This window comes from Astyanax mexicanus, chromosome 3, assembly GCF_023375975.1.
Source record: "Astyanax mexicanus isolate ESR-SI-001 chromosome 3, AstMex3_surface, whole genome shotgun sequence".
In the NCBI taxonomy this organism is placed as follows: domain Eukaryota; kingdom Metazoa; phylum Chordata; class Actinopteri; order Characiformes; family Acestrorhamphidae; genus Astyanax; species Astyanax mexicanus.
The window spans coordinates 8,944,524-9,016,612 of NC_064410.1; the positions used below are offsets into that span (position 1 = coordinate 8,944,524).

The window sequence follows — 72,089 nt, forward strand, 5'->3', positions numbered from 1 at the left end:
GAATACTTTTTAAAACCATTTTGCAAGCCACTGTATTATTGAAGCTGATAATGAAACAGCATGAGTGAGGCCCAGTGCACATCAATCTTTAGGAACTCAACTGTGAGTCTTATTATCTCAGTCTAATCTTGTATGATATGAGTTATTTTTATTTCATTTTAAGGCAGATAAGAAGTTTACAGATACAAACAGTAAATGCAATGGTTTATCTGAACTGCAGAGCGATAAACTTCCACTAGGTGTCGCTAAAAGGTAAAACATCGTCTCCCTTTAAAAAAAACTGAACTTAAAGTCAGATTTAAAAGAGTGCATTAAATGTGTGTGTGTGTGTGTGTGTGTGTATTTACATGTTTAAGTATAGTTTACTCGCTGAAATAAAACATTAATAAGTACAAATGGTATTTCTTTACTCGGTCAGAACTGCACGGAGCTGTTGGTGGTGGAGCGCATGCGCAGAGCTGAACTTGGAGCCGATCGAAAGTACCTGGATGTGTTTTTTTTCCTGCGTGATCAACAAATGCCCAATAATGCCCAATAATGGCGAATATTCTCCCCAAACTACAAAGTAAATCTCTCTGTATTTTATTTGTTATATACACTACTGTTTATATAGCAGGGCCGGGGTTCCTGTAGCTTTAAAATGTTTCTAAACGGAACCAAACAGAACCTAAATTTGTTGGCGCGTGTTGTCGAGAACCAGTCGTAAACAGTGTGTTCAGTTTTTACTGTTTTTAAAGAATTTAATGACCTGAAAACTTAGTGTAAAACTCACCATTTTTTAAAAAATCAAATATATGTTTTTGTGTCCTTTTCAACATATTTCACTCGTTTTTAGTCGAGTACAAGTTTTCTGTTTCTGATCAGTTTAGCCCAGACATACTTCTGAATATTGTTACCAAGTTCAAAATTCTATCTAATTAATTCATTAAGCAGCTCATTAATGTTTTTTTTTAGTGAGGGCACTTTTACTAAATCTGGTTGCACCACAAATCTGTTTGTTGTATCTTAATTAGTAATAAGTAACTCACACAAAAAAATAAAATAAACAAACTCCGGAAAGTGGATGTGACTGAATAAATTGGATTAATGTTTTTAACACTATTGTAGATTAATTCTGTTCACTGATATTTAATTGTAAATAAAACAAGACTTGTTTTTACAGTGAGGGCGGAACCGGAGGGTGGTCCTAAAAAAGACCTTCATACCCCCACTGGGAAGAGTAATGTTTATAATCTCAGCAAAACCGTAATATAACCGTAATAAATCCATAATATTTATTGTATTATCACACAGTGTTCAGATAATTACTCAGCTTTGTCAGAAAACACAAACACACAGCAACTAATTACCCAAAAAAATATATAATAATTTTTATATCATGAATTATTGTATTAGAAGAAGCATTGAGACAGACATTTGTGCATTCAGTCTGACCAAGGTTCAAATTGTGTATGTACTCCAGTGTTGAGTATTTTCCTTTTTTCTCTTTTAGCTGAACACAGCAAATATGCTCCTGGTGAGCTGGTGCGGTCTAGCAGCAGTGGAATTGACCGTCCAAACAGTAAGTCACAACAGAATAGTAGACTGTTTATTTTACACTAACTTTATACTGTTATTGAGCCAATCTGTGCCAATTCATGTTCCCAGGAAATGTGCACACAAAATAACTTTAAAATAAATGTTATTATTAAGCATATTGTCTTGTACATTGACCTAATTGCAAAAGTAAGATATGCAATTAAATTTGTTCCCTGTCCCCACTTTCTAACTACAAGCCTTACCATGAAATATAATGAAAAAATGCTTTTTTGCATTATTGTGTGAGTCCAAATCCCATCTATGCTTTTAAAAATATATTTTAATTATAAATCCTTAATGTTTAAGTTTAAATACACATTTTAGTTGTGTCGCTGGGTTTTCACTTAGTCCTGTTACCGTACAACTCTACCCCATCTGAAACATCTGGAACATTCCATAAGTCACATCTACAACAGAAATTTACATCAGCTGGTTCTTTTGAAGATCATGGGAAGACCAAGATTACGTACCTTAATTAGTTTTTTCTGCATATTTGATCTTATTGTATCTATGACTGAGGAGGTCAATCTCAACACTTACTCCTGTTACCTGAAATAATTCTTAGATCTTATTTGTTTATTTTTAAAAACAAATTTTGGGAAAATTACTAGAATGTGCTCAGTGTCCTCATGCTGTTTGCATAGCTGCCATTTAGCTATTTTTCATGTTTTTGCTTATTCTATGCTAAAAACTTATTCCTGTTACTTTAATTCCTGCTCCTTTAATTCCTGTTACTCAAAACATAAAAAGTAAGAGGAATGAGTGCTGTTAACAGAAGTGATTTTTTTGTCATGAATGTTATTTGAACATGCAGTCAACCGTTTCTTTAAAATAAAGACTTTCTTGAGTGAAAATCAAAGAAATTAGTGAACTTGCTTTTAAACATGCTTTTTAAATGTCACATGAGTTGTGTAACCATCTTTGGCTTAGAAACCTAAGAAAAAAAGGCAAAGCTGCCTAATGTACTGTTACTCAGTACATGTTTTGAATAGTTAAATATGTGTGTTATTAGATTCAGAGTTGAAAAAAGAAATTAAGATTAATTTGGAAGAGTTACAACAAGCAAATGGCCCCCATTCAGTGAAATGGCCCTACAGTATTATAACCACCTCTTTGTTTCTACACTCATGATTCATTTTGTAATTTTATAGTAACAGACTGTAGTCCTTGTTTCTATTTCTCTGCATACTTTATTATCCTCATTTAACAATGCTCAAGACCCCCACAGAACAGTCATTATTTGGGTGTAGGTTATTCTCAGCACTGCAGTGACACTGGCATGCTGATGGTGTATGAGGTGTTAGTTTGTGTTGGTAATTTGTGTTAGGGCTGGGCGATATGGATTAAAAACTATATCTCAATATTTTTTTCTGAATTGCGATATACAATATATATCTCGATATTTTTTCATCCCATAAGATAATATCAAAAAGATACTTTTGAGACAAAGCTACATGTACCAAATTTTACATTGGTACTTTTATAATTCAGTGCCGTATCCTGTATATTAGAGTAGCCTAGCAGTTCTAGCAGCATTTTATATAATCAACAACTGAAAGTCATTTCAAATTATACTAATTATAAACACATATATAAATATATTATGTATTATTTATATATATATTAAACAATTCCTCAACTTAAATCTGTTTTTCCACTTAAAGTAGCCTAAAAACAAGGGATATATAAAAAAATAAATTTTGATTTTGGAAAAAGAGCATCTAAAGTGCTTAAGAAAAAGTAAATAAAAAGTGCAGTTTTCTGTAAATCTGGGCTGAAACGGTGTCAGGTCTATTCTGATACCCATGTGAAGGAGGTGATAGGTCAGTTCAGGTTAGAGGTGGTGTGTCTGCTCTAAAGATCAGTGTTTAGTTCAGTGGTGATGCTTCAGAACATGAGACGTCCTGCTCTTTGGCTGAAAAGTCAGGTTCTGCTGTAACTGTGTGTTTTTATAGAGAACAGCGTCTGAATGAGCTTCATATCTCTCCTCTGTGCGCGCCACACTTTATTTAGAACGCAGGTGATTGGTCTTTGAGCACTGCAAAACCTCCGTCAACGGCTAGTAAAGTTCAAAATAAACCCTGTCAAAGTGAACCAGTTCTCAATAGTGGACCAGGTCCGCCTATTACTGGCCCCCTCTCTACAAAATACCTTATTCTGCTGCTCATCTGACTCGCTGAATCAAACCATCTGGAAATGAGCTGTAACGTTAGGTTTCTCTGTCGCCTCTCTCTCTCTCTCTTCATGCTCTCTGCCTGACTGCTGCCTGACTGTGGTGGGGGAGGGGCAGTGTGTTTAGTGAGTGAGGGAGGCGGGGCTAGGTGAAGCTGCACAGAGAGACAGCGGGAGAACCGACGGGGCTCACTTTAACGCAGCGTAGTCTATATCGATATACACAATATTGGCTCGTCTTATATCGCATATGAAAATATATCGATATTTTTTAAATCTCGATATATCGCCCAGTCCTAATTTGTGTTAGTATGAGCTAGCAGTGTCCTATATGAAAACTGGATAATGGGTGTAGAAACAGGGATGTGCTCATAATATTGTGACTTGATTGTGCATAGCGATAGAATTGTACCTATCTGAGGTGCCTGTGTAGTGTTTAGAAGGATGGGCAGTAAACACCCAAAACAGTCCAAGAAATGGGTTTACATTCATTTTCTCTGTATGAACTCAAACCCTAAACATTTTACATTTTAAATGCATTTTAGGTTATGGATTTGTTTTATGCTAAACACAAATTACAAAACTTTCCTAGCATCAAAGAAAGGAGTGTTGTGTGAGTCAGATGGTAATAATAAGTAAAATAAAAAATAAAAGTAGGGTCTACACTTTTCAAACAGACAGTGAAACAGCAGCTCACTCTGTCAGACACATTCTCTTTAGGCCTGATCTGTGTTTAGGTGTACGGGGACAAATTAACGGAAAATCAACGAGAATTGTTAGGTATGGTGCTGGGCTGCCATGAGCCATCAGAAAAGCTTTAGTGCTCCTCAGCATAGATTCTTCTATCTTTGTAACTGTACAGGAAGAATGGAAATCCATTACAGTATTTCCTCAGCTGATGGTTTGATGGTGGTGTGGATTGAACTGACACATGGAGACAGTCCAACGGCTTAAGTCAAAGTCAAAGTTTCTTCCCAGTCACCAGGGGCCTCATGTACTAAAGGTGCGTACGCACAAAAACATTGCGTACGCCATATCTCACGCTCACGGTCAGATGTACTAAATTTGACTTGAACGTGAGAAAGTGCGTTTCCCCACGGCACTTTTGTTTCGGGCATACGCCTGTTTTTTTGTACGTATGTATTGTGTTTTTGTCATTTGGCGACACTTAGAGGCGATGCATCGAAATTACAACTATTAAGATATCCTTTATGCACACGTTGTAGTAAGCCATTATTGGGTAAAATAAAGTAAATTAATCAGACAATTTCATTGGCTTACTGAAATAATCGTTTAACGTGTTTCCACTTAGCCTAGATTATATAAAAATGCATGAAAGTTTGCGCATGAGTTGTTGGAGATGGCAGCGTTGGCATTATTGGAAAATATTGCTAATGACTGGTGGCTTCTTGGTAAGCAACTCATTTAAAGCATTTAAATGAAAGCATTTATTATCCATCTTAGAATAATACATTAAAACAATGGTAATTATTAGTTATTGCGCTACACGTCTTGCAACACTTTTCTTTCTTGACTTGCATATTATACTGTAGCATATTATTATTATTATTATTATTATTATTATTATTATTATGATTATTATAACATTATACTCTGCGTAATTGAGGGAGGAGACATGGCAGGTATGATGTTTTCGTGCACTTGCGCTTGATTTCAAGTTGATTGCGATGTACTAAGAGAAAGTATGTGGGATTCTGCCTACGCACGGTTTGATAAATCTGGATTTTTTTTTTGTGCGTACGGAACTTTTCAGGTCTGAGCGTACGGAACATTTTAGTAAGAAGTCCACGCATGTCTTGGTACATGAGGCCCCTGAGCTCTGTCTAGGAGGAATGTCTAGGGATATTTTTGACTGACACCAAATAATTTTAGATGAATGATGTTCCAACCCTCCAGAACAGATCTGCACTAAGCAATGTTCACACAGCAGGTAAAAGTGGACCAAATCCAATCTTTTACACCATATGTGACACAGATGAGTCGTTTGTGTGGCAGTGTGAACAGCAGAAATACAATCTGACATTTTCTATTGCGATTTGGATCACTGTAATCTGTGATATTGAAATCCGATGTGTATTCAATTTTCAATTCAATACTTTCTGAACAGCCTGATTTTACGTCATGAAGAAGGGAAAATGGACATAAATAGATGTAAAAATGCAGTAAATAAGGGATTCAGTGGTGGGATAATGAGGCAACAGAGCTCATAAATATTTGGACTGATGTCTCTGTTCCAATTATATTAGAAGATCTGTGTTGCAACTGCTTAGTGCAGAAGATGCAGGAGTCTACCACATATTAATAACAGCTCCCTGCAAGGCAGATCAAATCTCCTGGAATCTAGAACGAGTGGCCTGAGAGTAAACACAAACACGCACGCAGGCGACACAGAAAAACCCAAATGCCTGTGGGAAACAGAGGGAGAGAAAGGCACTCCCCTCCCCATATTCATGAAGTGCATGCAAAACAGAGAAGATTCTGATTGGTCTGTTCTCTGCAAAGAATCTGTCAGCAGTGATGGTAGTAACGGTGTTGAAATAAACGCGACTGATCACCCTGCGCTCCAAAATACCACATACCATCACTTCTTTACCACCAAAAATAAACCTCACCCAGAGCCTTCAGCAATCAACTATAAAAATAAAATATACTTAAAAATCTGCACAGTAACTTTAAATTATTATTAGTTATATTTATTCCTGTCAGTTATAAGGATTTATATTTATGTTCAGTACACAAACTAAATAACTGTAGCTTAATATAGCAGACAGGCATTCTGCTGTTTAAGAATTTCAACAGATGCTTATTCTCACTCAAATGCTGGAGTTTTTGAAATGGAAAATTAAAAGAGAAAAGAACTTTCTCTTTAAACATAAATTTATTTGATTTAACTTTGCTATTATTTAACTGAATTTCACTTTTATATCTGAAAAATAAAGCACATTGTCGGCGTCTGGTGCTGTTCGTCAATTATATAACTTAAAACATTTGAAATACACAGAAATATAAAGCTATATGTTAGCATTCATTCTTATCACCAGGGCAAATTTATTAAAATAATAAATATATCAATGAATTAATTAAATTCTCGTCCAGCGCTAAAATGTCGCAGGCACGCAAAGTGGAACTTGGTGCAACGCGCGCGACATTGCGTGCAGAATAACATCTCTCTTCTAAAAAAAAAATTATGTTTTAATAAATAAGGTCGGACAAGTATAGTAAAATTCTTGTTATTAAATTCATTTTAATATTCATATTAAAGCCAACAAATGTACTGATAATTAATCAAGAGAAATCAGACAAAATGCGCTGCACCTCTCTCTCTCTCTCTCTTTCGCAGCGCGGAGCCGAATTCAGCGTGAGGCTATAAATAATATAAAACTCAGTTCAGTTAAATAAAAATAAGTAAGGACCTGTAAGTTAATCAAATATTGTCAAATATAAAGGATAGGTTGAGGTTTTGGTGAGCTGTTTTCAGGATTTGAAACTAAAACCAACCAAAACTGTTATAATTCTGCGCAGAAAGCCTGTGATTGTTTTAAATAAGATTTTTTTAATGGATTGTTGTTTTTGTCCATTCTTTTGTTTTGTTTATATATACATTTTTCCTTTGAGTGTGGTTTGGTTTGTTTAATGTTTATCCACAGACGCGTATTGGGTTTTTCCGGGGTTTTTTTTTCAGTATTACAAGTCTTAGTAATTTTCTTTGGTCGTGTGGAGTTTTTCGTTTCTTATTTTTTTTTATTCATTAGATTATATTTTTGTCAACATTTTTTGTTTAGTTTCGTTTGTTATTTTTCTAATAATAATAGTCATTACATCATTTATTTTCTTTTGTTCATTTTTGTTTACGGGGCAAAGTAACGCAATAGTTACTTTTACTGGTACTGTTAATTTTTTGGAAAAGCAACTAGTAACTATAACTAATTACTTTTTCAAAGCAACACTGTCTGTGAGTCAGTCAATCAGTTTTTAGTGTGGGCGGGCAGTGTTTTTACCCCTCCTGGACGGGATGGGTTCAGTAAGAGAAGGAGCATCATGGCTCCCATTAAAACTCATTTCACCTCTGACTACTTTAAAGTATATCCATGCCTGGTGAAAGTAAAAAAACAATGAAAGTCTTACCTGCTGTACAGTTTTTAATAATGATTTTAGCATTGACCACAGGGGACTAAATGATTGCTAAAGGCATGCTAAAGTGAGTTAATGTGGGTCAAGTCCTGGTCTGGGGGTACCGCCCTGAATAAAATGTTTGCAACTTGGGATGTCTGTTAGTGTTCCTAACAGACATACAGCAAGTCGTAGGCATAGAATTAAGTCATCACTTAAATTAAGGCATCACTGCCTGTATCTGCTCATCATATGAACTTACTTTACAGGGCCTTGTGCAATGTCTCAACTCTGTAACTATATCACAGTCTTCTGCTTCTCTTCCTGACAGTCTTTTCTGACTTCTTTTTCAATTTTTTAACAGTGTCTCTGAGGACAATGGTGTTGGTGGGGAAGACTGGCAAAGGAAAGAGCTCCTCTGGAAACACCATCCTTGGCCGAAATGCTTTCAAATCTGCCACAAGCAGCATCTCCGTCACAGGAGAGTGCAGGAAGGAGACTGGAGAGGTGGCTGGGAGAAAGATTATAATGGTGGACACTCCGGGTCTGTTTGATACAGATCTCTCTGAAGAAGAAGTGACGGAAGAGCTCAGTAAGTGCATTAACATAACGTCTCCAGGACCCCACGCCATCATCTTGACCATAGAGCTCAGACCTTTCACCAAAGAGGATCTCCAAACTGTGGAGAAGATCAGAGATGTTTTTGGAAAGAAAGCAGACAAATACACCATCATCCTCTTCACTCACGGAGATCACCTGACAGGTGGTATGGGTATTGATGGGTATGTCAAACGACGTGCCAATGATGAACTCCGTCAGGTCATCCAGCAGTGTGGTAAGAGGTACCACGTCTTTGACAACACAAAAATGAACGATCGCTTACAGGTTGTGGATTTCTTAGACAAAGTGGAGGAGATGGTGGTCCGTAATGGAGGCGAGTGCTACACTAACAGTGTGCATAAGGATGTTGAAAAAGGCTCAAAGAAAAGGAAGAAGAATTAAAGAAACATCACAAGAAGAATCTGGAGGAGCAGAAATTGAAGCTGGAATCCAAGTTCAGTGAGGAAAAGAGGAAACTAGAAGATTTGAAAGTATCTGGGGAGGAAAAAAAAAGGAAAAGTAAAGAACTGGAACTTTTAGAAGAACGGAAGAACAGGGTTATGATTGAGTATGAACGGTATTATAATGAGAAGATCACAGAAAGCAGACAAGAGGCCGAACAAACAGTGTTCTGAGTTTGTATTGTATAAAGTGTATATAGAGACCTTATGTAAAGGGGATTACTGTAAATCATTGTAATTTGTAGTGTCATGACATTGTAATAAATCTGTTTTTAACTTTTGGGAAAATCCAAAACACATTTGAAGAAAAATTGCCCCATAGATGTGAAGAAACTGAGTAATTGGAAGCTAGACCCAATTAAGACCAGTCAAAGCAATGTTCTTCGTGTAATATGACAATTGCTGTAGACATGCCTACTACTGGCTTTTCTGAAACTTCAACTAAAAAAAACATACACAACAGTAAAACTGACTGATCAAATTTTTCTTGAAGCCCTAAAAACAGGCTTGTAAAGAACAACACACAGCAGAATATCTGAGACCTCATTAGCTTTGGAGGTGTTAAAGGATCTGCAGTGTTTTTCACTGTTGAATTCAGTGAAAGTTAATTCTGCAGCCATTTACTGCAACATCTTTACAATTACAGTAAGTTTAGCTCATTTCAAGGAGTAAGGTCTGTTAGTGCACACAGTCTCATGAAAAATATATTTTTTCTATATATTTTTATCATATATAGATAGCATATTTTTAATTTAAAGGTGTGCAGTTAAAGTAGATTGCTCAACCTTATATGACAGTACACTCTGGTTAATTAAATTTACTCATCAAATAATAATCAAAAGGAGAATGCTTTCATAAAAAAATAAAAAAAACATCCTGTTTCTTTAGTGTTTTGTACTTTCATTTTTAGCAACTTAATGCAATGTGAAAGAATATGTTTTGTTAATACGAGTTTTGTCCTATTGTATAATGTGTTATTTTCGAATAAATAAATATTCAGAATATATATTGCGTACTTAAAATGTTATCCAGTTTTACTTAATGAGATCTGTATGTATCTCTATGTAACTATTGGTAGAACTTTTATATGTGCAGTATTTCATTTTGGCTAAGGTAGGTTTCAAGGCCTCTTTTTCAAAGTTTATTTAGTATTTTGTGGACTATCTGACATATTTGTGTGGATTCACAGGGGCTGACTATTGTACCTTTACAAGAAAAAAAGACATGGCTCCTGTTTTAAGACAATGAAACTAGTCTAATGCACAGACAATTAGACTAATATTTTATTATGAAAGCTATGTAACAAATAAATTCAGTTAACAAAAATATTAAATAGTTTTTTATTTCAATTCAATTGAAAGCATGTATGTAATATTTCATATTTAATATTGACCTTTTTATTTTATAAACCATCCATAAACAGTACAAAAAACATGATTAAAAGGTGTTCTAAATCACATTATATTAGAAAAGAATTAGCTGTTACTTCTTACTTTTTTCCAGTGCAGTGGGTGGGGCTAAGTTATCTGTATGAAAATGAACTGTCTTGTTACTGGATATGACAGTGTAAATATTGGGGCTTTAATGGGTTTTAGATGATATATATATATTTTACAATAAAAAAAGAAAGAGTCACAAGTGATCAAGTGATAGGTGTCCGCGGACCTTCTAACCAATGGGGATTAAGCTCTGTCGTCATCAGGGCGTCTCTCCGTTTCCGGCCCCAGGCTGGAGCTACGTCACTTCCTGCCCCAGCGTGGAGCTGCCCCCAGTTGGAGCTCGCCCAGCCGTCTGCAGCCAGGTCTTCTTGTTTGGAAGGGAAAAGCTAGGAGGCCTGTACACACACTCACACGCACATACACAGCAAGCCCCCCTTTCTCTCCACATACAAACACCTGTTGACCAATCCTGCCTTAGAGCAAGGGTAGGACCGCCTATCTAATTAATATACAAATGCAGAAATGAATAAATAAATCAATGCAGAAATATGGTAATACAATTAATACATGAAGAAATGTGGAAATAAATGAATAATTGCAGAAATATGTAAATAAATAAATGTAGAAACAAACATAAATAAATGCAGAAACACCCCCCAAATAAAGGTTCATGCATGGAAACAGATTCTTGATATAATTTTAAATGTGTACTATTTCGTAATAAAATGTTTTTTATTAATTTATTTTCTTATCTATACAGTTATTTATGCATTTATTTATTTGATTATATGTTTATTATTTATTTGTGCATTTATTTGACATTTTATGTCCTCCGTAATAAAGTAACTTGTAAGTTACTTTTGAGATCAAGAAATCCATAAAGTAAAGTTACTTTTTAAAGGAGCAATCAGTAATCAGATTACTTTTCCATAGTAACTATGCCACCACTGGTTACAGCAAATATAGTGTGCTAAAACGTTCTATTCCTTCACAGTTCAGATGTTAAAGCTGAAAAAAGAACAGCATGAGTGAGGCACGATGTACAGCAATATTTAAGAACCCAATTGTCAGTCTTAATACAAACAGCCTAATCTTAAAGGATAGTAAGAAGTAGCAAATGATAAAACACATTGTCAACTACCACTATGTGTCGCTGAAACATCGTCTCTCTTGAAAAGTTCTGAAATTAAATAACTTTAAATAAGGGGGGAGGTGGGCGCATATGCAGAGCTGAACTTGAATCGAAAGCACCTGGATGCGTTTTCTTCATGCGTGATCAACAAATGCCCAAATGGCGAATATTCCCCCCAAACTACGAGGTAAATATCTCTGTATTTCTTTAATTAAATACACTACTGTTTATATAGCAGGGCGAGGGTTCCTGTAGCTTTAAAATATTTCTAAACGGGACAACACGGATTATTTGTTGGTGCGTGTTGTCGAGAGCCAGTCGTAAACAGTGTGTCCAGTTTTTACTCTTTTTAAAGAATTTAATGACCTGAAAACTTAACGTAAGGCTCAGTCATTTTTTAAATCAAATATACCCTGTTTTGTGTCCTTTTTGACTCATTTCACTCGTTTTTAGTCTTTCCTGTTCGTCTGTGCTTCCTGATAAGTTAAATTAAGTCAAATTAGCTCATAAGAGCCCAGACATACTTCTGAATATTAATACCAAGTTTCAAATTATATCTAATAAATTCAGTAAGCAGCTCATTGATGTTTTTCTTACTGTAGTCACAATCCTGATGTATATCTTACATGTTCTTATTTACTATTTTATTAAATAATGCAATTACTTGTAAATCTAAATTTATAACGTTATTTTATTAGCAATAGAGCACAGAACCAGTGTTAATTTTGACAAGACATTTTTATATAGTTTTAGTCATAGTCTTGTGACGAAAATGACATTTAGTTTTAGTCATAATTTAGTCATCTGAAATGTTTTTAGTTTCAGTCGACTAAATATCACAAGACTATAGTCGACTAAAACTTCAATTAATCGACTACAATATAATTGGTGAAAATGTAAATGTTGTTTCATCAGTTCCCTTGAATTATGAACTATACACGTATACTAAATGAAACATTTATTAACCAGTTGTGTAATATTATTATATTATGTTTGAATGTGAAATATATTTAAGTTTATATATTATTTAACATATAATATTATTGTAGGTGTGTGACAGTAAATATTTTAAATTTAAACTTTTATTCTAGAAATCAGGTTATAATTAAATGTATGGAATGTAAAAGCCTTACTTGGAATGGTTAAATAGTTTGAACAGAGCTGTAGACACATTCACACACTGTTCTCAGGATGTACTGAGAGACTTCATGAGTTAAAGAGAGAAACTTATGAGAAAGTGCTGTAAGGAACTTTTTTACACAGGCTTCTGGGTTCATAGATTCACTTATTTTATTGTTATATTTTCGCTACATATTTTTTTCTATTTCTACTGACCTGTTGCTGCTGTCATCACTAGCCATATGTTTTTTTTCTACTGTGGGAGTAAACAGATCTGATCTTAATGAGTGAGTTCTTCCTAACTTGTTCCTACCTTTCACAAAACTAAATCATTCTGATTGGATGACTACCCCACTTGTCCCGCCTCTCTACATACGCTAAAGTAGCAGTGATTGGATCTCTTCCTAACTTGTCCCTACCTTTCACAAAGTTAAATCAGTTCTGATTGGATGTCCTCCATGCCAAACATTGTCGTCTGGTTTTTATTCGTGCTGGAAAAATAAGTTGTAATAAAAAGAAACAGCTGGAGGGGTGATTAGCCGGGTATAAAAAGATAATTTCAAAATTAAATTTTCAAAAATGTGCAGAGGTTCACCAATCTGCCAGAAACTGCATCTTTAAAATTTCAGAAAAATTTTCCTTAATGTAAAATTGCAAAACGTTTGTATGTTCCATCATCTACGGTTTATAATATCTAATAGAACAGATATAGAAAAGATTTAAAGAGATCTTTAGGTCTTGGGTGCACCAATTTTACTTAAATTCCTTTTTAGATTTGTGTGTAAAATCTCTTCTAAGTCTTGGAACACACTAGTTATTAAACTATCCCTTTTATATTTAGATTTTCAGATTTATCTATCTGGTTGTACCACAGATCTGTTTGTTGTGCCTTAACTAGTTGTATCTAACTCACACAAAAATTAAATAAACTCCTGAAAGTGGATGTAACTAAATAAGGGGAATTTATATTTTTAGCACTAAGGAGATTCATTCTGTTTACTAATACTTAATTGTAAATCAAACAAGCCATGTTTTTACAGTGAGGACTGAACTGGAGTGTGGTCCTAAAAAAGACCTTCATACCCCCACTGGTAAGAGTAATGTTGTTTGTAATCTTTTCAAACATCCCATAATATTTATTGCATTATCACACAGTGTTCAGAGAATTACACTGTTTTGTCAGAAAACACAAACACACAGCAAATAATTATCACAAAAAACATCTAATAATTTATGTATCATGAATTATTGTATTAGAGGAAGCATTGAGGCAGCACACTTGTGCATTTAATCTGACCAAGGTTCAAACTTAACACTGAAACTTTTCTCTAGGGTTGTTCAAATTATTATCACTTGTCTGGAGACAGGTGAATGGGTGAAACATTTTAAAGGTGCACGTTTTTTAAAGGGATAGTTCGGTATTTTTGACATGAGTCTGTATGGCATCATCATAACCAGTGTCGTGCATCCACACTGACTTACCCCCCACAGCGTCCTGTGAGCCGAGTTCTTGTCCAGTTTAGGTCAAAGCGAAAGTAGTCCGGCATGTTTGCTGGGGTCAGGAAAATAACTCCTTTTTCTTCCCAAAGCAGTACGTGTTCAAAAGAGTGATTTATTTACATCACAAAAAACTAACCCTGCAAAAGTCACGCCTCGTAAATCACTTGGGTCCTACTTTCTCTCATTTCGTATCAGTGCGCGTCATTCTGACAGCGAGCTGCGCACGCGTCAACTTGTTCTGTGTTTTGTCAGTGCTTAGCAGCTGTGTTCAGACTAGCAACGCAAACGAGCTAACTTTAGGGAGAAGTCTGCGCGCATTGATATGGAACGAGAGAAAGTAGGACCCAAGTGATTTACGAGGCGTGACTTTTGCAGGGTTAGTTTTTTGTGATGTAAATAAATCACTCTTTTGAACACGTACTGCTTTGGGAAGAAAAAGGAGTTATTTTCCTGACCCCAGCAAACATGCCGGACTACTTTCGCTTTGACCTAAACTGGACAAGAACTCGGCTCACAGGACGCTGTGGGGGGTAAGTCAGTGTGGATGCACGACACTGGTTATGATGATGCCATACAGACTCATGTCAAAAATACCGAACTATCCCTTTAAGTAAAACAAATAAGAATATAATAAGGGGCATCACTGTTTTTATTTTCTGTTTGTAATACTGTAGATGAATCTACTGGGTTCAGTATACACTCCAGTGTTCTCTCTTTCTCTCTTAGGTGAACACAGTGAATATGCTCCTGGTAAGCTGGTGCGGTCTAGCAGCAGTGAAATTGAACAACCAAACAGTAAGTCACAACAGAATATTATTATAATATTTTACATTACCTTTTTACTGTTTATACAGTCGAGTCACAGTCTTATAACCACCTGTTTTTTCTACACTCATGATTAATTTTGTAGTTCCATATTTACAGACTGTAGTCTTTGTATCCATTTCTCTGCTTTTTTTATTATCTTAATTTTACTCTGTTCTTCAACAATGCTCAGGACCACCACAGAGCAGCTATTATTTGGGTGTGTGTTATTCTCAGCACTGCAGTGACACTAGCATGCTGAAGGTGTATGAGGTGTTAGTGTGTACTGTGCTGGTATGAGCTAGCAGTGTCCTATATGATAAGTGGAGCCTGAAAAACTGGTTAATGGGCGTAGGAACAAGGAAATTACTTGTTTTGTATTGTGACTTGATTGAGCATAAAGAAAGAATTGTACCTAAGAATTGGGTTTACATTCATTTTCTCTGATTTTTTTTACGCTAAACACAAATTACAAAACTTTCCTAGCATCAAAGAAAGGAGTGTTGTGTGAGTCAGATGGTAAAAGTAAAATAAAAAATAATAAAAAAAGTAGGGTCTACACTTTTCAAACAGGCAGTGAAACAGCAGCTCACTCTGTCAGACACATTCTCTTTAGGCCTGATCTGCGTTTAGGTGTACGGGGACAAATTAAAGGAGAATCGTTAGGTATGGTGCTGGGCTGCCATGAGCCACCAGAAGAGCTTCATTGCTCCTCAGCATAGATTCTTCTGTGACACATGGAGACAGTCAACGGCTTAAGTCAAAGTCAAAGTTTCTTTACATTCATCAGATCTCTGTCTGGTGTTTTATTGTAATATTTATAGTTTCTGTAGGAAAGCGAAGGAGCGGTAGATAATCAGACGTGAATATTTTTTTTCCGCTTTGCGTCCATTTAAATTGTGCTTTCGATACGTTCTTCCTCTCTGGCGGACGGACACACGGAAGAGTGCAGGCCAAAGGCGGGCTGTGACTAAACGGTAAACATTTCCTGATTAACAGAGATAATAATATTTAGTAAAAACTCAATAATGCGATAATATTTAACTTTATATGCTGGTTATGTGTGTGTTTTATTGTTGCGGTTGTATAAACCGAGCTTATTAGAGTGCTTTTTCCCTGTAGAAGTGTAGCGTTAGCGTTATGGGTGTTGATCTGTGTCATCGCTGCTGCTGAATCAGCTTCAAAACTAGAGAATATTGTGATATTTATTATTTTATACTAGTTTTTTTTTGTTGTTGTTTCTGTGTTGTTTTGTTCCTCACTGTTTCACAGTCTTAAAGTCATAAACAGGAGTTTCTGAAGACGAGTTGTGCTAAAGTGGCCACCTAGCATTAGCTAACACAGAGGCTACTAGAGAATAAAACTCTTAACACAGAAGCTACACTGCTCATTACTAAAGCCAGTAAGATGGGTTTACTTACTCGTCCTGTTTGGGATCCAGTTGAGGCTAAAATTAAGCTGTTCGGTGAAGAGCTACCTGAAGGCATTAATTTAATATTGGCATTCTGTGCACAGATATCGGCAATAATCATTCAACCAATGTTTTTACATTCTGCCATACCCCACAGAATGATACGTTTTGGTACGGTTGATGGAAAAAAATCAAGAAGCTGGGTATTCTGTATAGCCTCACCTTAATTAACTTCATAACAACAATGGAACTGCATTATAATCATGTTCTGTATTTTGGGATGGAATGTTGTAATGGGACTCGAGCTCTTTTATTAAATGCTTGAAACCAGGGTTCTCTTCTACTGTCATCATGAGAGGTTCCATCTTTTGGATCTTGTTGGAACAAACAAACAATGATCTTTATTAAGAACAAAAACAACAGCATTAGTTACTGCTTACACTACAAATAGTTTTTCTTAAGCAAATCACTTGAGAGAGAGAGGGCGAGAGAGTGACGAAGAGACAGCACAAATTCAGAGTGAGAGAGGCAGTACGAGCGCATAACCATGCGTTCCCACTGGACAGGCGACCATTCATGTCTTATGTCTATTTCAGCGCAGCGATGGGCACAACACTCCTGTGAGCATTAGTTCTGCATTACATTCATTGGTTTCACAAGAGTCCTATACCTGTACCGTGTATTCTTCATGCATTTACGCAAACCAACCGTGACCCCTGTACCGTGACGGTTTCTTAAAGAATTCACGTACCGTTACACCCCACTTAATACAGTCTGATTTCTGTATGGTGTAACAGAAAGAAGTCAAAAGTTTGAATTTCCTGATGTGTGTGTGTGTGTATATATATAAAAATTGTATTTATTTATTTATTTATTTATTTTTTCCCCAAATGGTTAGGACACTCAAATGTTTTTCTTCAGCTGTAGCAGCAGCAGTACAAGAACAGAAATGTACAGGATAGAGTACATGTACATGGAGTCTTCAATTAGTTCTTCAAACAAACTCGTCCAAAAGGTTATATAGAGTTGACAGCAAGTCTTTCAGATATTCCAACCAATTTGGCAAAAAAAAAAACTAGATCTGCTCACTCTGAGTAATGATGTTCATTTTTTTTCTCTCACCTGAATCTGCTCTTTACTTTGGAAAAATAACCCACTTGGAAAGAAATAAGAGACCACTTAAAAATGATGAGTCAATTTGATTTTACCAAATTGAAAACCTCCGGAATGTAATCAAGAGGAAGATGGATGATCACAAGCCATCAAACCAAACTGAACTGCTTGAAATTTTGCACCAGGAGTGGCATAAATTTATCTAAAGCAGTGTGTAAGACTGGCGGAGGATAACATGCCAAGATGCATGTGTGATTAAAACTATTCCAAAAAATATTAATTTCTGGACTCTTAAAACTTTATGTACAGACATTCTTTACATTTACAGGTCTGAAAGCTCTGCATCTTTTTGTTATTTTAGCCATTTCTCATTTTCTACAAGTAAATGCTTTAAATGACAATTTTTTATTTGGAATTCTGGAGGAATGTTGTTCGTAGTTTATAGAATAAAACAACAATGTTCATTTTACTCAAACATAAACCTATAAATAGCAAAATCAGAGAAACTGAATCCAGCAGAGGTGTTAGAAAGTCAGAAACCGAAGGGGCCTCTAAATTTTTCCCAGAGCTGAATGTAGTGAAGTAAAAGTGGAAGTAGGAAAAAAAATTATAATCCAGTAAATACAGCATTTTAGTACTTCAGTACAGTAGTGAAGTAGTTCTACTTACTTACTTCTTTACCTTATCTCTGCAGTACCGGACAGTGTGGGAATGTATGATCATATAACCTTAGAATGTAAAGAATGTAGGAGTGCTGGATCAGTACTGTCAGATACTGTTTTGGCTTCTACAGGTTTCTTTCATCCAGTTTAACAATTTAAATGCATTAAAATGGGCTCTTATGGTTTAAATTGTAAGACACATCAGCCCACATACTAATGCATTATAAGTTGTGCAGTGTTATTAAGCAGTTAGATGTTTTAAACATCACATTTCATTTTGTACAGACATTATTACAATGACATCATTTGAATTTTGGTTCATTTTAAATGAATAGAAATGTTTAAATCCTCTGTATAATACTTAGTGGAAAGTGATGTGGAAAAATAATGCCTCATAACGCATAAAAGGCACTGCAATATGGCTTTTTTGTGTGGTGTTTTTGAGCTTTCAAACTGAAAATATGAAACAGTACCAAATAAAAAATTCTATTAGAACTAATAGAGTAAGAGAACTAGAATAATTAGCTTTTTATTTAATCATTGCATTGTGCTACATTCAAACAAATAATAATGCTCTCTAAACACTCAAGTTCATCATAATAATTATAGTTGCATCTTGCGTACAATTATACATGTACCTTTTATTTCTGTGATCATAATTTTTTGTGTTATTACCATCATTCTTTCAACATTCTGATCTGTGTCTCATTTACTTTTAGATTTAAGGCTGGCCTAATCTGTGTAAACAGAAAAACAAATGGAAATAAAACACTGAAACACACATTGTGAAGACACAGTGAGAACCCGTACTCACAGAAGATTCGTGCAGCGATAATCAGAAATGGCGTGCAAACGTGATAAATCTCTGCCTCACTTTAATTTAATCCTGCTGGGGAAATCAGGAGTTGGGAAAAGTGCCACAGGAAACACTATCCTCGGACGAGTGGCTTTCAACTCTGAGTTAAGCTCCACACCCGTAACTCAGGAGGTACAGATGGAGAGAGTGGTTATTGATGGGGTCAGCATTGATGTGTACGACACACCAGAATTATTTAACACAGAAACAAGCAACGAGGATGTGATGAAGAAATGCCGGTCTGTGCTTCCGTTAGACGGCCCTGTTCCCACGGTGTTCCTGCTGGTGATTCCAGCAAAAAGATTAACTCCAGAGAACAAACGTGCTGTTGAAGCAATCCAGAAAACCTTAGGACAAAGGTTTCTAAAGAACACCTGGATCCTTTTCACCAGAAGAGATGACCTAGAAAAAGAAAATAAATCAGTACAGAGGTTTATTGAAAACGTAACAAACCTCAAACTGTACTTGGAGAAATGTAACAACAGGTACCACTCCTTCAACAACAACAACTTTAAGGATCGTGGGCAGGTTAAAGAATTATTGGACAAAATAAGTAAGTGTTAAAACATTATTATTTTGTTGGTCTGTCATAAAAATGAATAATTGATATTCATTTGTTATAGCCTTTTACACATCTTAATTTTTATATTTTTATTGTTATTTTTATTATTATTATTATTATTGTGTTTTTCTAATCAAGGAGAAGAAGTGAAATTGAGATCACCATCTTGGAACATTATCTTACTGGGGAAATCGGGGACTGGAAAAAGTTCTTCAGCAAACACCATTTTGGGTCGGCCACAGTTTACTTCAAAAACAGGTCACAGATCAGTAACACTCAGAACTCAGAAGGAAAATGTAACGATACGTGACCTCAGGATTAATTTGTTTGACACTCCTGGACTCTCCAACACTGTGATCAGAGATGAAGAGGTTATGCAGGAATACCGATGCCTCTCACTGTTTGCAGACTCAGTTCCCACAGTATTTCTGCTGGTGTTGAAAGCAGAAAGACCAACTCAAGAGGACATGAGAACTGTTCAAGAGATCGAGAACCTTTTAGGAGATCAGCTCCTCCAGCACACCTGGATCCTCTTCACCAGAGGAGATAATCTGGAGAGGGAAAGACTGTCAGTAGAGGCGTTCATTCAAGGTTCAAACTACCTCAGACAAGTTGTACAGAGATTTGGTAACAGGTACCACATCTTCAACAACAAGATACACAATCCTGATCAAGTATGGAAATTACTGGACAAAATAGACACTTCACCACTGATGATGGGTAAGCTTTCAAGTAAATATATGGAAGTTTAGAGAGAGTTTGATGTTAAACTATTCAATGTAGAACAACTTGTGTGCTATTCAGCCCACTAGTGAACCTATGGTTGTGGTCTTAGTTTTATATTAAATGTTGTTGATGTTAAAATGGTGGTGAATCCAAACAAATACAGTTTCTTTAGGGACTATTATACCAGGCGACACCCTACATTCATACATTTACAGTTAATGGATTAAAAAAACTTTTTTCAGATCTAAAATCTTTCCACAACTCTGGTAAAACAGTAAGTTGGCTAATAGGCAGTGTATTCATAAGCATTTTGTTTAATACGTTTCATTGGTTAGCTTTTAGAGCTTCTGATGGTCTGCTTCTATTCAATGGCATGTTACACTATTCTGATTGGGTAAGATTGTGAAGAACACTCGGTTTTCCTCCAATCCCTTTTGGGGTGGATTTCAGAGACCCTGATTAAAGCTAATCCTGGACTTTTCCAACTCCAGAATTTCTAATTACGTTTCCATTAATGCCGCAGAGATCCACAGAGTCCACAACCAAATGTTTTCCCATTGCAGGAAATCAGCCATGAATGATTTTTCTTAACCTTTCAATAAAGCTGAAAATTTGCTAGTGATTAGTTATGTTACCACTTGTCCTAAAATTGTTTAATTTATGTTTTGGGATAGTTCTTACAATTTCCCTACAATTTCCCTTGTTTCCTTGTTTAGGAGAAATTATGAAAATGACTTTGACTCTAAAGGACAACCCACCAACATGGAATCTTTTTCTACTGGGGAAGTCGGGGGCTGGAAAAAGTTCTTCAGCAAACACTCTTTTGGGTCGGACGGAGTTTACTTCCAAATCTGGGTTTAGTTCAGAAACACTCAGAACTCAGAAGGAAAATGTAACGAAGCGTGACATCAGTATTAATTTGTTTGACACTCCTGGACTCTCCAACACTGTGATCAGCTATGAGGAGGTTATGCAGGAATACCGATGCCTCTCACTGTTAGCAGACTCAGTTCCTACAGTATTTCTGCTGATGTTGAAAGCAGAAAGACCAACTCAAGAGGACATGGAAACTGTTAAAAAGATCGAGAACCTGTTAGGAGATCAGCTCCTCCAGCACACCTGGATCCTCTTCACCAGAGGAGATGATCTGGAGAGAGAGAACCTCACTATAGAACAGTTTATCGACGACACAGAGGAGCTGAAGAGGGTTGTACAGAGATTTAGGAGGAGGTTCCATGTTTTCAACAACAAGATATACAATCCTGATCAAGTCAGAAGACTGATAGAGAAAACATCAATGTGTTACTGAGCTTCGGTACTTAGATGTAAGTAGATTTATAATCTTTTGTATTTCAATTATATATGTCTGAAATAGGTTGGTTCTTCAAATTACTTAAATGAACACAACTAAGCTTTATTAGTATGTAATTCATGTCATGATAACTTGAATTCGTTGGGCCAAATTGTTTCTTTCTTATCATAGGCACATAATCTACTCTACATTATTGTACTATATATTTTGTTTTATTTGCTGTAAAATGTATGAAGTTAGTTTATTGGTGCGCCGAGTGGTCCAGCGGTCTAAGGCGCTGCCACTATGAGCAGGTGGTCGCAGGTTCGAACCCCAGCTCATGCAGCTTTGCCATCAAGCTGCTGGCGTCAGAGGGAGCAAAAATTGGCCCTGTTCTCTCTGGGTGGGTAGATGGCGCTCTCTCCCCACATCACTCCTAGGGTGATGTCTGCAGCACAGGGTGTCTGTGAGCTGATGTATCAGAACCGAGCCGCTGTGCTTTCCTCCAAGTGCGCTGTGCTGCCCGGCAATGCTGCATCAGCAGCAGCTCGAAAAGAAGCGGTGGCTGGCTTCACATGTATCGGAGGAAGCATGTGCTAGTCTTCACCCTCCTGGTGTGTTGTGGCATTACTAGTGATGAGGGGAGTCCTAATGAGTGGGTTGGGTAATTGGCCGTGTAAATTGGGGAGAAAAATGGGAAAAATTAGAAAAAAAAAAAAAAAATCTATAAAGTTAGTTTTTTGGTAATCAGTTAGAGATAACACTCTGTACCAAGGACCCAGATGAACAGTACTGCTCTGGGAGAGTGGAGGTGGAGTGTAAAAGAGTGCTACTGGATACAGCATCCTGGGAGGAACAGGTGAAGAGTACAATATCTGTTAGAAATTATCCGGAATTTGCAGAGATTGCTTTTCTACCCATTTCTGGATTTAACTATATCTTAACATTCATTATTTTATTTGCAGCTTCACAAGAAATGTTACAGACTTCTTAGAGATTACTAGATTGCATTGAGGTGCAGAAGAGGGCATTGTGAAGAGGCTGAGTGAAGATATATTTATTTCAGTGACTGTGTAAAGCATGGTCAGCACATCATCTCTCAAATGTGAAATCACCACAGGTCTAACACTTCTGCTGGTTGGTTGCAGCATTATGTGTAGCTCTGTCCATCCACACATGTTTAATGACATTAAAGACAGCCCCGTCCATTTTCCATCTCATTTTTCTCCTCTAAATTGTCTTTCCATCTCCAGTGTCTAATTCCAACAGTTTTATATGTGCTAATATTGACAGATGTATATATTTTTTATTTTCCCCCAGAAATCAGTTATTAAAACCTATTCTGCTGTGTTGTTAGAAGGCGAGTTATTGTAAGAAGCAAAGGGTTACACTTAGGAATTAAGTTAAACTAGACCATAATAGCTTTAGTTCATGTTTCTGCAATTGCATTAAGCAGTTTTTCTGCTTTGTTTCTTTGCAGGATGTGGTTTGTAGAGCAGATGTTCCTGGACCTCACACAAGTTATCCTGGATCAAACCCTATTTTCACAGTGACGTAACATTGAAGACAGCCTGGCATGGGCGGATGTACCAGGGTGGCATAGGGTGGCTGCCACCCTAAAAGACAACCTTGTCACCCCTGCTGCCACCCCAGTTGGCAGCAACGATTTAAAAGAAAAGTTATTATGGCCAATTTGACATTTAAGAGAGCGGAACTGTTGCCTGACTGCAGTGAACGGAGCACGAAATTAAGTCAGCCAAGAAACAGAGCCAAAAGCACAGAGGAGAGTGGGGAAGAGGTAGTATAAAGTATGTTTTTTAACCCTGGTCTCTGCATTAAAATTGTGTGTTTCCACCGGTTTTCCACTGATCAGCTAATAAACAATCCTTTACTGAGTTTACCTGTTAAAATCCATTAGCCCCCTACGGACCATAAATCAACCATTTTCCAGCAGTGTTTTTTTTTTTTTTTTTTTAACAGCAATTGTATACGTTTTGAGCAACTATACAGCAGCTTATTCAATAATGTGATAGTGTTTAAGCAAGTTTGAGAAATGTTTAAAATAGAGCTGGGCGATTAATCAATTTTATCGATTAATTTGAATTTACAGTTAAGGACGATGTGTTTTTATGAAAATCGATTTTCTCTGTTTAAATCTGTTTAGTATCTTGCTTACATACCTGGTTGGTCTGGGGGGATTTTATGTCAGTGTAGTTTAATCTGATTTATATATATATCTGGTATCCAAATACCTGGATGTTGTGGCAGGTATTTCATGTCAGTGTAGTTTAATCTGATTTATATATATCTGGTATCCAAATACCTGGATGTTGTGGCGGGTATTTCATGTTAGTGTAGTTTAATCTGATTCATATTTATCTGGTATCCAAATACCTGGTTGGTCTGGTGTGTATTTCATGTGCAGGATATGTATCTTATATCCTTTTCATGTTCATGCACTCTTTAGTGCTAATAACTTTATTCATATACCTCAATAGCCTGTGTTACTCTTTATACTGGTCCTGATATTCAGGGTACATTTACTCTGTTAGTTGTAAAATCTGTGTATTTTGTTTAAAACTGTGATTTTGTAGTAATCTATATTTATTTACTATGATTTTTCCCCAAATAAGTCAGAAATCTTGTTATTGTTGAATTTCTTTTGGGTTTTCATTGGCTGTAAGCTTCATAATCATCAACAATAAAATAAATAAATGCTTAAAATAGATCACTCTGTGTTTAATACATCTATATAATATATGAGTTTCACATTTTTAACCGAATTACTAAAATAAAGTAACTTTTCAAAGATATTACAATTTTTTGACTTGGCCCTGTACACTCTATAGCTAACTTAAAGTAATAATTTTTGTACACAGTACTTTTGATGTTTGATAGTGCACATGTAAAATGTTTAAAATAAAGTGTCTTTTTCTTTTAACTGGGTGAATAAAGTGACTTTATTTTTGCATAAGAGGTTCATTATCGTTGGTTAATATTTATATTGTCTAATATAGTAGAAAATAATGCAACATTCAATTTGAGACCACATTAGTCAAAATGTATTTTTTTTTTTTTTTTTGGATATACTTTCATTGTTTTATATAATTATTTTTTCATGCAATAACTCTTTACACTGGGACTACAGTTATCCTGAGTCAGAACATAGTTTGCCTCTGTGTCAGATGTATGGGATTTAATACAATCTGGATATAATGCATGAAAATTGTTAACAATAAAAGTATGTTTATGAGCATATAGTTTCTAAACTCAAATAGCAAATGTATTACATTCTGAAGTATACAAAAAGAGAACATTATATTGACCTAAATGTAGTTTCGTTGCGGAACATATTTTCCAGCTTTTTCTATCTAAAAAGGGCACAAAGTTCATTTACATTCTTTAGTCTCAGCAAGTGAGGGTTAGCATGTGCTGTGTCAAAGTAAATAGTTGAATTGGCAAACTGTAATTGATGGAAACTATAAAAGGTATTTTCTTTAAAAAAATAAACAACCTCAGGTGACAAAGTCTACAATAAAGTTATAACAACATACATTTTAAGGTGTTTTTTTTAACATAAAATGAAAAAGAAGTCTGATTAGAGTTGTTGGAAAACAGTGGTAGCAATGACATTTAAAAGCAGGGTCAGCGGATGAGTTAGTTGGTAGGGGCTGTCTTATATCTTGCACAAAGGGCAAAGGAGCTCCTCCTCTTCAGGTGAGTTTCTGACACATGAATGGTGGAACCACTTGTTGCATCAGTCACAGGCAATCTAAACAATCAAGCAATAATTAAAACAATTAATAGCATGTCAGATTTCAATTGTATGTTTTCTGACCTTATTTTTGCATTTAAAATCTGTGACAACCAAATAACTCAAAATATATACAGAAACCAAAATTATCTTCATTTGTACCCATTTAGAAGCAGTAGCAGTGTCCACAGAATCCTGTGTAGTGGCATCCCCACAGAGCCTGCAGACATCAGACAAATCTTCTGCAAAACAAAACATTTTTGCACACTTCAAATAGAAAGTTCTTACTAATTACTTGTAAGAGTAACATGACTCTACCTGATTCCTGTTGAAGTTTTACTGCAATCTCCTTTCTTGAGTTCTTTGACTGCATCTTCTGTGCTTGAAAAATGGAAATTCTGATCTTCCAGCATGCCTTCTGCAAACTAAAAACCATAAAGTGGTTAAGAAACCTATTTCTTTAAATTGGTATGGGGGGGGGGGGGGGGCATACTTATATTTTTAGATTAGCAAACAAACTTTAATATCAGACAAAGCTAACCTAAACAAAGACAAATAGTTTTTAAATTATGACCTGGATCAGTATAAAAAAAAGGTTACAAAGTAATTTCTGAGGGTTTGGGAATTTAGCAAACTACAGTAAATTATTCATAAATCAAACATGGAACAGTGGTGAACCATCAACAGAGTGACCAGTTGACACAACTTATTCCAAAAGGGCATGGACAATTCATCAACTTTTGCTTAAACATGCTAAATCTATGGTCATGGCAAAAATGTTGCTGTCCTTTCTCTTTGAAAACGTAAAAATCACACAACTAAACTCTTACCACACAATGAAAGACGTCATAGTTGCCCGCTTATGGCTCTCCAGAACAGTGTCAAGATCATATTGGTTTGACACAAATCCCGATAAGTGGGTATTGCTCATTGTGAGGAACGTAAACAAAATAATAATAACAAATAAATAAAATTGAAACGTGATGTAAAATATTATATATAAACTCTCTAATTCACATTCCAAAAACACTAACACCTGAAAGAGGCAATGATCAAAACCAAAGGCTTTGTATATCACCATGCAGATGGTAGTCATCGTGACTCAAACATGTGTTGGGGTTGTGTCGTGTTGTTATAGAAAGTTGTGACACTGATGTGAAACATCAGAAAATGTGGGTCTATAAAGTATTAAAAAGATTTAACTCTTACCCAAATCAACACAGCTTTGTTCGGCCATTAATGAAATGCTTAATTTTAGGGAAGAAATAAAAATGAATAGAAAACATATACACAATATTTTATAATAGATATAATATATTACAAAATAGTACACAAACATATTAACATCATATCAGTTAATACCGATGCATGTATTTGGATACCAGATATATATAAAACAGATTAAACTACACTAACATGAAATACCCGCCACAACATCCAGGTATTTGGATGCCAGATATATGTAAATCAGATTAAACTATACTAACATGAAATACCCGCAACAACATCCAGGTATTTGGATACCAGATATATATAAATCAGATTAAACTACACTGACATGAAATCCCCCCAGACCAACCAGGTATGTAAGCAAGATACTAAACAGATATGGTCACCTCAATCGAACTAAATTAGGTGTAATTTAAGATTCAGATGCCCCAACACTGCCGTACATTCAATAATATTGTTCAGCAAAGCTAAATTTGGGGCGTTTTGTAGCTTTACAGTGATAAATGAATGGAATTGAGCCTCAGATATTACACAGCAACATAAATAAACACTGTTCTTCCTAGATTTTAATAATTTTATTCGTTACGTGCCTTTTTTATTTCACAAACAATGTGTTTTAAAGCTTATACTGTACCTTTCTTGCTCCAGCGGTTTCTTTTTTCGGCAGCAGATTCACACCGGCCTTTTGAACTGTGCGGGTTCCTCTCTGCGCATGATCCTTGACCCTATTCAAGTCCCTCCCCTTACGACAACAGCCTTCCCACAACTCCGCCCCCAAAAATACGTCATGCACGAAACCCCTGGTTTTTAGTGAGAGCGACCCCGCGATTGAACAAGCCTTGCCTGCGGCGTTGACTCCCGCTCCTTACCTGCACCACGATGGTATTCCATCTCTATGTCTTCTGCGGCTGGCGTCCAACCTCGCACGACCTGCTGTTCTCGTCCTCACCTACTCCTCCACCGCCGCTGCTGCTGGCTGCTTTCCTTGATTACGGTGCGTCTTTCCCCAACCGCCGCGGCTGGTGTCTGCCCTCCTGGCTCCTCAGCCCGCCCTGGCCACGTCCGAAAGGTTCCCTCTGGTCTTCTTTCTCTCTCTCACCTCTGCCGCTCCCGGCGCCCTCGCCGTTACTGCTGCCACTCCCGGCGCCCTTGTCGTTACTGCTGCCGCTCCCGGCGCCCACTCCATCGCCCCCTGTCTTCCCACTCCATCTTCCCACTCCATCACCCCCTGTCTTCCCACTCCACCCACCACACCCCCATTCCCCCCCCCCCCCCCCCCTGTTACGCGACGTGCATCAGCGGCTGCTTTTTGGGGCTTTTAAACTACATGTACACCATGTGCATCATTCCACAAAGTCGTTCAACACCATCTTTCCACTTCAACTGCTTTCTGACTCCTAGGATCTCACCCTCTATGCTGTTATTCCAGTACACTTCCATACTTGAATAGGCTGGCAGCACCTTCAAACTCTTTAATGAATTAATTCCCTACCTTTCTTTCCTTTGACCTCCACACTGCTTTCCTCCATCAGCTTATCCACTGGCTTTTCTCACTTTCAACACTCAAGTTCCCAAGCCTGTCACAGTCAGACCTCTTCTTAAATCCTTGCAGTGGTCGAAAGTTGTGAATTAACTTTTGGGGCTTCGGCTTCAAGCTTTACAGCAAAGCTGCCCCGAACTCCACCCCAATACTCTGAGTTCGCTCTGCTTCTTTTATTCTTCTCTGCTCAGCCAAGGGCGTGGGTCAATACTAGCAAAGTGGAGTTATGTATCCATAACTAAGTTTTGGGAGTTGATCCACGCCCTCACTCCTCCCACTTCCTTCCCTATTTAAACCGTCATTTCCTCTCTACCTGCTCGTTGAACAACCTCGCACCCACCTCCTCCCCATCTTCCTCCTTCTTTAATTTTATTCTCTTCTCATGTTTCTCTTCACGAGAGGGGGGGCTTCGGCTTCGGCTTTACAGCGAAGCTGCCCCGAACTCCACCCCAATACTCTGAGTTCGCTCCCCCTCTTTTATTCTTCTCTGCCCAGTCAATTGCGTGGGTCAATACTAGCAAACGGTCAGTTATCACCTAATATATTTAAATAATATTACAGATTTGATTTATTATTATTGTTATGTATTGGGATGCCAATTTTGTTATATACTTACATTTTATCCACTCTTTTAAAAAACTCAGTAGCGTTTTTTTAATTTTGTCTACTGAAAGCACCTCTTATGATAGTGTACTTTTATTCAAAGATTGTAACTTTACGTTTTATAGAGATTTTTGACAGCAGTTAATATAAACATTGGACGCGCTTTCAAATTAAAACCAAACTGACGACCTAAACGAATAAAAGCTCTCGTATAAACACAGACATACTATGTACTGAACAATTCTTTATTCAGCGAGAGGCTGTATCGCAAAAAAACCTGATATATCCACACATTTTAGTCACTGGGTTAAGCAACATTACTGCTGAATAGAAACATTTTATTAATCACTAAAAGGTGATTATACTTAAGCAGAAAGTTTAATATTTTTGTGCTGCAAATACATTTTTATACTTTTTAAAACTCTTTAATCAGATGAAGCTGATTTGTGTGTCTCTCTCTGCTGTTTAACGTACTGATTGAGGTTGGGTATGATCACTCTCTCTACCTCTGATTTTGAAGTTTTCAGTTCATTTAAGGTGTTCTGTAGTTGAATGATCGTTTCTCTCATCTTACAAATGAACTTTCCTGCTTTTGACTCCAGTTCCTCCTCCCATACTGGGAGTTGCCTCTTCAGTTTATCAAAATCTCTGATTGTTTTTGTAACCCAGGTTTAGAACATGTAAAGTAGATGTAAATTCATAAATTATAATTTGTTAAAATATAAATAAATAAATAAATTACATTATAAACAGAGTAATGAGACTAAATAAAACTAAATAAATAAATAGGTTAGAACATAAATCTAATTAATTTGAAGCATCTAATAATTAAAAGGTTATTTAATTTGGGAAAATAAACATAACAAGGATTATTATTAATTATTCTTAACAATAATTAAATAAAAACTATATTAAAACTATTATTAAAAGTCAGTGGCGATTCCAGGAACGCCCACTGCGCAAAAATCTAGCCAATAAAGGCAAATTAGAAGCTCACTGCGCAAAGCTTAGCCAATGATAAGTAATAATAATAATAATAATACATTTTATTTGTAACGCACTTTACATTTAAAACAAATCTCAAAGTGCTACATCGCAGAAGCATCACTATAGGAACGTCACTCTAAACCTAAAAACAAAGATTTGTGTTTGCAGAACGTACAGACCGCGATGAAGTCAGTGGAGTGAGAAGTTCTTTAAGGTAAGCCGGAGCGTTACCGTAGATGCACTGGTGGGTGAGGAGGGAAACCTTGTACTCAATCCTAGCAGAGATGGGGAGCCAATGAAGAGAACGGAGGATGGGTGTAATATGTTCATATTTTCGCACTCTCATCAGGATCCGAGCAGCGCTGTTCTGAACATACTGTAGCATCTGGAGACTCTTGCCAGGAATCCCAAGGAGAAGTGCATTGCAGTAGTCAAGTCTAGAGGAGATGAATGCGTGGACCAGTTTTTCTGCATCAGATATGGTCAGAGTACGGCGAAGTTTGGAAATGTTTCTGAGGTGGTGAAAGGAGATCTTGCACAGGTGTTTAATATGAGTCTCAAAGGTGAGGTGTGTGTCAAACCTCACGCCAAGATTGGTAACTGATGAGGAGAGTGGAATGTTGTGGCCAGAGAATGTGATACTGGTTATTGGGGTTGATAGAGTCTGCGTAGGAGTTCCAATCAAAATTGCCTCTGTTTTTGCACTATTTAACTGAAGAAAGTTTTGCTTCATCCACACCTGTATATCTTCAACACAGGCGGCAAGTCGCGCTACTGATGATGATGGAGAGGCTGCAGAGGAGTGTGTATCCATTTTGAGATGGAGTTGGAGATGAGATGGAGTCCACAGGTCACAGTGTGTGTCAGAGATCTTGCCTTTCCAAATGTCAGATATTCTGTCCTGTCAGTCAAATACGACTGAAACCAGTTAAAGGCAGTGTCTGTGAGTCCAATGGTATGTTGAAGCCGGTTGAGAAGAATGCCATGATCGACAGTGTCAAATGCTGCAGACAAATCCAGGAGAATGAGGAGGGAAGGTGTGCCAGTGTCTGCTGCCATCAGGAGGTCATTTGTAACCTTAAACAAGGCTGTTTCTGTGCTGTGAGTAGTACGGAAACCAGACTTAAGTTTTTCAAAAAGGTTGTTATGTTTAAGATGATCCTGAAGATGATTTGCAACGACTTTTTCCAGTACTTTAGAGAGAAATGGAAGGTTGGAGATGGGTCTGTAGTTTGCAAAAATGTCAGGATCAAGAGATGTTTTTTTGAGAATTGGTCTGATTATAGCAGCCTTTAGAGGAGTTGGAACATGCCCAGCCTGAAGAGAGTGGTTTATTACTGTAGTGATCAGAGGACTTATGGCAGAGATGTTACCTTTCACCAGTGAAGTGGGGAAGGGGTCCAGGGCACAGGTGGATGGTCTCATTTTCCTGATAATGCCTTCCACTTCCTGCTGTGAGACCACTGAAAAACAGTTGAGGGGCTGGGAGACCTCAGGCTGTGAGTTTGTATTCTGCATGGGTAGGGTGGAGGAGGTTGAGAGTGTAGAACGGATTGAAGAAATTTTTGTTCTGAAGAATGTAATGAAAGTATTGCAATGTTCTTCAGTACTTTCAGTGGGTGAGAGGGCTTTTGATTTTAAGAGAATGTTCACCGTTGAAAATAACTGCTTGGAATTTCCCAGACTGTTTGTGATGATGTTTCCATAAAACTGTGACCGTGCTTTTGTAATGGACTTCGAGTAGAGTTTTTGGTGTTGCCGATACGCTGCCTTGTGAACAGTGAGGCCCGAAGCTTTGTAACGCCGCTCAAGGGCACGGCCAGCTGCCTTCATCTTCCTTAGCTCATCTGTGAACCAGGGAGCTGAACGAGAGAAGGTAACCATTCTGGTTTTAACAGGAGCATAAACATCCAAAATGGTACTCAGAGTTTTATTGTATAAATCCACTGCGTCATTGGCCGATGGCAAGTCTGTATGTAGACGATGCTCCAAATCGACTGTCATGGCCTCTGGATTAATTTTTTTCAAATTTCTGAAGCACATTTGACGTTTTGGCTTCATGAATGAGGACAGAATTGGCAAATTCATAGAGATCACTTTATGATCAGATACACCTAAATCAAACACAGAAATATTACTAACAGAGGCAGAGTTAGTAATGACTAAATCAAGAGTGTGCCCTCTTGTGTGTGTGGGGACATCAACATGTTGCTTTAGACTGAAGCAGTCCAGCAGTTGGTGAAATTCAGCTGCAAAGCGACATGAAGGAGTGTTAACATGAATGTTGATATCTCCAAGTATGATGATTTTGGAAGAGGCTGTGCAAAATGATGAGAGGAGATTGTACATCTCAGGCATGAAAGATGGGTTTGGTTTGGGAGGCCGATAGATAAGGAGAACTGTCACAGGAGATGGCAATTTACATCTAAATGCCAAGCATTCACAAGATGAAAGCTCAGGTAGAGGCAGAGAGGACAAGTTCAGATCACTGCGGTAGACGGTAGCCAGGCCACCACCACGTCCTGTGCTGCGGGCTTTCTGAAGATAACAGTAGCCGGATGGACACGTCTCATTTAATACAGAAAATGTCTCTGGTTGATGCCATGTTTCTGTAAGGCACATTATATCCAGATCCTTGTCCAGAATGTGGTCATGTATGAGGCAGGATTTATTTGTTAATGACTGTGTATTAAACAGTTCAATTTTGATATTTGCCGAAACACTGAGCCTTTGTATAGGCTGAAGTACACTGAGATCCACTCCACGTTTTCAATCCTGCTCAGCGGGTGGCGTTGCCATGGGAACCCTAACGCTACTAATCCAAGAAGCAGTAGTGCTCTGATGACGCGTTTGTGGTGCGACAGTGCGAGCAGCTGACCAGAGAGAAGGAATGGCGTTCCCGGTGGTGGAGTAAACAAACGTTCTCTGCAGGCTTCTATGTACATAGCGAGGTCGGCGAAGGAGTCCAAGTTGTTTAATAACTGATATACATGATGGAGCAGTGAAATTGTTGAATTTCATCAGTTGGCTGACCGAATATTTCAACATTATGGAGAGTATAACCTGTCGTTGGACACAGCTAGCCGTGGACGCGTTGATCCGGGAGAATACACATCCAACTAGGGTTACCAACCGTCCCTTAAAAACTGTATTCGTCCCGTATTTGGGCAGTAAAATACGCGTTACGTATTGAATTGATGCGGGACGCGATTTGTCCCGTATTTTTGAGGTGAGTCATTAAGGCTGGTGATTTGTTTCAGAAACACCGCTGCGGCGCTGCCCCTCCTCCGCTGGAGAACAGCCACTCCTTCTAAACAGAGGCTGCGACTCTCATTGGTCATGACACGGAGACTCACAACCAATCAGAAGTGCAGCCTCTGTTCAGGAGTGGCTGTTCTCTGAGCGGAGGGGGGGCAGCGCGGTGGCGCGTCTAAATCACTCCCTCCCTATCACAGAAACAGTGCACTATTTACCACCGGTTAACACACAATATAGTGCACTATTCCTGTGATTTAGAACGTAGAGACCAGTGCTCACGTACAGCGTTTAACAGCACGCAGCAGGAGAGAGACCAGAGGCTGAGGAGAATACATGGAGGGGAGAATACAGGGAGAGGAGGATACAGGGAGAGGAGGATACAGGGAGAGGAGAGTACAGAGAGAGGAGAATACAAGGAGAGGAGGATACAGGGAGAGGAGAATACAGGGAGAGGAGGATACAGGGAGAGGAGAATACAGGGAGAGGAGAATACAGGGAGAGGAGGATACAGGGAGAGGAGAATACAGGGAGAGGAGAATACAGGGAGAGGAGGATACAGGGAGAGGAGGATACAGGGAGAGGAGAATACAGGGAGAGGAGAATACAGGGAGAGGAGGATACAGGGAGAGGAGGATACAGGGAGAGGAGAATACAGGGAGAGGAGAATGCAGGGAGAGGAGAATACAGGGAGAAGGGAGCAGTGTCCAGGTTCCCTGTGCGATATTCGTCTCCAGAAGCTGATATGGTATAAAAAAGCTCATTTGAAAGCATGTATTATCCGTGAATTGCACAATTTAATTTCTTACATTAAAAATATTTCTGTTATGAACAACATATTTCTGAACGAAACATACAGTACTGTGCAAAAGTTTTAGGCACCTGTGGGGATTTCAGTAAAGAAAAAGCTTCTTATCTGTGAAGTAAGTGATTATTAGCTCTTATAACTACAAAAAGCAGAGCTTTTACAGCCCTGTTTTCCTGTTTTTAAAAAACATCTCCTAATCTCTCCTCGTTTGAGTTTATTAGAGTTATTTATCATCATATCAACACCTAGGTAATTTGGTAAATCAGGTGAGCTGCTGACGGAACTGAACATAATATACACATGCTGGCTGAGGAGCATCCAGGAGAAAATCTGGAATCTCTACACTTTGTTCTTCAGCTCGGATCACAAGATACAACATACTTAGTTAAAAATGTGAATTCCTTGTCATGTTTTACTGTATTTATGTTTATGTGCATCTGTTCAAAATTGTGATTTAGACACTGAAGGTACTGTTTTGTATAAACAGGCCAGTTTTCTATGGGATGAGACCATAGACTGTACATAAAGATGGACGTCGTTTCGCCGTACCATTCATTCAATGAAAATGAAGCCAAAATCTTCCGCCATTTTGGCGATTCTGGGACCAGAGTCTGCGCAGTAGAGACCAGAGGAGGGAGAAAGACTGTGGAGAGCAGCCTACTCATTTAAATAACTCCGCCCCTGAGGGCTGCCTCGGTCACAGACTGCAGAGCGGAGCTGACGGTCTGTTATTGGTCCGGCAGATAACCAGCCCTTTTACAAAAACCACACCTTTTTAGAATAGAGCTGAATAACGTTTTAAAAAACGAACTCTGTGAGAATATAAAAATTTGACAATATAAGCAGAGGTTACACTAGCTGCTGCATTTAAATAATGGAGGTAGAATTACAGCATATTAGAAAAAAACGTGATTAAAAGTTGTCTGTTTTGCCATTGAAACCTATGGGGGTGGGTGGGGTTACACAGCTTTCTGCAGCCGAACAGCAGGGGGCGCCCGACCTGTGGTGGCTTCACTTTTGAGAGACGATGCTCTGTCCAGCTATATACAGTCTATGGATGAGACTGACTGCTAAGGACATTCTGCCCAGTCACATGTACACCTGTTGCCTGGGAAAACAAGATTGCGAGCCACAGCCCACGAGGACAACTTAACTGAGCTTGAGTATTTTTTTTATTTTTTCCCCCAGGACTATTTTTTCTCTTTGAAAGGGTAACTCTTTAAAGTACCAAAGGACAGAGTTCTGATTGACAGTTGAACATTTCTCTAAAGAAAAAAAGGACAGCTTTTCTCCATTTCTCCATTTTTGTTTTAATCTGAAAAAACAACAACACATTCTCATTGGGGAAAATTATTTGAAACACACCAAGTAACAGTTATTGTAACTGGAATTCTTTTGTTCATTCCAAGGTTAAGAGTTTGCACTACCTGTTTAATTGTTTTGGGTTTCTAATTCAACTTTTGATTGTTTTGGTTGAAATTTTGTTCATATGGTGAGGATTTTGTGTTAAAAGGATACTACTCTGGGATTTACTATGTCAAAAGGTCACTAAGATAAAATTCTAAACCTAAAACTAAACTATATTTGAAGTTTCATACACTTTACCAAATAATAAATAGGAGCTAAACTACCTCAAATACTAAAATTAAACCCTTAAATAATAATACTATTTTATATATATATATATATATATATATATATATATATATATATACTGGTGAATTATAACAACACTTACAACCCTATAACAAGCCTAAACCAAAATCCTAAAACCTTTCAAATCATAATACTTACCTCAATACTCACCTGTATCCTTAAAGTTGTGACCATACTTACCTCAGGACTGAGTAACACCTGAAATAAGAAATAACAAACATTAGCACTGAGTGATAAGGGACACTTATATAATATAATATAAAAAGAGATCTCTAATGTACTTACTTATTTAAGCTTCTACTGGTTGTGTATTTTATTTATGTTTTTCTGAACATTTCACTTGAACCATTATTTTTTTCTTGATTTATTTCTTTTTTTTATATGGTGAAGTAAATACTAATTTTGTCAATACAGTCACTACCTTTTCCATACACACGGTCTTGTGTCTCTCCTTTCAACTGCTCCTAGAGCGAACCTAACTGGTCCAAAGTTCTTTTTTTTTGTTTCTATTCAAGTAGTTTCTAAATTTTACAGATTGGGTTCTGGTAATCAAGCTATTAGCATAGTGTAGCTTCCTTACAGGAAGCTAGGTGTTACATTTTCTCATCCTCAAAGATATTGATAAAACCAAGCATACTTAGCAGAACTTCAACAAATAATCCTGCGTCTGTCTGGTCATCGAAAGTATATGTTCCCTGTTTTAACAGTCTACGGAGATCCTCTGGTGTAAACAGCTTAGCTAGCTCTGACAGATCTTATGCGCTCTTTCTGAGATGTTTTATTCCACATTTTACCGAGCAAGACTGCTCATCATTCTGATACTGCAAGATTTTCTCAACATCACTACAGATGTTCTTCAGGCGGTTTGTGACTCTATCAGTTGTTGTGTTGAATTTTTTCAGAGCGTTCTCCACCTCATCCACAGCTTTTTTCTCTTGCTTTTGTTTGTTTTTGTTACCAATGATTCTTGTTGTCCCACCACCAACAGCAGCACCCAAAACCAGAAAGGAAAGACCACCAGTGAAAGGAGCCAAAACAAGAGCAGCTCCAAGACCTGCTGCTCCGACTGCTCCCCCTGCTCTACTCATCTGGGTTGCTTTTGCATATTTATTTAAAAATTCATCAGAGCTCTTTTCCAGATCTTTGATGTTGGAGTTCAGGCTAATGTTTTTCATAATGTTTTATGAAGCGATTACTGTTCTTCAGAAGTTTACTGGAGAATGCTCTATCATCGACACAGACACAAAAATACATGGAAGACAATTCATATTAAATAGAAAATGTAAACAGTTTCATATTGAACTGAACAAAGTAGATAATTTATCTGTTACACTGACCTCTCCTCAGCAGAGAAATCTGGGACTCCTTTCATGCTGTCATCACTGCTAAAACCCTCTGTCTGGGGTCCCTTTGCTGCCATGATACAGTTTGGCTGGAAAGTCTTCGGTACAAAGTTCTCCAATATTTATCCCAAGTTAATGCTGTGTGTCCATCATCTATCTCTCATAAGTAACTGGTGGTTTAACTGAAGGAGAGACAGGTTTTACAGCAATGTTTAATTTATTGTTATGAATTTCCATTTCATTTCAAACAGTTATTAAAAAGCACTAACAGCAAATAAGAGCTGGTTTAAAAAAAGAGTAAAATGTGTCCAAAATAACAATTATTAAATAAATAATAAATAAATAAAGTAATAAGTAATAAATAAAAATAAATAAATAAAAATTATAACTTGGTTTCATGTTATGTTAACTATGGAGTGTAATGGGTAATATGACATGAGTTAGTTGAACGCGTAACTGAGGATTTGTGGGTCAGAACTAACCACTATTATTGTATTGTTCTATAATTACAGACCGTATTTTTATTATAGTCTTAGTATACGTTATTTTATATATATTTTTAGAGAACTTAAAAATACAAAGAGATTTTATAGAATATCTAATACAAAACATTTTCTTTTATTCAAGGTTAGTGGTTGGGTGAATGCATTTATTATTGGAAAATTGTGTTAGCCCTTTTTAAATCGTAACAACAGCAAGTACCCAAATTACCCTGATCAAAGTTTACATTCCCTGGAAGTTTTACCATGATGTTAATACAATACTTGACACACACATGTTTAATAATAAATAAATACTACTATAGGCAACTATCTTCACCTGTGTAGACCATCACAAAATTTAGCCACATCTGGCAGGAAAATTGTTCAGGGTGTAAATAAAACAAGTCAGCTAATCTACAGGACTCAAGATGCACAGTTAGGAGGTACTTGGACTTCATGTTCAAGTTGCCAGAAGAAAGTCTTATAATATACCAGACAACACAGAGACAAGCCTCAACATTTTGATGAGACCAAAACTGAACTTTCTGTCACAACCATAAACATTACATTTGTAGAGGAGTCAGCAAGGCCTATGATCAAAAGTGCTCCATCCCTACTATAAAACTGCCATGTTTAGGAGATGTCTGAGCTACACAGGTACAGGGAACTTGGTCAAAACTGATAGCAGGATGAATGCAGCATTTTATCAGAAAATACAGGAGGGAGTTTTGGATGTTCAAACATGACAATAATCCAAAACACAACTGGCTGCATTAGAAAAAATGAAAAAGGTTCTGGACTTGGTTCAGTCTCAGCCTCCTGACCTCAGTGTCATTGGGCCACTTTGGGGAGATCTCAATCTGTTGACAATTGTTTAATAATATTCTCTAAAAAATGTTCAAAAAACATCACAAATTCTGCCAGGCTATGTAAACTTATGAGCATTTAAAAAAACTCCTGCCATTAAAGTGCCTTTAAATATACCATGGCAACAGACATGTATACAAATGTTTTTCGGTACAGAAGGGTGGGGCAGATTCTATTCTTCACTATATTGAACAAAGAAAAGGTTCACAAAAGGTTTCACTGAGCAGTAAACTAAACTGTATGCTGAATACTGTAAACAATAATTACAAATCGCATCATACAGTCTCTAAATTCACTGTAAATAATCTACAGCACTGATCTTCTAACATCAGCTGTCGCCATTTTATTTACCCTGGGCTTCAGAGAAACAGCAGACACACTAACATAACCTGAAAATAAACCTGTACAACTAACATACAATAACGATCTATCAGATTTAATCTTTACTGATTTTACTCTCAGGTAATAAAAGCAGAAAATGCGTGTTTAGATCTGTATGTTCAGTCTTTATTTTACTTTCAGTTTTGGAGAATCTTTATTTTGAAGTGATACTCTGAGTGTCCAGCGGGGGGCGCCACTGAGACCCTCACCGTCTGTTTAGTTCAATTCATTCTCATTTACTCTTAATAAAGTTCTACACAGCTTTAACTGCACCTTCTACACTTTCTACAGCCTCTCTCCTACTGGCGATGGCGTCAGAATTACAGTAAATTCCAGCAAATACAGTAAAACTATAAAGAAATATTACAAATTGCAGTGCTGTCACATGTAGTCATAGGTGCAGTAGTAGTTCAAAAATTTGATTAAAAAGTTATATATATAGATATAGATGTATTACACACAGAGTGATCTATTTTATATTTTTCAAAAACCAGTGTCTCAGAAAATTGGAATATTATATAAGACCAATTGGTACTTTTGGCAGTGTGGGCAGTGTGCCATGTCCTGCTGGAAAATGAAATCCGCATCTCCATAAAAGTTGTAAGATTTTCTGGGAAAACACTGCACTGACTTTGGTATAACTATGATTGTTTGGATAGACATGTTATCTGCTGGTTCTAAATTTCATTCTGCAAACAGATTAGAGACGATATTCACCATGTTGTGTCAAAAAACATGCCATGTTTCCTGTTTAGTCTTAGCGCACTCAAGGCACTGAGCTGTAAAGGAGGTGTACGCTACAAAACTACATGTATGTTCAGTTTGGTCGTTAGTTGCGAGTGGATGTGACAAATCTGTTCTTTGGGCTAAAAGAGACTGTGGAGAACAAAGTGCAATGATGTTTTGACAGAAAGTTTTAGAAAAAGTAATGTGAATGTACTCAGGATGAAGGGAAGTCCAGAAGTTGTAAATCTATGGGAATGATTTGGAAGTTCAGGAGTGTATTGTGACTGATGAACCTGGAACAAACAAATTAGTGTTATGGGAGGAATTTCACAAATTTCAGTCAGTGAGCAAGCAAGATCAAGAGCAGTGTGTTCACAGAACTGTCAACACACAAAAGTAATGGACTTTATTTAACAACCCAAAGCACTAACATTGGGCAGGTGGAAAAATTTGAAACTGAGCAGTCAGTTGAGGTGTTACTAGATCCACTGCAGATGGTTGACAGAAAGTCTTGATTTTGACGGACATATTTGTTACAGTTTACAAGTTTACAGTTGCTGTTCCCAACCATGACTAGTAGCTAAATGTTTGGTGAAGATCTGGATTCAACCGAATGTGGTTGCTCAAATTTACTTTGAGGCTGAGGTGGTTTGATTATTGTAGTGTAAATTGTACTGCATTTGTAAGAGCCAGACCACTTCATATCCCCCCAAGGAAACAGGCAGACACTTCATGATTTACACTCTTCCATCCAAGAAGAAAAGGAAGTGGGTGGAATACTTACTTGAGGTTATTTTGTTTATAATGCAGCAGAGCATCAAAATACAGGGTTGTCACCTTATTTTCTTTTTTTTTTTAACACGGCCCTTGCTTGCATTGTGATACTATGTGGGGAGATGAGGAGGAAGGATTGGATGGAAACATGTAGAATTGGATCCAGTAACATCGGGAGTGTTTACAGGTGGCCTACTAGTATGCAGGTGTCCCTACAAAAGATGCAGAGTTGTAATCAGGGCAGCTTTTGTATGTGCGCAAGCAGCAGGGTACTATTTGACATAAGATCCAAGATTTTCATCTTCCATTACCTCATCATGCAGTTTATTGTTTAAGCCCCAACAAGCCACTTTGGTGAATGGTTGGGTGAATGGAACCATTCTTTTTGAGCTGACTTGGAGAGCAGACATGATGCTGTAGTAGTTCCCTGTACGCCAATGCAATGGGAAGTAGTGTGATTTCTTGTTTAATGCATTTTATTGTTTAAAATAGAAAATAAATGCTATAAAAATGTATAATTTTAGGAATGCTTAGTTGCCTAGCTCTATGGGAAGAAGTATGCTTGAGTTTAAAACACAAAGGCAATTTTATGTTCTTTGATGAAGTATGTGTTGTGGCCCAATTACTGATGATTGTATAGTTTATTACGGATGAGGGTAAGTGTGTCTTTTGTTGTTTGTCTGTTTTAATTGATCTTTTATGTGTATTGTGGGAATGTTGAAATAATGTGAGTTTGTTGTGTATTGCAGGGGTATGCAAAAGTATATGCCACTGCTTTAGGCCCTTCTATTTATTCTTGTTGGTGAATCCATTTGAAACATTTATCCACTTTATTTTCTGACCTAAACTTGATCTGCCTCTTTTATACATGATCTTTTTTAAAAGAATGTTCTACTGTGTCTAAATAAAGTTGTTAAAGTTTGGCATAATGCTCTTTTCAAACTAGCCAAGGCCTCACAACAGCAATGCTATATAGTGAACAGAGAATGAATTATTGAGTGCATCATTCCAAACCCATGATACCAAAGTTTGAAATAGAATAGTGAACAGATACTGATAGTTTCATATTGCCTAATGTTCATTTAAGTTCACCAAAACAATACACTTTGAAAGTTCTTTTAAATACCATTCCAACTTTAAAATTGAAGAAGATGGGTGATTCCCTGAATCAGGTGCCCTTATTTCAAATATTTTGAATCAATGGAAGGCACCAAATGAGTCTTCATTTAACCACAAAGTGGCTTTGCATATAAAAAAAATATATATATATATTTTAATGTTTTGTAAAAGTAGACAGCAAACATATTTACATGTCCCTAGTGACCATCATTACATTTTCAGTGAACATCAGACAAATAAAAATTGCAATTAATCCAGAATTGTTGCTACTAATGTAACCATGTTTGGCTGTTTTAACCTAACACATATTATTCTCAAAAGATATAGTGCATGTTTCCAAACACATTCCCTTTTTGTTTTAGCCCTTTCGCAACATTCAATTTACCCTCTACAAAAATAATAGATCTGTTTCTGCAAATAATAGCAAATTGATATTGTCAGGTTCATCAGTTCAAAACTGTTATATAAATGAATGATCGTAAAATTTGTTGGATTAAAACAATAACCCACAATTAAACCCAGTTATTAATTTCAACCCAGAGTTTTTATTGTATATTTTAAAAATAAAAAGAAATCTCAAGTAAATGTTTGCTGAAATGTATGTATGATTTACAGGACAGTCAGAGAAAAATATAAAAGTCTAATAAAATCTTGGAGTGCATAATTCTGGACAAAATAAGATAAAAACTGGAAAAGGTTCCCACCAACTGCTTGACAGTAAAACTGTTTTTAGTATTTTCTAATTAAAACTTTTACAAGGAAAAAGTAATCATAAAAAAGTAATCATAACATCTCATTATTATGGTTTTACAACAAATATTAATGCTAGTAGTAGTTAAGTTTTGTTTTGGGTTTTGTGGTCCTTTTAGTTTTTTTGGGTTACATTTAAGTAGTTTATTTTCTTTTTTTTCATTGGTTTCAGTAACTTTTGGGATTGTTTTAGGTGTGTGTGTGTGTGTGTTTTTTTTTTATTACTACCTTTCTTTATTTGGCACTATTTTTGAAGTTACCAAAGAAAGGATCCAAGCTTGTCCTCCCTACTATTGTTTGTTTGGTGTGGTGTGCAGTGTAGTGTTGCGAAGCTGTGTGGGTTTGTGGATCCTTATTTTGCTTTATTCTATCTGAAACTGGTGTTCATGTGCTAGAGCCCAGGAATTGTCATTGTCAACCAATTCAGTGAAGAGATTCGTTGTTTTTATTTATTGTTGTGTTCTGATGTTTGTGAATAAAAGTGTTTTTGATATCAAACTATGCCTCTATAGACTGTTTTAGTACAGTCGGGATCTGTGTAGTCAATATATGAGTGCATGGGTAAAAATGGCGAACTAATAGAAGCCACCACTCGTTATCGCCATAAATATCATAATATCTGGCTGTGTTTATGAATAATAATAGGCTCAATATGTACACATAATATGCCATATATTGAAGCTTAGAATCTCTGGTTTTCAGTTGTATCCATGTCTAGCCTATTTAGCTGTATTTCCTTTTAGAAAATAAAGATTTATGGCGAAATATGCCTTTTCCATTAAAAATATAACTAAAATTTGCCTATTTGCATTTATTGTACTTCAATATTTGATTCAATGCGGACATGTTATACATCATTCCAACCGTCTTATACAGTTTCCAGTCCTTTGGAGAAAGAAAGGAATATCCCAGGAGCAGATCACTATAATATCTAATCAGTGAAAGGGAACAGTTCATAATTTTACATGGTGAATGTAAACACCTTGTAGCTAAATAAAGAGCTGTAAAACTATATATATAAAACACGTATAAGTATTTCATTTTATGGATCTGAAAATAAAAAATAAAATGAGATAATCTGAAAAGCACCTGTAAATTTTTTCTTGTTTTTTACCATATTTTGAATATTACATGCTTAATTGTATTTTTTTTTGTGTTTTAAATAAATTTTGTAAAGGCTTCTAAGTAATATTGATTGATAAAAGTAAAAATCTTTAAATGATTTAATATAAGTGTAAAAAGCTTTAAAAATAGGTATGTATTTTCAGGCGGAAATTGGTAAAATTATGCTTGGAGCTTAAGAGAACCACTGTAAATTAATATACCATAGATATTATAATATATATATATATATATATATATATATATATATATATATATATATATATATATATATATGACATCTATATGCCATATAGATATTTACTATTAATATGCAATAAATGCAAGTTCATTGTGCAAAGTTACAGTCTACAGCTGGTTGGTAAAGCATCTAATAGGGACAGGTATGATGCTGTCTGTGTGAGTGTTTTTTTAACACCAATTCAGTTCTTATAGTCATCTGGGGTAGTGCATAATAGGCGTCTGTTTATAAGTTAATTTTTCCCCTTATATTAGTTTTACTTTTAGTTTTAAAAGCAGTACTTTTATACTTATATAGGTTTGAGCCATAGACTGTATATAAAGATGGACGCCGTGTCGCCGTTCCCATTCATTCAATGAAAATGAAGCCAAAATCTTCCGCCATTTTGGCGATTCTGAGACCAGAGTCTGCGCAGTAGAGACCAGAGGAGGGAGAAAGACTGTGGAGAGCTCCTACTCATTTAAATAACTCCGCCCCTGAGGGCTGCCTCGCGGTCACAGGCTGCAGAGCGAAGCGGAGCGGAGCTGACGGTCTGTTATTGGTCCCGCCCATAACCAGCCCTTTTACCATAACCACACCTTTTTTGAATAGAGCTGAATAACGTTTTAAAAAACGAACTCTGTGAGAATATAAAATTTTGACAATATAAGCAGAGGTTATACTAGCTGCTGCATTTAAATAATGGAGGTAGAATTACAGCATATTAGAAATTAGAAACGTGATTGAAAGTTGTCTGTTTTGGCATTGAAACCTATGGGGATGGGTGGAGTTACACAGCTTTCTGCAGCCGAACAGCAGGGGGCGCCCGACCTGTGGTGGCTTCACTTTTGAGAGACGATGCTCTGTCCAGCTATATACAGTCTATGGTTTGAGCTGATACTTCTACAACAAACTTCTACAAATGTATTTTTAAACCCCAGTATCTTAACTGCTACTTGAGTAATGAATGAGAATACTTTTGACACCCTTGGCGAAATGTATTAACACTTGGCCAAACAGGACTTTACCAAAGCCACATCATTGCATGTTTGCCAAAAATGATTTCAGTACCAGAACCCAATTGAATTGTCGGACTTGTCTGGTTTGAAAAAAAAAAAAAACAAGCAAGAAAACGAGCTGATAATATTATACCTGCTTTTACAGAATTTATAATAAGTCCACAGATTGTGAAAAGTGGTTTTCACTTTTATTAAATGAAGGGCCATGTTTAAACCAAACAAGTCAAAGAAATAAACATTTAAAAAGAACAAGAGAAAAACATAATTAAAGCCTCATTATTCCTTCTCCTCTGATTCTCATAATTGTTAAACATACAATTACATTTATGGCTCACTAAAACACATTTGTTTTTTTAAACAGAATATAAATTCCTTGTTATATTTTTCTTTTTCTATGAGCTATAGGATCCTGTACAGGGTCTTTCTGGACTCACGGCGTACATTTTCAGCTTCCGGTGTCCTACTGGACTCACGGCGTACATTTTCAGCTTCCGGTGTCCTACGGGACTCACGGCGTACATTTTCAGCTTCAGCTTCCGGTGTCCTACTGGACTCACGGCGTACATTTTCAGCTTCCGGTGTCTGACTGGACTCACGGCGTACATTTTCAGCTTCCGGTGTCCTACTGGACTCACGGCGTACGTTTTCAGCTTCCGGTGTCTGACTGGACTCAAGGCGTACATTTTCAGCTTCCGGTGTCCTACTGGACTCACGGCGTACATTTTCAGCTTCCGGTGTCCGACTGGACTCACGGCGTACATTTTCAGCTTCAGCTTCCGGTGTCCTACTGGACTCACGGCGTACATTTTCAGCTTCCGGTGTCCTACGGGACTCACGGCGTACATTTTCAGCTTCCGGTGTCCTACGGGACTCACGGCGTACATTTTCAGCTTCAGCTTCCGGTGTCCTACTGGACTCTCGGCGTACATTTTCAGCTTCCGGTGTCTGACTGGACTCACGGCTTACATTTACAGCTTCCGGTGTCTGACTGGACTCACGGCGTACATTTTCAGCTTCCGGTGTCCTACTGGACTCACGGCGTACGTTTTCAGCTTCCGGTGACTGACTGGACTCAAGGCGTACATTTTCAGCTTCCGGTGTCCTACTGGACTCACGGCGTACATTTTCAGCTTCCGGTGTCCGACTGGACTCACGGCGTACATTTTCAGCTTCAGCTTCCGGTGTCCTACTGGACTCACGGCGTACATTTTCAGCTTCCGGTGTCCGACTGGACTCACGGCGTACATTTTCAGCTTCCGGTGTCCTACTGGACTCACGGCGTACGTTTTCACCTTCCAGTGTCTGACTGGACTCAAGGCTTACATTTTCAGCTTCCGGTTTCCGACTGGACTCACGGCATACATTTTCAGCTTCCGGTGTCCTACTGGACTCACGGCGTACATTTTCAGCTTCCGGTGTCCTACTGGACTCACGGCGTACATTTTATAGCTTCCGGTGTCCGACTGGACTCACGGCATACATTTTCAGCTTCCGGTTTCCGACTGGACTCACGGCGTACATTTTCAGCTTCCGGTGTCCTACTGGACTCACGGCGTACATTTTCAGCTTCCGGTGTCTGACTGGACTCACGGCGTACATTTGCAGCTTCCGGTGTCAGACTGGACTCACGGCTTACATTTTCAGCTACTGGTGTCTGACTGGACTCACGGCGTACATTTTCAGCTTCCGGTGTCCTATTGGACTCACGGCGTACATTTGCAGCTTCCGGTGTCCGACTGGATTCACGGCGTACATTTGCAGCTTCCGGTGTCCGACTGGATTCACGGCGTACATTTGCAGCTTCCGGTGTCCGACTGGACTCACGGCGTACATTTTCCGCTTCCGGTGTCCTACTGGACTCACGGCGTACATTTTCAGCTTCCGGTGTCCGACTGGACTCATGGCGTACATTTTCAGCTTCCGGTGTCAGACTGGACTCACGGCTTACATTTTCAGCTACCAGTGTCTGACTGGACTCAAGGCGTACATTTTCAGCTTCCGGTGTCCTATTGGATTCACGGCGTACATTTGCAGCTTCCGGTGTCCGACTGGATTCACGGCGTACATTTGCAGCTTCCGGTGTCCGACTGGACTCACGGCGTACATTTTCAGCTTCCGGTGTCTGACTGGACTCACGGCGTACATTTTCAGCTTCCGGTGTCCGACTGGACTCACGGCGTACATTTGCAGCTTCCGGTGTCCGACTGGACTCACGGCGTACATTTGCAGCTTCCGGTGTCCGACTGGACTCACGGCGTACATTTTACAGCTTCCGGTGTCCGACTGGACTCACGGCGTACATTTGCAGCTTCCGGTGTCCGACTGGACTCACGGCGTACATTTGCAGCTTCCGGTGTCCGACTGGACTCACGGCGTACATTTGCAGCTTCCGGTGTCCGACTGGACTCACGGCGTACATTTGCAGCTTCCGGTGTCCGACTGGACTCACGGCGTACATTTGCAGCTTCCGGTGTCCGACTGGACTCACGGCGTACATTTGCAGCTTCCGGTGTCCGACTGGACTCACGGCGTACATTTGCAGCTTCCGGTGTCCGACTGGACTCACGGCGTACATTTTCAGCTTCCCGTGTCCGACTGGACTCACGGCGTACATTTGCAGCTTCCGGTGTCCGACTGGACTCACGGCGTACATTTGCAGCTTCCGGTGTCCGACTGGACTCACGGCGTACATTTTCAGCTTCCCGTGTCCGACTGGACTCACGGCGTACATTTGCAGCTTCCGGTGTCCGACTGGACTCACGGCGTACATTTGCAGCTTCCGGTGTCCGACTGGACTCACGGCGTACATTTGCAGCTTCCGGTGTCCGACTGGACTCACAGCGTACATTTTACAGCTTCCGGTGTCCGACTGGACTCACGGCGTACATTTTCAGCTTCCGGTGTCCGACTGGACTCACGGCGTACATTTGCAGCTTCCGGTGTCCTACTGGACTCACGGCGTACATTTGCAGCTTCCGGTGTCCGACTGGACTCACGGCGTACATTTGCAGCTTCCGGTGTCCGACTGGACTCACGGCGTACATTTGCAGCTTCCGGCGTCCGACTGGACTCACGGCGTACATTTTCAGCTTCCGGCGTCCGACTGGACTCACGGCGTACATTTTCAGCTTCCGGTGTCCGACTGGACTCACGGCGTACATTTGCAGCTTCCGGTGTCCGACTGGACTCACGGCGTACATTTGCAGCTTCCGGTGTCCGACTGGACTCACGGCGTACATTTGCAGCTTCCGGTGTCCGACTGGACTCACGGCGTACATTTGCAGCTTCCGGTGTCCGACTGGACTCACGGTGTACATTTTCAGCTTCCGGTGTCCGACTGGACTCACGGCGTACATTTGTAGCTTCCGGTGTCCTACTGGATTCACGGCGTACATTTTCAGCTTCCGGTGTCCGACTGGACTCACGGCGTACATTTTCAGCTTCCGGTGTCCGACTGGACTCACGGCGTACATTTTACAGCTTCCGGTGTCCGACTGGACTCACGGCGTACATTTGCAGCTTCCGGTGTCCGACTGGACTCACGGTGTACATTTGCAGCTTCCGGTGTCCGACTGGACTCACGGTGTACATTTGCAGCTTCCGGTGTCCGACTGGACTCACGGTGTACATTTGCAGCTTCCGGTGTCCGACTGGACTCACGGTGTACATTTTCAGCTCCACTGAAGGTTTCTAGTCCATTTGCCCTAAATAAAATTATACAACACAGAATTAGCCTGAGTAAACAATAGAACACCTTATAGTAAAAAAATTGTATGTAAACCTAACTGCAAAACCTAAAAAAAAAATCTAATAAACTTGTTCATGTTTACAACATATTTCGCAGATATGGTAAGGGCTACTACATGTGACACAGTTTAGTAATATTTAGCACTAAGTTAAGAAACATTTAAATATTAGAAATATTAAAGTAACATGAATGTATGATATGATTTAGGTGCACATCTCAACAAAGCTTATATTTGTTTTTATTATTACTTTTTTTACAGCAAGACATGCAACGCTAATATTTCTACTACACTTACATAAACTTACCAACATTTCTTCAGAGAGCTTAATGCTAGGGCAGAAGTACTTGCTCCAGTTTTAGGGTTTTAAGGTATACTCACTCTAGGCCCTTGTACCCTGCCAGAATAGGATTCTATACTCCCCCTCTGCCTCCACACTGCGCTGAACCTTCAGTCATGCTTACATCTTTATCTTGAATCACTTTGTGATAAGAATCGTGGCGCTTGATCTGTGCTACATGCCCCATTTGGACTCTGGTAATGTGTTAATACTGAATTTTTTTTCTCTCCCAAGAATAGATATGTTTCTAAATGTCAAACAGATTGAAACATACAATATATATAGACTTTTATGCAAAGTGCATGTGTTTACTGGGTCACATCTGACCAGAACCAGCCTCCGACACTGATTTATTGCCCAAAAACTAATTTCCCAGCATGCACTAGACCGACATGTCACATGACACTTCCCCAGTCATCCCTGATTGCCTGAGTGTCTCCACTGTGTGCTTTGTGTGTATTGAACCTCTTTGCCTTGTTTTTCTGTGTCTTTGTACTTGTCTAGTTTTTCTGTTTAATAACCATTTCTCCAGTTTTTACCTTTTTCAATGCTGGTTATACCTGTGTATGACTCTCGCCTGCTTAGATTACACTGTCAATTAGGCTAATAGTCGATTAATCTGTCGCGATAATTTCTGTCATTCATCTCTGCTTACTGTGGGTACTGCTCCTGTTCCTATTTTTCTCTATTGCTTTAAAACAATAGAAACGGCTTAAAATGGGAATTAAATTTCCCTTTAAATAAGTTTAAGTTTAAATGTGAAAAGTACTAAAATTTAGTGAGTAACTATGTAAAATGTTATGTTTTTACTTCTGGTGACCAAGTTGAATGTAAACTAAGTGAGTGAGCAGTCCTAAACCCCTCCCCTATTGTGTTTCTGTCCTCAGCACTTTATGTAGTGCATTGCAGTCACAAATGAGCAACTATTTATATAATCACTGTAGTTAGTTGTGTCACCTTATTGTTACAAAACATCTTGGCTTATCAAATTAATCTGGGGGCAGTGATCATTCATTCTGAATTTTCTGTTTTCGTCAACTTAAACTGAATAGTATGAATTACTACATAGATAAAATGAGTAAATATATTGTTAGTTATACTGACCTCCACTAGCATGACAATGCAGACCCTTCTTCCACAGTTTTCTTCCCAATTTGTGTACAGAGGTTTTGACCCAACTCCATTCTCTCAGCTTTGCCATTAAGGCCTCATGTCGTCCTCTTCTACCTTTTTTATCTGGTTTCCAGTATGACCTAATTTAAGAAGAATATAAAGCATGTAAGGCTTTTAAACTAATACACTAAATTAAAATAATTAAAAAATTAACTGAGTACAGTAAATAAAATCACAATTGCACTAACCTTTCCTCAGAAGAGATGTCTGGAGGTATTCCCTTCATACTGTCAGTGTCAGCAGTATCCACTGCTGTTCTTCCGTTGTCTTCTACTGTGGTGATACACATCCCCTGCAACATTTAAAATGTTATATTCAATATTTAAATTATTGTATGCTGTTTGGGAAAATCTGTACCATATTTCAGTCAACCAAGAATAGAAACATCTTGATATGCTGTGTGCGTCTTCACTCTTTATCTAATATTATGACAAAACAGAAATAGCCCTTTATTTAATAGTAGAAGAGAAAAAAAAACAACTAAATCATAAAGACAACTATCATTTGTAGTATCCTATAATTTATATAACACACTCCATATTTAATTAACACACATAATGATATAGTAAACAAATAAGCCTTCATATTGGGGAATTAAGGGTAAACAGCATTGTTCAAGGACTTAACAATGGCAGCTTGTCAAACCTAGGTATCAAACCCATAAATAACCTAGTGATTTAATGGCTGAGACACCCCTGCACCTACATGAGCTTTCTTCTGGTTAAGGCTGAACCAGGCTAAAACTTTACAATAATACTAGGGGTGGGCAATATTATATCGTATACAATATATCGTGACACAGAAATATCGTGATATTACAAATCCATATCGTGATAATTGGGCTGTTCTGTCTTAAAAGTAGTCTATTATTTACTGTGAAGCTTTAAGTGTATTTATTGTATAATTGTTTTAGTTTGCAGTTTATATGCATGCACTAAATATTCTGCAATATTTTTTGCTGCATTATATAATTTTATGCTATATTATATATTTTCCTACATTATTATTATACTGTTATACTATTATACTATATTCCTGAAATTAACTAATGATTTTAGTTTTCCTATATCGACAAGTATATCGTTATCGCAAAAATACCCTGAAATATCGTAATATTATTTTAGAGCCATATAGCTGGAGTGCCTTATTATTAGTATCATGACATTCTGGATCAATTACTTCTGCTACAAATCTGCTAAATTTCTTGTATCTTTTTAATATCTCAGTTAGGGGTGTGCAATATAATTTTGTTTTGTTTCAGTAGTGTAATTTTTAAATGTTTTTTGTCATATTGCCAAGAGTATCGTTATCGCGATAATACCATGAAATATCGTGATATTATTTTAGGCCCATATTGCCCACCCCTAAATAATACTACATTTTTAGCCTCACAAACCTACTAAAGAATCATTTTTTTTATATATGTGTAGCATCTTGGAGTTATAAAATATATCAGTTAATTTCTTAGCTGCCTAATGTAAAGCAGCTTTGTCACACATACATCTAAACCAGTACCACTCATAAAATCTGCTATTGACATATTGAGTGTATTAGGAAATGCTCTAAAATACGTACAGATACTTGTAAACAACCAAAGTTTTAAAATACTACACTATAAAATATGTAGGTTTTTTTTACAATAATATACTGTTTTGCCAGTATTTCCCACACCCTTAGATGGCAAGAATAATGGGGGGAAGAAAAAAAAGTCCATCTGACACAACATGATAACCTTTGATTAAATTACTGACAATCAGTCACTTTTTACCGTGTAAAAATAAAGTAAGAGCAATATTACTCTTAGCGTCACTCTTAGACACCAGAAGTTAGCAAATTAACTAGGTAAGCTAGCTAGCTAGATTGGCCAGGTAGCTTCAAGCACTTGTAATAGGACAATTTACATTCAGGCACATTGTGTGGTTGGATTTTCACACAAACTTCTTTGCATTTGAGATTTGAGTCTTGAGAACTTCTAGTAACAGTTAACTTGTTTGCCTACTTAACATTATTCCTCTTTATTTTATTAAAGTATACTGTGTAGCTAAATGTTGATGCATTTACATATGCTGCCTGCTTTATGAAATTTATTGCTATCCAGCTGGACATTTTCAGTGTTTGCCAGGATGGATAGCTAAAGTGTGGTGGCATTATTGCTGATGCAATGTCCATTATACATTTTGAAGCGAGTATGTTCTGACTGTGACGTTTCAAATGAATCATTAACTTCAAGAAAAGAAAACTGAGGACTTATTAGATAACAGGTTTGTGTTAGCAAGCTGGGATAATATATCTGGTGCTGGTTATATAAAATATTTTTTTTCTTCAGGGTAAATATTTTGTCACTCATATCGGTTCTGCTGCTGCTGTGCAATCAAATTTCAATTCAATTCAATTCTCAGAGAAGGAACACAAGTACTACAGTTCCCAGCATGCTCCGGACTATCACTCCTCAGATCACATGACTGTCCTGTCTTGGTCCGCATTATTTTGTGCACCGACCTTTTATTTGTTTCCTACTTATGAGTTTAGCCTTGCACTGCGGTACAGTTTATGCTTGTGTATGACCAACACTTTTTTGTACCACGTTTTTGGATTACACAATTGTTTGTTTTTGCTTGTTTTTTTTTTTTTTTTAACCTCGTACAGTTTACTCCGCAATTGTCGCTCATCCCTGTCCCATACGTGACATATTCTTTACAATATTTATTTTTTATAAGGCTTTTGAATTTTTTTTCTTGGCAACTCTTGATTCCAATGAACTGCTGCATAGTAAACTACAGTAAATTGCTTTAAACTCGTACAATATAAATAGTTATTGTAAAAAAAATCCAATACATATTTGTAGCTTAAATACATAACTGTAAATTCGATAGTAAATTTGTTACAGTGTTACTGATGATTTATAAATAACATCATCAAAGTTACTGGGCTGGCCTAACAGGCCTAATTTTAGTATTCAATGCTAGCGTGAGGCTGAAGAACTTACTCAGGAGCAGCCGGACACTATCTGAGGAATATACACGTGTAATATATATGTATATACGTCAACCAGTCACAGAAACAAACAAGAGATGGCTGTTTAACATTGTTAGTCTACCTATTTTGCCTAGTTCGTTTTGGCTTACAGCAAGCTAGCTAATATGCCAGGTTCACACTACACGACTTTTTGAGTCTTCAGTCATTGTGCTGTAATCCTGAGTCCTTCAGTTGTTGTGACTTTCACACTAAATGACTGATCAGCGACACGGGGGTCACATATTACACGATTTTGTTACTGTGGAAAATCGCTGACTCACCTGGCTGCTCACGAGAACACGCCTGAACTAAAAGCACACGAAAACTGGCGATGCCATGCCAGAGAATCTCTATAAAGGAGAATACCCACTTGCAATGAGTCCAAAATGAACGCGGGTTCATATGAAGCAACAAAATCAGAGTTTATAAATGTGTGATCATCTTATACTGAAATATGTCCTCGTCAAAAAACTATGTCAAATGTTTCAGTACCGCAGACATTCTTTTTTTCATTTTGAACTGCAGTTATACGCCTTTTTACCTGTATCTCCAGGATCAGCTCGCCAACCAATCAGCTCACAGTAGCAGTAATGCTAGTGCTTTACAGTGTAAAACCTGTTTTCTTTAGATAAACTAAAATATACAGGCATGCTTCCTTAGTTTTTTTAGTAAAATACATAATTCTACTTTCTAAAATAAACGAAATATTCAGAAAAAGTAGTTCATAATTATTTTTAATTTAAAGTTTTTAGCTTTTAGCTCCATTCAGCCCTGTCATAGAGGACTCACTCACGGGCTCCCACTAGAGTCATTTTATGATAACAAGGAGAATGGTGGGGTGGTCAGATTCTCCATAAACAGCTCTGGAGATCTCATTGGCTGTATGTAGCCGCTGTTCCTGACTTCTAGTCGCCAGATATTAAACTTGATCAATATTTGCCGGGCGGCTGCGACTCGTTGCCGATCAGTCAGCGACAGGTCAGCGACAGTTTTTGTAGGCGATCAACGAAAAACTGTCGGCCCTAAATCGTGTATGCTAAACCCTTTCGGTATAAATATTGCTGAGTCTACTGAGACACTACCTGAAGAGTATTGTAGAATATTTGGTAATACAGGCGTAGCTCAAGGCCTGAGCTAAAGCTCACTGTCTTATCCTGCAACAAGTTTTTATTTCTATTAAAATTCACAAATGTACTGTTACTGTTGTTTACTGTTACCTTTGGTCCTTGGAAGTTGTATTGGTAAGGCTCTAAAACACAGGCAGTAAAAGCCTCTCCCATGTAATTATTAAATTATTCTTGTAACCTTTAAAACGCATACCAAATCCTCTGGTTCTGGAATTATTTATGCCCCAACCCTCAAATTAATACACTGGTCAAATATATTTTGACCACCTCCTTGTTTATATTCCCTTTATTATTTTTTCTGCTTTACCATTCAGGATGAAAACTTTGTGTAGACCTTCTGTTTCTCTGCATATTTTATTATCCCTCTTTATGTTCTTTAGTGCCCAAGCCCCCACAGGGCCACCACAGAAAATCACCACAAAGCTACCAGCTTTATTTGGTTCCACCCTTGCATCCTTCAAAAACCTAAAAATCGAGTTTTCTACACTTTGTTATTATTTGTTTTTTCTTCTCCCCTTCTTGTAAAGCGTCATTTGTTTTGTAAAAGGCACTAGATGAATTAGAATTATTATTATACTATTACTATTAAACATTCTATTATTGCGTCCCATTAGTAAAATGCCTCTAACCACGCTAACTATGTCCAATGCATGTGTGCATAATCACAGCTGTACCTGAATACAAGGGGCAGTAGGGGTATTTCTTAGTTTCTCTCCAATCAAAATTGTAGCTTCTCTAACAGCTTTTAGACATTTCTCCTGCTGCAGCAGTAAAAGCATCACACAATTCATGTGGGAATAAGTTGGTGGACAGGTTGCATGCATTATTCTGTCTTGGTTTAAATCTGTGTAAATCTAGCTAATCAACCTAAACAGATCAGAGTTAGGCACAGACACTGTAATAGATGATGTTGACAGATTAATCAAATTAAAAACAAATTAATAAAACTGTTACATCAAAATATTTCTCTCTCTAAATGGCTTTGCGTGAGGAACAACCTTCGATTGGTTATTTTAAAACCTTATGAAGTCTCCCCAGTAACAGTCTGTGATTGGCTATTGATCTGTCCACGAACAAAATTGCCTTCAAACGTCACAAGTAAGATATGTTTTAATGGTTACTCTAAGGAAAAGAATAGATACATAAACGCGACTGAAAATTCTAACTGCATAATAACATCTTTAATCTCCTAAATACTCATACTTTGCTCTTTATTTGTTTGTTTTGTTGTTCCCAGGTTGTTCCTGTTGTTTCCAACCAAAAAACACCTGAACAGGAAACACGTCGCACTGACGTTCAAAGTCGAAACTACGAGATTTAGATAAGCCTAAACTCCTCTTAGATACCAAAAGAACGTTCAGTTTTCATCTAAAAATGAATTGAAACAACGTTAATCTTCGACGTCAGAATGGATTTATTTGTAAACACCAACTCAACATTATGCCTAAATATGTATTGTTTGCATTAGACTTTACATTACATTACATACAGTATGTATATCTTTGTATTCTATTTTTATAGAGGCCACTGAGTTCTTGAAATTGGCATGTAAAGATGTTTGTCAACAAAAAATGTTTCTACCCAATATACTGAGCTTGAGTGTAAAAAAGCCTAATTTAAAGTCATTAAACTAACGTTTACTCAATGTCAGAATTTTTATTCAATGTTCTTTGCTGTGTAGTTGATCATGACTGTGGTGTATGTAAAGAATGTTATATGTAAAAGTGTATATATATAAACCAACAAAATATGAGCTTACCTAACAGCAGAAATCGCCAGACGGTGATCTTCCTGATCTTCCTGAACTAACTAAAGCTGATAGTTTGTAGCACTAATGGAATTTGACTGCTGTCCTTTAAAAAAGAGTTGTATCATCTGCCAATTGACTTATCAGTATCTTTTTTCCAAATATATCAATCCCTTCTATGTTACTGGACTTAATTAAAATTGATAACATTTCAGCCACCATGATAAACAATAAAGGGGAAGCGGGACAACCCTGTCTTATACCTCTTTTAACCTGAAATCTAGGGCTGGTACCACGAGCCAATGAGACTGAACTGTTAATGTTATTGTAAAGCATTTCAACAATATTAAGAAATTTTGGTCCAAAACCAAAGTGAGCCAGTGTCTAAAAAAAAAAAAACTAAAGCTGATAAAATTTCCCAGCATTCGTTTTATGATCAGTAAAGCAGATATTATGTTATAAGAAAAACAGCAGCGGCCTCTAGAGGTGGTGCAGGGCATCAGTCCTTAATGATCCAACAAACTGAAGCTGCTCACTAATGCTTAAATTCATTATGATATAATATACAAGGAATGTTAAAAGTTTTAGGTTTTTTTAATTAAAACATATTTTTTGAAAAAATAAGTAATAGGCCATGTGTACAAGTGTAGACGATACAAATCCCCTTTCTCTGCAGTATAAGGTATTTATATTCTGAAGACTTTTAAGGGCTTTAGAGACTCCTACAGAACACTGAGATCAGTAACAGAAATCAACCAAAATTCTGCATGAATGAAAATAGACATAAAAACTAGACATGCATAATGAAACGACATGTTTGGAGGACATAAAATGTTTGATTGTGTATTCAGGAAAATATTGATTTTATTTATTAAATTCAATACAGTTCAGGAAAGCTCCAATTGTATTCATTATATTTTGACAGTTTGCAGATTTACTTTAAATTTGTAAAATATTTACTACCAATATTTTGATAACGTTTCTTATCAAACATGAAACCTTTTCATGTAATGCTTGAATAGATATCCTTAAGATATTGTTTTGTAGTTGAAGTTTGACTAAAATATCTGCCTGTTAAAAGGTTAAACAAATCTATTGCAGACAGAATCCACAAAGGCCAAGCATATACAAGCATAATTCTTAGGAATTCAGATCAGTTAGATTAAAGATCTGTTAGTGTTTTAGTGAATTTGATGTCCAATATTACACATTCCAGACTTGAACATTATGTTCTGGATTTTAGAATTCCACTTACTAACAGACTGGATTCAGGGATTAGAGTTTTAGGGGCGATGAGCTCCCAACAAACCCAGTGCCACTTCCCTTCCATAAAAAAAACAGTTCCCAAGAGGGTTAAATGTTTCATATATTTTCAACGGATACCAAGATAAAACTGTTGGGCGCACATTTTTACATATATGGTCTATTGGTCTAATTTACATATCTACCAGCGAGAAGCTACACAAAAATCCACTACTTGTTACAACATTTAAAAACATTACATTTGAACATTTTTAGCTTATCAGAGACAAACTACCAAAAACAACTATTTGCTTTTAACTTTTGGGACCCTGGAACACCTTTAAAAAGGGTTAGCTACACCCCTTTTTATTAAAAAACATCTGTTTAAATGTATTTAAAATCACAACCAAAATCTAAGCCTTGTGAATAAGATACAAGTTAAAATTGATGGTCTTACTGGTTTGGTTTGCTTAAATTTTATTTCCTCCTTTTGTCTGTGACTATATGTATTAATTTTCAATTTTCCTCTACTGTGAGGATCGCAGCAGTCTGGGACTCATCTCCGCTGTGGGGACGGAAATGACACGCACACCATATGAGTGCTTTTTATAAGAATTAGCAGGTGCAATGATGCTGCCTGTTTACTGATTTTTGATGCTGTTTTTAATAAGATTTTTTGTGAACAGTTTACATTTTATTCTTTTTTTAAAATATAATTTTATCCTTTTCTGTCTTGACAAGTAAATAAAACCAAAGCATGGATAAAATGCCTTAAAATAAATATCGCAAACTTGGTTCTAAATACATTAAACCTTTTTAAATAAAAAGCTTTTGAACTATAATTTGCAAAATAAAATATGCATCAGTTTTGCTGTATGTAATGCCAATTTTTTAAATCTCTGTATCCCAAAACAAAATGCAGAACCTTAAAGTTCCAAAGGGACAATATATGACATATTAATGTCTGTAAATTAGCCAAAGTACTTTACAATGCTATTTCCAACTTTAATTAATATCACAAAAAATACAAAACCTAAGATAACACCAGATCTTTAATTAGTCCTACAGAACTATATTTTAAGACAGTTATTCTCTGATCTTATAGTGCAGATCTTCAAAATCATTGACTAAAACTAACAGGGAGCTTGAGCTTGATTATTGTTTTAAAACACAATAGTTTTATTAGATAATTATTGAACTTAAATTCCTCAAAGATAGCATGTTAGCTAATGCTAATGTTTGGTATGATAATTAAAAAAAAAAACAAATTTTATTCTACAAACTCTGAACAATATAATATAAATAAAGCTTTATCCATTTTTTACTGGTGCTGTCCAGGTGCACTTTTGACCACAACAGCAGTTATTTTGTTATGCTAACTGGCTAGCGATCTGTGCCGGTGTGCTTCATTGGCGGTGCTGTTCTACACAGCGCTCCGCAGCGCCTCTAGTGGTATTGCGGTATGTGAAAACTACAATTCGGATGAAATGGTATAACAGCTAGCACTATAATGAAATATTGTTAATAGTAAGTCTAAAATATGAAAATGTGTCAAAATATTTGAATCACCATGATATTACAGTTAAAGAAAAAATGGACATGATGTTATGTATAGTGGCATTACCTGATGAGTTGGATAGCATTGGACCATCATTCCAAAGTAATTGGAAAATGCATTGTTAAAATTTTATTTCGCTTTTGGTTTGCCAGAACGTATTTTAGCTTCTAATGTAAAATGTAACATCTTTGCCCAAATGCTACATAAAATGACTGTGTAAAAATCCCAAAGAACATTTTAATCAAACTTTACAATCTGTGTTAGGCACATAGACTGGTCACTGATATGAGTATGCTTATGTACAGTACTGTATGTTTACTGTAATTCAGTACAAGAGTCTCTCAGGTTCTGTCTGGTGGGATGAGTGATTGTATAAAATGCTAAAGGGCCAATAAAGGCATTTAATTGTAGAGACGTTGTAGAAAAGTTTTTTTAATTATCCACAAGATGGCAGTGTGTGACAGTAACAGCTACTAAAAAGTGGCAGCATAATTTTTTTTTAACACACTCTGCTGCATCCCAAACTGCACACTTCTACATTTGTGCTAACCAAAGTGCCCTTCTATTCTATATTAAGACAAATTGTCAGGATATTTAAGTGTTTTATTATAGAGGTCATGATGTCATAATTTATAAAAAGAAAGGTTTATAAATAAACTAAACATAACACTATACACAGAAATGCTTTTATTTTAAGTTTTGTTTTTCTCTCACGCCAACCACTGACTTGTCCTTTTGACAGTAATTTGACTGTCACTGGACTACATGTTAGTGTGGCACTCAGTTTATGTCATTGTCTCTTTTTGTTTGCTAATTATCAATGAAAAAGGATGCACCTTTATATGTTTCTGCTTTGGAAATACGTAATAAAGTGCAATAATGTATGTACACTGTATATATGCTGTATTTAAATAAAAATGGGAATTTGCACCTATGTTTTTCTCTCATCTTTCCAAGCGTGTTACACACAAAGAGATGTAAAAATAAGTCTGTTTTGTACTGTGCAATTGGTTTCTGAAGCTGTGGTTTTATCAGAGCACTTGGTACCTATAATAACCTGTACAAACGTAAAAGGTACAAAGCCCTTGTCTTGCTAATGTTAACTGGTCAGAAGCCAACATTAGGCCAACGTAGGCCCAACATCTAACATTGGTTGGCACCCAACGTCAGGCCAACGTTGTCCCAAACTCAAATATTGGTTGACACTCAACGTCAGGCCAACGTAGTCCCAACATAAAATATTGGTTGGCACCCAACGTCAGGCCAACGTAGGCCCACTGGCCAAAATGACGTTGGACCAACGTGATTGCCCAACGTCATGCCAACGTAAACAATGACGTTGAGCCAACGTATGCTTGCTATCTGGGGTGTTGCTTACAAAATAAATGTTGAGTAATAAAAACTGGTTTAGTTTAAATAGAAAAGAACATTTTTTTGTTAGTTTACTTACTGAAACCCAGAAAAAAACCCACAAAAATACAAAAAGAAATCCACATCGATAAAATAAACAATTCTTCAGGCATTCTCTAAGAATATCTAAGAGCACATTTTTACTAGTCCGAATGATCATTCACGATATTTAAAAAATACAAGTCATAGCTTCAAGTTTCAGGCATTAAAAAAAAAAAAGTAAATTTACAAAATCCGGGCCACATATCTCATTTAGATGATGGCTAATTTCATTGTCATAAATATTGTCATATAAATATGTTAAACATACATTTTATTTCATTATTTAATTGCAGATATCTTGATTTGGACCTTCCATACAAAAAAAATAACTAGTTATGCAGTGAACTCCAGCACACTGTTCAGTTCTGTTTTATTTTATTATTCTTATCACATTGAGTGTATAAATAGTAAACAATGAATAGTAAAACCTATGTCCATGTCTTAATTAATTTCTTACTCCCTGTAATGGAAAGTCTTTTTAGTTCAAATATACTGCTTTAGAAAATAATAAGAGACCATTTCAGTTTCTGTGATTTTGCTATTTATAGGTATATGTTTGAGTAAAATGAACAGTGTTGTTTTATTTTATAAATTACGGACATTTTTCATTTAGAGAATTTATTGACAAAAAGATGCAGAGCTTTCAGACCTCAAATAGTGCAAAGAAAACAAGTTCATATTAATAAGGTTTTAAGAGTTCAGAAATCAATATTTGGTGGAATAACCCTGGTTTTTAATTACACTTTTCATGCATCTTAGCTTGTTCTCCTCCACCAGTCTTACACACTGCTTTTGGATGATAACTTTATGCCACTTCTGGTGCACAAATTCAAGCAGTTCAGTTTGGTTTGATGGCTTGTGATCATCCATCTTTCTCTTGATTATATTTCAGTTTTAAAATTTGGTAAAATCAAAGAAACTCTTAATTTTTAAGTGGCCTTGTTTTTTCTAGAGCTGTAGGTTGCACAACTCCTTAGTTTGCATTTCACAAAAATAACCCTGTGTTTCCCTCTAAACATTAGTGTAACTGATCGGACAGAGCGGGAGAAGAGTATAAGAAGAAAGCAGAATGTATTTAGCAGCAGTTTTCTCAGTTTTCAATTGGTATGACCTCCTTTGTGAAAGGACTGGAGAACAGATTGCAAAATTAATTCAGTGGAAAAGCATGAATTCCAGCTGTTGCTGAAAATATCTCTATAATATTCATGCATTTCCACCGAATTAAATTTGCAATCTGTTCTCCTATCCTACCTATTCATTTGTGGTCGTCAGTCGACTTATCGTATCTTAATATCAAGATGGCGGCACCCGAAGAACTTAAACAGTGTTTTAATAAACTATCTGTGCACTTTTAAAGTTCTCAGTGCCTCGTTTTAAATGTCAGAGCTCTATGAATACTACCAGTGAAGTGTGGAGCTGCTTTGAGCTTGTTAATGCTGTAAAAAATATGATTTCTTTACATGTGCAACACTATGCCCCTATCACTAGCATTGTAAGCATGTTGGTAGCATCAGCTAAAAGCGCATTATTTTGGAATCCAGAAGCTGTAGATCGGGGGTGGGCTATTCCACAAAATTCGTACTCATTATCATGTTTTACTAAACCTCACTTTTATTTTACATCAGACTTCTCCTTTAAGAAATATTAAAATAAATAGAGGACAAGCTCAGGCCTGGAAGACTAACACAGAAAACCTTCAGAGAGAATGGATACATAGGATTACATTTAATATACAAAGCTATTCAATATAGGAATCATAACTGAAATGGTGTGTTTATCTCTGAGGGATAATGAGAGGTTGGTAAATAGTCGTGAAAAAAATAAATCACAATATAAATATAATATAAATGTTTGAAATGTGCCTTTTTAATGATTAGTTATGCTTTATATCAGATACTTAATTCCTGATACAACTTAAACATGCAATTATTTTACGCTTCAAGAAATAACTCAGAGCAAAGGTCTTAATAATAAGTTTCTCTTTATTCAGGTTGGTACAAAAGACAGCTTTTTAAATTCCGATACAGAAACGTATACATACATATAAATATATATTATTAATATATATATATCACATTCTAACAAAGTAAAAAACTAATAAATGAATAATAATGAAGCTGGTTCTTTTTTCAAAATATCCATTACAAAACAATTAATTTGACATGTACAAAAAAACATACACGTACAGATCTATCATAAAAATATATTTACAGTGATATTTACACTCACTCAGCACTTTATCAGAAGCAACGTCATTCAGAAGGTGGTGTATTTGTGTAGGGAATGTCCTCTTTAACTGGCTTTAAGCTGTTACTACCAATAAATCAGAGATTATAGGGTAGTCATCACCCAGAGTTGGGAGAATGGGAGATTCACAGCATAAAAGTGCTATATATATTTTTGGAGCCCAAATCCTTAGGAGCACTCCTATTGGTGATTCCACCTTATTGGTACAAATTAAAATCAATGTAACAGGTGATAATAACAGTAGTTGATTATATAAAGAAAGAAAACAAACAGTGTAGTGTAGATGACTGCATACATAGATTCAAGGATAAAGTTATTAACAAACGAAACCTAAAATACCACTATAGTGTAATAAAAGCTCTTATATAAACACACACACTATGTACTATACAAGTGCGTACCGAAACAAGCTATTAACAGTTTTAAACCTATATAACCAGAAGATTATTATATTTAAGCAGTACCTTTAATATTTTCCTTATGCAAATTTCTATACTTTCTGCTATAACTGCTATACACAGGGCCATCTCAAAAAATTAGAATATCTTTGAAAAGTTACTTTATTTCAGTAATTCAGTTCCAAATGTGAAACTCATATTTTATATTATATAGATGCATTACACACAGAGTGATCTATTTTAAGCGTTTATCTATTTAATTATTGATGATTATGGCTTACAGCCAATGAAACCCAAAAATCAGTGTATGAGAAAAGTTGATTTTTTTTAGACCAATTGGTACTTTTGGCAGTGTGGGCAGTGTGCCAAGTCCTGCTGGAAAATGAAATCTTCATCTCCATAAAAGTTGTCAGCAGAGGGAAGCATGAAGTGCTGTAAGATTTTTTGGGAAAACACTGCACTGACTTTAGACTTGATAATAAAACACAGTGGATCAACACCAGCAGATGACATGTCTCTCCAAACCATCACTGATCATCAGTAAATTTGCATTTCATTTGTAAATTAAGGGAGCAGAGTCTGGAGGAAGAAGAGTGGAGAGACACACAGTCCAAACTGCTTGAGGTCTAGTGTGAAGTTTCTACAATCAGTGATGGTTTGGAGAGACATGTCATCTGCTGGTGTTGATCCACTGTGTTTGATCACGTCTAAAGTCAGTGCAGTGTTTTCCTGAAAATCTTACAGTACTTCATGCGTCCCTCTGCTGACAACTTTTATAGAGATGCAGATTTCATTTTCCAGCAGGACTTAGCAAACTTCCCACACTGCCAAAAGTATCAATTGGTCTTATTTCATATTCAAATTTTCTGAGACACTAATTTTTGGGTTTTCATTGGCTGTAAGCCATAATCATCAACAATAAAATAAATAAACGCTTAAAATAGATCACTCTGTGTGTAATACATCTATATAAAATATGAGTTTCACATTTTGAACTGAATTACTGAAATAAAGTAACTTTTCAAAGATATTCAATTTTTTATATGACCCTGTACAGTAGCCTAAATTAAAGCAATAAATGGCACATCTAATCGCAACACTTTAATCAGATTCAGCTGATTTGTGTGCCTCTCTCTGCTGTTTAACGTACTGATTGAGGTTGGGTATGATCACTCTCTCTACCTCTGATTTTGATGTTTCCAGTTCATTTAAGGTGTTCTGTAGGTGATTGATTGTTTCTCTCATCTTATAAATGAACTTTCCTGCTTTTGACTCCAGTTCTTCCTCTCGCACTGGGAGTCGCCTCTTCAGTTTATCAAAATCTCTGAGTGTTCTGTTATCCTCAAGGATAAAGAGAAAACCAAGCATATTTAGCAGGACTGCAATAAATGTTTGCATGAATTTATGCATATGCACAGTTCGTGTTCCTTGTTCTAACACCCTCCGAAGATCCCCTGGTGCAAACAGTTTAGCTAGATCTGACAGATCTTCAACACTCTTTCTGAAATGTTCTATTCCATGTTTAATCAACCGAGACTGTTCATCATTCTGATACTGCCAGATCTTCTCAACATCATTACAGATGTTCTTCAGGCGGTTGGTGACTCTATCAGTTGTTGTGTTGAATTTGTTCAGAGCGTTCTCCACCTCATCCACAGCTTTTTTCTGTTCAATTTCTTTAATAGTGTTACTTTTAAAACTTGCTGCTCCACCACCAACAGCAGCACTCACACTCGCTGCCCCCAGAACCAAGGAAAGACCACCAGTGAAAGGAGCAAATAAAATAGCAGCTCCAGCAGTTCCAATACCTCCAACAACTCCTGCTGCTCCAACTAGTCCCCCTGCTCTACTCGCGCGAGTTGCTGTTCCATATTTATCTAAAAACTCATCAGAGCTCCCTTCCAGATCTTTAATGACCTGCTGGAGTTCAGGCTGATGTTCTTCATACAGTCTTACAAACTCTTCACTGTTTTCCAGGAGATCATCAGGAAGTGCTCTATAATCAACACACATAAAATATACATATAAGATAATTATACAGTATTTAAAACAGTGAGTACACTCTTCACATTTCTGCAAATATTTTATTATATATTTTATTGGGACAACACTATAGAAAATAAACCTGGATATAACATAGAGAAGTCACTGTACAGCTTGTATAGCAATATAGATTTAAAAATAACTCAACACACACAAGTGAGTACACCTCACAGTAAACATGTTCAAATTGTTCCCAAAGTATATTTTGTGTGACCCGAATTATTATCTAGCACTGCCTTAACCCTCTTAAGCATCAAACTAACTAGAGCAATAGTTCTGTCCAATGAATAAATATAATTAAATATTTGCTGTTTCAGTGGATAGAAGCATTACACTTACGCAGTGTTGGGAAGTAACGGATTACATGTAACGGCGTTACGTAATCAGATTACAAATTAGAAGTAACTGTAATCCGTTACAGTTACTGCTTCAATAAATGGTAATCAGATTACAGTTACTCTGCTAAAATAAAAGGGTTACATTGGGGTACTTTCCTATTTTTGCTCTTCCAACACTGACAAAACGCAAATAACATTTTGCGGTGAAATCGCTCTGATATGAAAGGGAACTGTCTGCCCCTCCTCCCGTCTCGCTGCACACACACACACAGGGAGGAGGGGCAGACAGCGGCTCCGCACACACAACGAGACGAAATTAACTGACATTTTGGTCAACGAATAAAAACAAGACGAAAATGTTTGGCAGGGACGAAATCCAATCAGAACTGATTTAGTTCTGTGAAAGGTAGGGACCAGTTAGGAAGAGATCCAATCACTGCTACTTTAGCGAAGGTGGAGAGGCGGGATAAGCGGGGTACTCATCCAATCAGTAGCGCCGCGCGCTCAGTTACAAACCCGGGAATTAACCTGTCGTTACGGAGCTCGACTGGAAGTTAACTCGACAGTGTTCAGCAGGGAGAGAGAGAGAGGAGAGGCGATATATTTCTCCTTTGACGTCGCGAAAAACAAGATAACGTGTAAACCGCGTGGAGCGACTCCATCTCCGGTAAAAACACCACTAATCTTTCAGCTTCTGCAGACCAGAGTCACACAGATCTCCATGCAGAGATCCGCGTTTTAATATTGATGTTATTTCATGAGCTGATGTGTTTAACTCAGCAGTGCACTAAAACACAGAACTGATACAGAACTCACTCATTAAGATCAGATCATCTGTTTAGTCTCACAGTGGGAAAGATATAGCTAGTGTTAAAGCAGGAACAGGTCAGAAAGAAACTCAATAATATATCCAAAATAAAACAATAAAATAAGTGAATCTATGAACCCAAAAGTCTGTGTAAAGTTCCTTACAGCACTTTCTCATAAGTTTCTCACTTTAACTCATGAAGTCTCTCAGTACATCCTGAGAGCATCTCTACAGCACAGTGTGTGAATGTATGTTTTTGATCTCATTTATAGACTGTAGCTCCAGTAGATGTGCTGGGTTACTGCTGGAGATAAAACTAGATCATTTAAAAGCTGTTTTTGCATCTACAGCTCTGTTTAAACTATAAATTAACTATTCAGTTGTTTTATGACCTGATTTCTAGAGCAAAATTTTAAATGTAAAATATATATAGTCACACACCTATAATAATAATATACATTAAATCATATATAAATATATTTCACATTCAAACATTAACAATATTACTCAAGTGGTTATTAAACGTTTCATTTCATATAAGTGTATAGTTAATAATTCAAGGGAACTGTTGAAAAAGCATTTACATTTACACCCTTTACATTTTAGTCGACTAAATTTACTGTAATTTTAGTAGACTATATTCTTATGACATTAAGTCGACTAAAACTAAGTTGACTAAATTACTAAATTGTGACTAAAACTAAATGCTATTTTCGTCACAAGACTATAACTAAGACTAAATCAAAATTTGTTGTCAAAATTAACACTGGTGGCAAACCTGCAAGTAGATAGCTTACAGTTGTTGTTACATTGTTTGGTTTTAAATTGTTTTATTATCAATTTATAGAAGTGTTTCATAAAATTGTTTGATGAAATGGTTTCATAAGTATTTTTATAGAGTGATTGAAAAGGCTTTTTTATTTGTTTATCTATTTGTTAACTGGAAAGAAAAATAAAAGAATAATATGCAATATGTGGTTGCTACATTCATTCAGGCTTAAAAAAATGACAATATTTAAAGTAATCCAAAGTAATCAGATTACGTTACTCACTTGAATTAATGTAACTGATTACGTTACAAATTACATTTTGAGTGATGTAATCAGTAATCTGTAAGGGATTACATTTTAAAAGTAACCTTCCCAACACTGCACTTACGTCTCCTCAGAAGAAAACACTGGGCGTTTTCCACTCATGCTGTCATCACTGTCAGAACTGTCCTCCATTACTCTCTGGGCTCCATCTGCTGCCATGATTCTGTGTGGCTGTAGAATATTCAGAATTAACTCCTTCATTTTAAATACAAACAGAAGGAGAATAAGATTTTAAGACATGAATGGTTTCATTATTAAGTGTTTGTGCCTCCATGATATGTCACTCTTAAATGTTTCAGATCATAAGACTAATTTAAAGACTATAAAACTAAACACAAAATGCACTTTTTAAATGAGAGCTTTTATTATTAAGGGGGAAAAAAATCCAAATATACACTGCTCAAAAAAATTAAGGGAACACAAAAATAACACATCATAGATCTTAAGGAATAAAATATTCCAGTTGAAAATCTTTATTTATTACATAGTGGAATGCGTTGAAAACAAAATAACATAAAAATGTAAATCAAAATCATAATCCCACGGAGGTCTGGATTTGGAATCATACTCAAAATCAAAGTGGAAAATCAAATGACAGGCTGATCCAACTTCAGTGGAAATTCATCAAGACAAGTTAAAATGAGGCTCAGTAGTGTGTGCTTGTATGACCTCTCTACAACACCTGGGCTGCTCCTGATAAGGCGGCGGATGTTCTACCTCTATGATGAGAGAACTGACAAAATGCAAAAGTGACCAAAACATCATCCAGAAAGGATGAAAACAGAGAAAAAGACTGTGGTCACCACCTGCAGAACCACTCCTTTGTAGGGGTTGTCTTGTTAATTGCCTCTCTTTCCACCTGTTGTCTGTTCCATTTGCACAACAGGAGGTGAAATTGATTCAGACACCTGTTCTCAATGAAGACGTCACTTAAATAGGACCTGCCTGACAAAGTGAAGTAGACCAAGAGATACTCAAAAGCTAGACATCATGCCAATATCCAAAGACATTCAGGTACAAATGAGAAAGAAAGTAATTGAGATTTATCAGTCTGGAAAAGGTTATTAATCCATTTCTAAAATTCTGGAATTATAGCGAATCACAGTGTGAGCCATTATCCACAAATGGCAAAAACATGGAATAGTGGTCCCAGGAGTGGACGGCCAAACAAAACGAACCTAGAAGTGCAGCAATGACTCATCCAAGAGATCACAAAAGACCCCACAACAACATCAAAAGAACTGCAGGACTCACTTGCCTTAGTTAAAGTCAGTGTCCATGACTTCACCATAAGAAACAGACTGGGCAAAAATGGCCTACATGGCAGAGTGCCAAGATGAAATCCGCTGCTGAGCAAAAAGAACATTAAAGCTGGTCTCAATTTTGCCAGAAGACATTTTGATGGTTCCCCAGACCGAGAATTCTGCTGTCTACCAAAAATTCCTGAAAGAGAATGTCTCACCATCTGTTTGTGACCTCAAGCAGGTCCACCTTTGAAGGGCGGAAGAAAAATAAAGTGAAGACTTTGGAGTGGCCTAGTCAAAGTCTAGGGGGCAAACACTTTTTACATAGGCCATGTAGGTTTGGATTTTTTTCTCCATTAATAATAAAAACCTTCATTTAATAACTGCATTTGTTTTTACTTGTGTTGTCTTTGACTTATACTCCTGAAGGAGAAACACTTTTAAGGTATTTCATATAGAATTCAAAACTAATGGGCTGCAACTTCAGACAATTACTGTGAAAATTCTTAAAATTTATTAAAAATACTGTGAATCATTTTGCAATTTTTCATATTATCTAGTCTTTAACTATACAGTTATTTTTCTTAAAAGAAGATAGATATGCACAATTTTAATTCAGGCATTTCTTCCATGGGCAACGAAATATCAGCTATAAACAGGTATAGTACAGTCAAACAAGAAAAATAAACAGACAAGGTAACTATAAAAACTACAGAATACACAAAGACTGAAAATAAAGAGAGCCTACAACCTAACAGACTTAAAATGTACAAGAACCGACAAAGGAAACAGGAAACACAGGGCTATAAAAACAGACACAAGGCAGGAAAGGAACACCTGGGGAAAGGTAATGAGGGGGCGGAGCCACAAATGAAACTCGGGAGGAACACACAGGACCACGTGGGGAATGACAGAGGCAGGGAGGATAAAAGGTAAACAAACACAGAGAGAGGGGTAAAAACACAGAAACATAACAGGACAGACACGGACCAGGGAGTGACAATATTAAAAAGGGTGAATCCACAAGCATGGTTAAAAACAGGCAAGGTCAGTAACGAGGGACAAAAATGCAAAAAATAGGCAAAAACAGGCAAAGGTCATAGATAGAAAAAACACAAGAATAGCAAAAAAGAAACTGTTCTTAATGCAGGGTGAATAAAACAATACTCAGTACAGAAAACAGCTTGAAACAAGTGAAAACCATCAAGAACTCTAGACTGTTTTCTGTGGTGATCTAGAACCCTTTTCATGACTATCAGGAACCCTGTTTGCTGTGTAGAGGAGACGCACAGGCCTTTTGGTTAACAAATATAGCATACATTTTGTGTTAACATGCACATATTAAACATGTTCGGATTTAAAATGTGTGCCCCGTTAACACATTTTGAATGTATTTATTTCCACATTTGCAAAAAATGATCAGTCTTAAGTCACTGCAATCAGGCAATTTCTGTTACTCTCAATAAAAAATCCGCACCTGTCAACATGTATTCTGGCCCACTTCTGGAGTGCAAACTGCTTCAGCTGTCTCAGGTTTACAGGTCTTCTCCAAACTGCAGGTATCAGCTGGATTCCTGCTGGAAAACACAATTCTGTAAAGAAGAGTGGACCAGTGTGGTAACATTGTTGATGCAATGTCTATTGTGCATTTTGAAGGGTGTTTGTACTGATGAGTTTTATTGGTGACTGTGACATTTTGGACGAATCACGAATCACTGAACTCTTTATTAGGTAACAGGTTTGTGTTAGCTAGCTGGAATAAAATGTGCTGGCTATATAAAATTAGAATTACTTAAAAAAAAGTTCAGGGTAAATATTTAGTCACTCCTATCGGTTCTGCTGCAGTCAAAACTGGTTTCAGAAAAGTAATTCATACATAAGTACTCCAGTTCCCAGCATGCTCTGGACTATCACTTCTCAGGTCACATCATTGTCCTGTTTCAGTCCGTTTTATTTTGTGCACCGACCTTTTGTTTTGTTTCCTACCTACAAGTTTAGCCTTGCTCTACAATACAGTTTATGCCTGTGTATGACGCAGGCTTTTTTGGACCACGTTTTTGGATTACCCATTTGTTTGTTTTTGCTTGGTTTTGTATACTGTACTATACTATACTATACTATATATTGTCTCTCATCTCTGTCCCATACGTGACATATTCTTTATAATATATATAATTTAAATATATTTTTAGGCTTGATCAAAATTGTCTTGCCAACTCTTGATTCCAGTCAACTGCATAGTAATATACTACAGTAAATTGCTTTAAACTGATACAATATAAATAGTTAAAAACCCAATAAATATTTGTAACTTAAATACATGAAAAACTGTAACCTTGGCTACAGTAGCATATTGTAATTCTTTCAGCTCAAGCTCACTGTCTTATCCTGCAAATACACAAGATTACATTACTGTTGTTTACTGTTACCTTTGGTCCTTGGAAGTTTTATTGGTAAGGCTCTAAAACACAGGTAGTAAAAGCCTCTCCCATGTTAATTATTAAATTATTCTTGTAACCTTTAAAACACATACTAAAACTTCTGGCTCTGGAATTCTGGCTGATCCAACCCTTAAATTAATACACTGGTCAAAATACATTATGACCACCTCCTTGTTTATATACCCTTTATTATTTTTTCTGCTTTACCATTTAGGTAGAACACTTTGTAGTCCTAAAATTACAGATTGTAGTCCTTCTGTTTCTCTGCATGCTTTATTATCCCTCTTTATGTTATTTAGTGCTCAAGCATCCACAGGGTCACTACATGGCAGCTTTATTTGGTTCTAATCTTGCATCCTTCAAAAATCTTAACTAAAAACCTAAACTAAAAACCTTAACTAAAAATCCTGTTTGCTACACTTTATTGTTATTATTTGTTTTTTTTTCAGGGGTATTTCTTAGTGTGTCTTCAATCAAAATTGCAGCTTCTTTAACAGCTTGTAGACAATTCTCCTCCTGCAACAGTAAAAGCATCACAAAATTCATGTGGGAATAAGTTAGTGGACAAAGGTTGCATGCATTATGCTGTCTTGGTTTCAATCTGTGTAAATCTAGCTAATCAACCTCAGCAGATCAGAGTTAGGCACAGACACTTTAATAGATGATGTTGACAGATTAATCAATTATTTTCTTCAAACAATTTTAACAATGCGTACTTTATTTAATAAATAAAACTGTTACATCAAATTATTTCTCTCTCTGAATGGCTTTGCGTGAACAACAACCTTCGATTGGTTATTTTAAAACCTTAAAAATTCCCCCAGTAACAGTCTGTGATTGGGTACTAATCTGTCCACTAACAAAATTGTCTTCAAACGTCACAAGTAAGATATTTTTTTAACGGTTCCTCTCAGAAAAATCAGATACATAAATGCAACTAAAAGTTCTTCCCGCATAATAATATATTTTTAATACCTTTACATACTCATATTTTGCTCTTTATTAGTTTGTGTTGTTGTACCCAAGTTGTTCATGTTGTTTCCAAACAAAAACCACCTGAACAGAGATCACGTTGCACTGACGTTCAAAGTCGAAAGTACAAGATTTTAATTAGCCAAAACTTTTCTTAGATACCAGAAGAACGTTCAACTTCCATCTCAAATGAATTGAAACAACGTTGATCTTCGACGTCAGAAAGAATTTATTTGTAAACACCAACTCAACATTATGCTTAAATAAGAATTGTTTGCATTAGACTTTGCATTACATTACATACAGTATGTATATCTTTGTATTCTATTTTTATAGAGGCCACTGAGTTCTTGAAATTGGCATGTAAAGTTGTTTGTCAACAATAAATGTTTCTACCCAATACACTGAGCTTGAGCGTAAAAAAGCCTAATTTAAATAGTCATTAAACGAACGTTTATTCAATGTCAGAATTTTAATATTAACCCACGCCTTTGGGGCAATGTTATAAAAAGGTTGTTTAATTGTTGATTATCAACTTTAAAATACATAATGCAGCCAAAAATTAACATTCATTCAATGTTCTTTGCTGTGTAGTTGATCATGACTGTGGTGTATGTAAAGAATGTTATATGTAAAAGTGTATATATATAAACCAACAAAATATGAGCTTACCTAACAGCAGAAATCGCCAGACGGTGATCTTCCTGATCTTCCTGAACTAAAGCTGATAAAATTTCCCAGCATTCGTTTTATGATCAGTAAAGCAGATATTATGTTATAAGAAAAACAGCAGCGGCCTCTAGAGGTGGTGCAGGGCATCAGTCCTTAATGATCCAACAAACTGAAGCTGCTCACTAATGCTTAAATTCATTACGATATAAAATACAAGGAATGTTAAAAGTTTTATGTTT

General features: G+C 36.9%; 2 protein-coding genes, 2 long non-coding RNA genes and 1 pseudogene across 9 annotated transcripts; 3 read left to right on the forward strand and 2 right to left on the reverse strand.

Moving 5' to 3' along the window:
- The first annotated feature begins 1,525 nt into the window (after positions 1-1,525).
- Positions 1,526-9,116, forward strand: LOC125799292 (GTPase IMAP family member 7-like; annotated as a pseudogene).
- Positions 9,117-11,618: 2,502 nt separating this feature from the next.
- LOC125799320 (GTPase IMAP family member 8-like) lies at positions 11,619-21,585 on the forward strand. 2 transcript variants are annotated; one of them, XM_049475805.1, is made up of 6 exons: positions 11,619-11,700; positions 13,673-13,723; positions 14,859-14,927; positions 18,842-19,531; positions 19,679-20,260; positions 20,983-21,585. In XM_049475805.1, the coding sequence occupies exons 4-6, from the start codon at positions 18,964-18,966 to the stop codon at positions 21,573-21,575; spliced, it is 1,743 nt and encodes a 580-aa protein (XP_049331762.1). In that variant the 5' UTR covers positions 11,619-11,700; positions 13,673-13,723; positions 14,859-14,927; positions 18,842-18,963; the 3' UTR covers positions 21,576-21,585. The 2 variants fall into 2 exon arrangements, with proteins under 2 accessions (XP_049331762.1, XP_049331763.1); XM_049475806.1 differs by lacking the exons at positions 11,619-11,700; positions 13,673-13,723; positions 14,859-14,927 and adding an exon at positions 15,747-15,913.
- A 744-nt stretch (positions 21,586-22,329) lies between these two features.
- LOC125799346 (uncharacterized) lies at positions 22,330-24,285 on the forward strand. Its single transcript, XR_007438260.1, has 2 exons — positions 22,330-22,416; positions 22,523-24,285. It is a non-coding gene; the product is annotated as an uncharacterized LOC125799346 (long non-coding RNA).
- A 214-nt stretch (positions 24,286-24,499) lies between these two features.
- Positions 24,500-25,556, reverse strand: LOC125799348 (uncharacterized). Its single transcript, XR_007438262.1, has 2 exons — positions 25,474-25,556; positions 24,500-25,329 (listed from the first exon to the last, which is right to left on the reverse strand). It is a non-coding gene; the product is annotated as an uncharacterized LOC125799348 (long non-coding RNA).
- Positions 25,557-44,359: 18,803 nt separating this feature from the next.
- Positions 44,360-71,920, reverse strand: LOC111196819 (uncharacterized). 5 transcript variants are annotated; one of them, XM_049475843.1, is made up of 4 exons: positions 71,851-71,910; positions 49,641-49,744; positions 49,384-49,532; positions 44,360-47,897 (listed from the first exon to the last, which is right to left on the reverse strand). In XM_049475843.1, the coding sequence occupies exon 4, from the start codon at positions 47,664-47,666 to the stop codon at positions 47,043-47,045; it is 624 nt and encodes a 207-aa protein (XP_049331800.1). In that variant the 5' UTR covers positions 47,667-47,897; positions 49,384-49,532; positions 49,641-49,744; positions 71,851-71,910; the 3' UTR covers positions 44,360-47,042. The 5 variants fall into 5 exon arrangements, with proteins under 5 accessions (XP_049331800.1, XP_049331801.1, XP_049331802.1 ...); XM_049475844.1 differs by lacking the exon at positions 71,851-71,910 and adding an exon at positions 55,354-55,410; XM_049475845.1 differs by lacking the exon at positions 71,851-71,910 and adding an exon at positions 52,749-52,818.
- Between the last annotated feature and the right edge of the window lie 169 nt (positions 71,921-72,089).

Excerpts from the sequence above, each read along its gene's own strand:
- LOC111196819 (XM_049475841.1), bottom strand. The coding sequence starts at position 66,680 with ATGGCAGCAGATGGAGCCCAGAGAGTAATGGAGGACAGTTCTGACAGT. Across the intron at positions 64,235-66,585 it reads GTGTTTTCTTCTGAGGAGAC|AGCACTTCCTGATGATCTCC; the intron begins GTAAGTGCAGTG and ends TGTTGATTATAG.
- LOC125799320 (XM_049475805.1), top strand. The coding sequence starts at position 18,964 with ATGGCGTGCAAACGTGATAAATCTCTGCCTCACTTTAATTTAATCCTG. Across the intron at positions 19,532-19,678 it reads AGAATTATTGGACAAAATAA|GAGAAGAAGTGAAATTGAGA; the intron begins GTAAGTGTTAAA and ends TTTCTAATCAAG. Across the intron at positions 20,261-20,982 it reads CACTTCACCACTGATGATGG|GAGAAATTATGAAAATGACT; the intron begins GTAAGCTTTCAA and ends TTCCTTGTTTAG.